Source organism: Lycium barbarum, chromosome 1 (assembly GCF_019175385.1).
Source record: "Lycium barbarum isolate Lr01 chromosome 1, ASM1917538v2, whole genome shotgun sequence".
Lineage (NCBI taxonomy): Eukaryota > Viridiplantae > Streptophyta > Magnoliopsida > Solanales > Solanaceae > Lycium > Lycium barbarum.
In genome coordinates, this window is record NC_083337.1 from 133,010,259 (window position 1) to 133,082,347 (window position 72,089).

Genomic DNA, 72,089 nt, shown 5'->3' on the forward strand with positions numbered 1-72,089 from the left:
TTTCTTTTTCGTCTGTCCCATATTACTTGGCCATTCCCTTTACACACCGAGCTTTTCCTTCTCTAACTACTCTTAACAATTTTTATGCTAATACTCCCTCCACTCCGGAAACAGCCATCCTACCTTGGTAGGAGTAAGGTCTGCGTACATTATACCCTCCCCAGACCCCAAGATGTGGGATTTCACTGGGCTGTTGTTGTTGTTGTTGTTGTTACTCCCTCCACTCCGATCTATAAGACATTCTCTCCATTCGGGATATTGCAAAATATTGGAGTATTATTTTATACAACTTTCGTACTTTTATGAGTTTAACTTAATTGACTATTCATATATAAACTTCGATATGGCGCTTTCTATGTTAAACTAACTTTTCGCCTATTACTTCAAACACATTTATAACTTTGTATTTGGCCAAACACCACCACCACCAACAACAGCATACCCAGTGTAATCCCACAAGTGGGGTCTGGGGAGGGTAGAGTGTACGCAGACCTTACCCCTACCTGGGGAGTACTACTTTACAATATTTTAATGTTACGATTAATCTGCCACTAATTCAACATATCAAAGTATTGTTTTAACACTCTTTTATTACTCGACCTAATAAAATATTCAAATTAGCTTGGTAATCTGTGCTAGTAAAAGTAAGTAGGTTACTTTAGGAAAGAAAGTAATTAGAATCATCACATCAAAGGTAAAAGTCAAGCCACAATCTTCTCAAGCAAGTCTATTTTCAAAAACTCCTCACATTCGTTATTGCTCTTCACCTTCACTAAACCAAGCTCCTTATAAGGATTGAGAAAAGAAATCAGCCAATTATCTTCCCAACTCTAATAAGAGGGTACCATAAGAAGTAAATCTTGTATAGCAGGTTCGATAGTAAATTGAAAGATTTTTTGGTAGAATGGGATTTCTCATTATCTGAATGCCTGTAAAAGTGAAAAATAGTTACCAATTAAGAGCGGGCCTCACAGATCAAAATAAGTTATACGAGCCGTCTGGAAGCATAAAAACATTGGCTAAAAATGTCAAAGAATCAGCGTACTGCAACAATATTACAGAGAATAAGATATCTTAACATGATTATCATCACAACCAGCACTTGTACAACATATTTAGAATGTAGAAGTTCAACATACCTATAGCTAAAATGAAAATTGGGCACGCGAGCTTACAATTTATGGTTCAAGTTGTCGTAACACTGCAAAACTGTTGTGCTACACATCTTCTCTTTGTATTACTGAAGGAGTAGGTGGTGTCATTATCTCATTTTGACTTTGACCTCTTGTATGAGACTTGTCTTCCACGAAGGGTTGCTGTCTTTCAGGACTATGAACTTCATTTGCAAATCTGCTGGGGCTTGGGGTGCTGCTTTTTATTATTGGAGGTGGAGAGGAGTCGTTTGCAAGAGGATATAGCCCATCCTCACGAGGCAATGGAGATATACTTTCATCTTTTTTAATAAAAAATTTATCCTCCACAATGTCATAGGAATTTCCAGTCCTTACTTCCTGAGCAAGAGAGCACCAACAGCAGAAAAGCCATAGTGCACAGTCAGCAACAGAAGGTTTACCACAACAAGTATTGTAAGGAGGCAAATTGTATCTTTTTCTCATCTGAATCCTCCAAAAGCCACCATATAGTAACCCAAACAGACAAAGAAAAATCCCAGTAAGTCCTAATGCCCCCCTGACAGTATCATTGTCAATATTAACAGCAGCCAAATTGAAGATCCAGAAAGGAGCCATACAGAACAGAAGAAAAGTTGCAATATGAACATACATGTTTCCAAACCCAAGTCTCTCCATATTCCAACCAAAAACACAAAAACTGCAGAACAAAGAGAGATATGCCATAGAAATATCATCCCAAAAATCAAGAATGCCTCCACTCCATTGTGGTCTAGTTTCAACAAGTCTCCCTTCATCTGATACAAAAGAAAATCTCTTTTCCAATGATTTTCTTCTCAGTTGGCTAGATGTGCTGCTCTCGGGAGCTGTTGTTCGAAGTTGCGCTTCCTCGTCTACCTCAGTTTCATAATCTTTTCCAAGAGGGCTGAGCATAGAGTAAACTCCAGCAATGGCAGGTGCACCAATTGCAACTGAAATACATAGTCCTACCCCGATAGCTGGTCTTTCTGACCTCCTGTAACCTAAATTAAGCCCACACAGAGCATATTGAGCAAAACAGTTGAGATTAAGTAATCCAACAACCACCATCATGTGTGTCCATTCATGGGGCTTATATGTGCCATGTTTGCAGTAAATCTTTCTCAGCTTGGAAATATCTTCTGACCTCCATCGCATTAAAAGAACAAAGTGATATAGCCTTTGAGGGTGTTGGTACAGACACATGAGAGTAAACAATGCATTAAGGATTTGGTTATTCACTTCAAACCATGTATCTCTCTGAGATTTCTTAGGAATGGCATGGTTCAACATCCCTGTCATCACAAGAAATAAAATCGCACCAGAAACAGCAACAATTACAATCCAGATAAAAAGTACAATATTCAGCAGATTTCTGAACCACTCTTTCCCCATTTTGCTAAGAGATGCCCAATCTAATTTCCGTGAAAATAGCCTAGTAAGGCGTTGACGGAGATGAAGGCTGCTAGAAGAAGGTACAGTTCGAGAAAAGGTATCTCTTTCATCGGCTATCTGTTGAAACTTTGCAGATGGAGAACCCAAATTACCAAAGTTGAGGAACCTTAGCCTTTTCGGAATAGCAAGAGTGATACCCTGGAGACGGCTCTGAGAATTTTCATTATTTACAAGTCCCCTTTGAGATGTTGAAACATGGAGAGGTACATTAGTCTTAACTTGTCCAACCTTAGGTTCCTCAACACTATCGTGATGTTCACCATTGCCAGCAGATGTCATTCTTGCTTCCCTTGAATGTTATTGGGTTCACAGTCAAAGTATTAAACTTTAACAGATCATTATCTACAGCTTTTCCACTTCAATGGGGCAAAATAAGCATCTAAAATCTGTAAATTAAGACAGCTATATCAATAATCAAATGCTCCAACATTTCTGGTAGCAAAAAGAAATCTGTCCTCCGCAAAGGGCTAGAAAACTAAAGTTACATAAAAACCCTACAAAAAACAACAACAACAACCCAGTGTAATCCCACAAGTGGGGTCTGGAGAGAGTAAGATGTACGCAGACCTTACCCCTACCTTTGTGGGGTAGAGAAGTTGTTTCCGTAGACGCTCGGCTCAAAAGAATTGTAATCAAAGCAAGATTGAAAGGACAACAATGACAGCAAAATAACAAGAGGTACAAAGCAACAGATAGTAGTAAAGATTGGAGGATAAGAACCTATGCGAATACCAATAAAAACCGTACAAACATGTGATAAAATAAGCTACTCCCTCCGCCCCAAAAAGATTGTCTTAGTTTGACTTGACACAGAGTTTAAGAAATAAATGAAAGACTTTGTGTGGTCCAAAACAAGCCTTAGATATTTGTATGGCTGTAAACCATCTCATAAAGTTAAAATATTTCTAAATATAAAAATGTGTCAATCTTTTTGAGACAAACTAATAAGGAAAGTAAGACAATTTTTTTGGGACCGAGGGAGTAAATGAATTTCCTAAAAGCTCACTCAAGACATTAGACACACCGTACACATATTGAACTAAACTAACCAAAGAAAAACATAAGCAAATGAATATGAATCAGGGAATTGGCCACAATTTTGTTATTAACAGTTTTATCTCATTATCAACAAGAACTGAAAATCACAGCAGAAAGTTCAAATATACATTTTATTAAGACATTTAAAGAAAGAACAAGCACAAAGGTGGGCATATTACCAAGAACTATAAATACAGTTCAACAATGAATACTAATTGAATAAATAAGCAAATAAGACACAAAAGTCAACATACCATAAATACAACATACAGATGAGAGTAATCTGAATCAAAAATTGAAGCTTTGGGTTTTCTGGGTTGTGCTCCATTAACCTATCTCGAATTCAAAAAAGAAGCATCTTTAGAATTATTTAATTTTTCAGGGTTTACTTCATATGAAAGAACAAGGATGCCTAAAGCCACCAAAAGGGAAGATAAACAATTCAAAAGCCAAATGAGTAGAAAAATCCAAGGAATCTATGCCACTTACAGATCAGAAAAGAAAAAAGAAAAAAAAGCACCCTCAGCGTACAAATGTCTCTCTCTTACGTAAGCATTGAGACATCTTTAAAATCTGCAGGAACATGCTTTATAAAAAATGATTTAACATATTTAATAGTCCAATGTTTTGTATGTTTAGTTTATATGTCATCATTTTTTTTCCAGTTAAACACAAGCAGAAAAAAAAATACACAGATGGAAGTGACATACCCGATGTAATGGTAAATTGACTGAATGATCTGGAAATGAGTAATATTTGAACCTTTTTGTTAATTTGGACAATGGGCAGATGTTAAGGAAGTCTTGACATTTTGGTCTGAAATCCCATTTAGTGTGGGACTATTCTCTAACTTTATATGTTACTAGAAGGTGTTAATTTGCCGTGATCTAATTTTCTTTCCCTATTGGGTCTTTTGTCATGCTGTTTTTTTCTTTTTCCTCACCTACGCCCGACATCTCCCACTAATTCAAATTTGCATTAGAAAATCTCACTTGGGAGATTTTATTTCCTAGGCTTGAACTAGGACTCTATTAAGGAGGGGTCACTTATCATTCACCACAAGTTGTTGGGTATAGGGCAGATGATCCAAATATAATATGTTACGTTATATCGAACGAGGCAACAGTTCGGAGAATTTAGATAAATAGTATAATATATATGTCACGTTAAACAAGATGACAGCCCAAGAGAGCCTCAAATAAAACATGATATGTCACTTCAAAAGAAGTGACGGTTAATAAGTGATGTCACCTCTTTTGATGTCACCTCTTTCGAGGTGACATTCCAAGTTTTCTCCTTGAAAGGAGGGCAGCCCAAATTAAATATTTCCTATGAAATTGAGAATATGTTAGCATGAACAAATATCAAAGATAGAGAGTAAGATTGTAGTCTCATATTGATAGTTAAACAAAAGTTACAAATAAGATGTAAGAATATTCTCAATGGTATCACACTTTTTAGAGAAATCATATTTGATCCAACATAAATAATATCAAATTATATTAAGAATATATTTGAATTGTTTTAATCCAACAAAACTTTAGTGGTACCGTGCTCTGTAAATCCGTTATACTAATATCTTTGTCGCTCTGTCACAAACAAAATACAATTAATTTAATACTATAAAGGGCTGGTAGCTGTAGGCATGCTGACATTGTTGACAGTCCAGGTCGTAAGGAAGGTAGCCAATTCGGGGAGTGAATAATCGTCATGGAACTTAAAGTTAACAACGTGACATAATAGAAGATTTGTCGTTGATGAGTTTTACATCTACCAATTAGTAGTTTAATCCTATTGACTGGATAATTAGGCATTCTACGAGTCAAACTGTTTTAAGGCCAATAAAACCTTTTTTTTACCTGAATACTTATACCCTCTTAGTCTCAATTGATTTTATACACTTTTTTTTTTAGTCTGTCCCAAAAAAAAGATACATTTTCATATTTAGCAATAATTTAACTTGAAACTTCACTTTTTAAAATGATTTGCAACCACACAAATATCAATTACTTATTTTAGACAACAAGTTTCAAAAGTGTTCTTTTCTTTCTTAAACTCTATGCCTAATCAAATTATATCACATAAATTGGGACGGAGGGAGTAATATATATAGGAGTAATATCTTCGTGCTCTGCCATTAAAAAACGTCTAAATTTAATGTGTTTTTTTTTTTTTTTGGGTGAACCTGTATATGTTTTCGGTGTGTCTAACCTCTTGAAAAACAAAGGAATAGTTAAATTATTTTATTGTTATAAAACAGAGTGTAATCATTAGGAAATTTACTCTTAAATGTTGGACGTAAAACCTACTTAGAGCCCGTTTGGATTGCTTATAAGTTGCTGAAAATAACTTATAAGTTGTTTACAGCTTTTTTGAGTGTTTGGCTAGCCAGCTTAAAGCTATTTTGTGCTTAAAATAAGTCCAAAAAAATAATTGAACCCATTTGGCTTAGTTTATCTAAAGTAACTTATAAGCTGAAAATAACTTATAAGCTGAAAATAATAAGTTGAACTACCCCAATTTTTATTTTTTTTACTTATAAGCTATTTTCAGTTATTTTTTTAAGCCCATCCAAATAGGCTCTTATATATTAGTAATAAAAAAAAGTTGTACGAATTTTAGCGATAACTTATTGTCTTTTTCAACGTTATTAAGTTGTTATAGGCCCACAAATTTCAAACTGCATATGTAACTTCAGTCCTACTTTTTTTTTCCTCTTTAGTTCAACGACTCCAACTTTTGGGACAAATAACAATGCCACTTGTCAATTTTCTGTTCGGTCAAAACAATAGTGATATTGATAGAAAACAAATAGTGATATTTATTTACACAATCAATTTAAAATGCAAATATCCTAAGAACTCTCGGTCTAAGGTTTCTATGGCTTCCAGTTTGAGGGATTGTTTGCTTCACATACTAAGTATATGAGAATTATAATACACAATTATCATATACATACTAACAATAGGAACGAAAATTGTTATCATAATGTATAAATTTTAGTTTAAACAGAAAAATTAGTTCTTACACTATCTAATATTATCATGATTTTCATTTTAGTTTACAAAAACAAGACGGCTCATTTTAAAGGTACTTTTGTCATTTGGGATACTCTATGTAATACATGCAATCTTATTATATTTTATCTCGCATTAATTAATAAAATAAAACATATGTTTTCAAAAGTTTCGGCGGATATTATTGGTGTGTTCGGTATGAATTTTCCATGAAAAATACTTTCTTTTAGAAAAATAAATGGATTTCTTACTTATTTTCTTGTGTTTGGTACGTATGATGTACACAAATACTATGGAAGGTGGGAATAGGGGCTACGGGAGTGAGGGTGAAGAGGAGGTGGCTTGAAGGATACAATCAATGTAGAATGCTACTTGTGGTACTTGTTTTCCCTACTTTCACTAGGGAAGTCATTTTCCTCATTTTTAAGGAATTTGTTTTTCTTAGAGAAAATGTTTTTCAAAAAATTTGACCAATTTAACATAAAAAAATTGGAACACTTTTCAGAAAACATTTCTTCCATGTGTGCGGAAAATCAGAATGGTAACCGGATGTCGTTTCGTAGTGCAACGTTTCATGTTGTAATCAAATGGTATATGTTAGTAATGTAGAGTTTTATGCTGGAACCAAGTGTTGTATCAACATAATGCAAAACTATATATCAGGGTAATAAACAACGCTATTAGATATATGATTATGTAACAAAAGAAAAAACCAATGTAGTTCACAAATAGTATGAGACTGTCAGGGAAGAAAAAACTCAAGTGAGATCATCTTCCTCTAGCTCCTTAGCCTTCACTGCTTCCTTCACTTTCAGTAGAAGTGTTGTCTTCCAACCATCCTGGAGTGAAATACATGTAAACAGAAACATCGTAAGTAATTGCGAAGATGAACAATGAAAAAGACAGCATAGTACATAAGATGTTTTCATTATAATTGAGCCAAACGAATTTGACATCACAATTCAGTCGGATGATGAAACCAATCGATTTACAAGTAGTTAACTTCTTGCAAGACTACATTATCAAATATCCAGATCAAGACAAGGATTCCTTTTCTTTTATGCAGTTGTTTGAGTAAGGGGGCAAAAGGGCATCACCGATAACTTACTTAAGATTAGTGCCTCAGGTGTGACCTATTGCACTTGTTGCCGTTGCAGGCAGACGCAGAGTCATGATTTCAACTTTATGGGTTCTGGATTTTAGAACGACAACTTTAAGTGGTAATAACTGGGTTCTACGTTTAATATTTATACATATTTAATGAACTTCTTAACACAAATTCACGGTTTGAGCAAAAGCTACTGGATAGGCCGAACCCCTATCCGGGCTTCTATCTCCGGCCCTGATTGCAAGTGTCAAATTCTACATTCGGCTGAGGGAAAAATACACTGTGTGATTTCTTTCTATCTACCTAAGCCTTGGTGGGTAGATTTATCCGGTAGATGTGTTGGTAGGATGTAGCAAGTACCCTGGAATAATCAAAGTGTGCGCAAGCTGGCCCCTACTCCACCACATCCAAAACACAGTGTCAAATTCTGCATTCAAATTCCATTCAAGTTCCTAGAGTTGATCTAAGCCTCTAAACAAGGGCTCTTTACCCTTTGCATTCAAAGAACGGATTAGAAAAATGAAACAGTTCAACCTTAAATCCACTTAAACGTGAAGTGATATAGATGGACTTCATAGAGCATGGACAAAAAACAGATGTGATTAGTCTCTACCTTCACAATCTGATGGGCTGAATAACTGATTGACATGAATTTCTAACCTAAAATGCTAGAAAAGAAAAAGATCCAACAATTTCAGGTACAATTTTTTGCCATGGGAACCAAGAATTTGACTATGATATTCAAGCATTATTAGGGAGTACGTGACTGAAAAATGTGAATCCAAAACAAGAACGAAGTAGCTTGAATTTACCAGTCGTGTCATGTTATCATATTCTCTGATCACATCAGTAAACTTGTCAATGTTTTCCTCGTCAATAGCAGCTGCCAAATCCTGCATGAAAAAGGTAATCTAAGTTAGTCTGTAGTTACTACACGCCAAAATCATTTATGCAATGGTTGAGGAATACTGAGTAAAAACACTTGAGTGAAAGTAACAGGAACCCCTTAGTTAGACAAGCTATGACATACCACTAACAATTTGTACTCACGTGTACTTGAAAACGTGGGATCCAATTCCTGCAGATGAAAAGGCAGTATTTACTTAAGAAATCATGCATTGTCTCTGCGTTAAAATCTTAGAGACACAAGAGGAAGAACTTATCTACCTGATAACGCTCTAATGCATTGTTAATTGCAACGACATCACCTTTACAAAGCTGGCAAATACCAGCATTAAGAAGATGTCCTCTAACTCCATACTTCAATAAGTTGTTCTTGACCGAGTCTCGTGCTATCTCCTCAAATATCTCAATTGCTCTCTGATATCTGGGTGAATATTGTGTCAGACAGTCAATCTTTTCCAAGAAAGAGTCAATTCTTCTTAGACATAGAGCAATTAGAAGTTAAAATAGGACCACTAGTTTATCAACATAACTAAAGGTGAAGCGCTTTTAACATGGCCTTTACTATTGAGATCTTCTCTTAAATTATTATTTATCAGTAGAGGTTTTCTCTCAATTCTGAACTGATTTTGTTTGCTTCATTACTTTCCTTTTTTTAATCATCCAAACATGAGTTTGACGGTACTAGCCTCTCCGGAAAGACTTGGATCAAGTTCAATGATTCCCTAGAGAAATGTGCAAGATTAAAAGGGAAGCTTAGCATCGACATGTTCCGCAAGGAATTATCTTTTGTAAGTTCTAGTTCACACTTTAACCATTTTTTTGTCTTAATTGTGTCAATCTTTCCTCGTTCGACATTGAATTTCTCAATGACAAATATTTGATTTCTTCTTTCAAGAAAAACTACCATAGACCATCAGTACATACTTCTCTGTTTGAGCAGAGAACTCTGCAATTTTCTGCTTGCACTGATTTGCAGTTGTTGTTACATCTTCACTCTGGAAGAGATCAGCTGCTTTCTCATAGAAAACGATAGCCTGCTCCAAATTTTGCTCTTGCTCATACAATTCAGCAACTTCCTGAATACAGAACAAGAGTATCTAGAATCATTTACTGGGAGTAAAAGCCAAATGGCACCTCAATAAGAAATTTCTGAATACAAGGCCAGTTCACTAGACACTTTCTTGATACATAAGCTGTTTGAAGTGTTAAGCAACCTAAAGAAACAAGGCTAGAACTGAATGAAAACACCAATAACTTGACCTTTTGCACCAATATTGTCAAAGGCGAAAACTGCAGAAAATGACAAGGTCTGCTGCTTTAAGCGCAAAATGCGATCAAAGTGCAATGTTTAGCGAAGATACGGGAAATAAAACAAAAATTATGTTATGTAATACAAGAAACTAAAACAAGCGACAATTATATAGATAAAGGATCAAAGAACTACAATCACATGAAAAATATGAAGTAAAATCATGTAAATCAGGTTAATAAATTATTATGAATTTTCAAAGATGCAAACAAATTTCTAACGTTTCTTAAGCAAAATTATATCACTTGTCAGTTAAATTTTTTATTAGTGACATCCTCTTCAATAGAGAGTCCACAGGTGACCAGGCGCAGAGCTTAGAGCCTTGGTGCATGCATTAAGGTGCTGCCTAAGCAAGATGAAGCGCCCGGACAGAGTTGTATCTACCTTTAGGACTTAAACGGCCTCTGTGGAGCCCTTAACAACATTGTATGCAACTCAGAAGTCTGATTAAGCACACAATACCGGCATTGAGAGTATCAGAAAGTACATGCAGCTTCTCAAAGGTAATATAGCTATCTATACCTTGTAATATCTTGCAGACATACTTAGCCTTCCAATCTCCAGAAATATGTTTACTGCCTGCCCTAGACAAGATATTGCCTCTGCAAGATATATGTTGTGAAAAATTCTTAAGCAAAGGAGAAATAAGCTAGAAAGGAAGGGATGTGCAAATACAATGTGATGATTTCACAGAAATTGAACGCAAAAATGATCAACAGATGTCAGATAGTTGCGAAGAGTACACACACCATAAGATTTTTTTCAGTTAAGTACTGATATATGAACCAAGATAGTTACCAAGAGATATCAACTGGTGATCAAGACAATATATTCCAATCTAAGATCCTTATTGAAAATTAGTGACATTTTGTAGAAAAAAGCACAAACTCAGCCATAAAGGAGGGAAGCTAGCAGCTTAAAGACAGTTGAGAAAGTATGCAAGGATATGGTGCAATCAAATATGACATCAACGACCACTCAAAGACCCAAACTTCTCCAGTGAGTTACTAGACCCTAAACCTATTAATGTTCCATTGCTGAAAGAATTATTATAGATGCTTGTATCTAAAGAAATAATGGGCTTATATCAAAATATGTCACGTCAAATACTAGTTTGAAGTGCATGAAATGTTCTAAGAGAACGAGGTATGCTCTAACTTACTAACCCTTAGTATTGGTCTTCTTATGGCAATGAGCAGCATCAGCATAAGCATTAGCAGCCTCATGTTTGCTATCCAACTGTGAAGATGGGTAAAACGATTTCGGGAAGTCAAAATTTTGTAGGAAAAACTAGTATAAAGCATCAGACAGAAATTGCAATCAAGCACAACCTTTAGATGACAATTTGCCAATTTCACATATACAGCTCCAGCTTTATCCCCTGAAAGAATAACAGGGGGAGTTTAGATCAATTCCCAGAATATATCACATGCTGAACTAACTTACAAAACTGCAAGCCTTTTCCATTAAATTCTCCAGAACTCAAAGAATCATCAATCTTGCCATATTAAGACGTCTTTTCCAATAGTACAACTGATTGTCAATCTTATAAAAAGTAGCAATTTAAATTAATGGATAGAGTACTTTGTTCTTCTTCAAAAATTATCTTTTGCCATTTTTAGCCTCAACTCATGTAAGTATATTTAGTGCCTTACACAAAGCACAGAGACTACAGGAGAAACATAAAAATCTTGTACATGTGAGTCATAAGAAAAAGTTAATTCAGGCAAATAGAAATGTCCAAAACATGGTAAAAGTGGCTCAATAAATAATTTTCAAGCAAGATCCCGAAAATATAGATAAATGATAGAAAACAGAAATGATCTTCTTTCCAGCCACTTTACACCCCGAAAAAATTCAGTTTTACGAAAAATTACAGGGTTTTTGTTAATCAAATGCATTGGAACTAATTTGACCAAACAATCATCTGCATGTAAAGAAACATTCATTTAGAAGATGATTGTAGTATCATAGTAGTTAGAGACCATGACATAACCAATTGGAACAAGCTTTAATTACATCATAACAACGAAAAAGTAAATGATTTGGATGACACGCCCCAGGTTTTTTTTTTCCAAGCGTGGAAACCCCGTAACCAGAAATAGTAGGATTGATTCTCGTAATAATAAAATAAATAAATACGTAAGAATTATCGAATTCAAAATAAATATCGGCTAGCACGTATATCGGTTAATTCAATAAAACGGGAATTAGCAGATCAATCGACCAAACAACAAGAATTCGAGCAACGTTCAAATAACAATTATGAACGATCACCATAATGCAGAATTTAAGGGGTGAAAGATAAATAAACAAGATTTATTTATAAGAAATGATAATTTTCCAATGAGTGTAGATAAAAAAATAAAAATAAAAAACTAACAAGATTTGGCGAGTTTGAAACAATTGCCAGCTTTATCAAATAAATCAGCTGCATCTTCAAATTTGGAGCCGAATAGGGCCCACCCACTAAGCTTTTTCTCAGCTTGCTTCTCATATTCCTCTCCTCTGCCTATGTGATCCCCCATTTTTGGACAAATTAAGGCGATGTATGATCAAGTGTAAATTTAGAGAAATAGAGGAAAAAAATGATATCGCAAAATAAATCTACAAGAAGAATGCATGAGAGTATACTCCCTGCGTTTCCATTTATGTAAATGTATTTGGCTGACTACGGAGTTTAAGAAAGAAGATACGACTTTTAAATTTGTGGTATTAAATGAGTCACATATATTTGTAGAGCTATAAATTACTGCATAAAGGTAAATTGTTTTCAAATATAAAAAAGAAATTTTCTTTATAGTACAGACTAATAAGGAAATAAGTTCTCATGAATTGAAATGAATGGAATATATACACACACTATAAATAAACACACGTGCCTGATTAAAAGAGTTTTTTTTTTTTTCCTCAAAAGTTGATTGTCGAAGAAGAAAACAGATTGAATTAAGCACGTGACAATATGAATTCAATTGTAACTTCTCAAGTCTAAAAAATACTGGCCAAGAACACCAAATAGGCACAATTTATACACTAATGCTTTTCACAACAGGTGTATGGTGTGCTGAGGAAACTAATGCTTTTAGATAAATTGAGCGATTTGTTCTAAATAATGTGTCATATCGTTACAAGGCTTTAGTTTAGAAATGAAAGCCAACAAATAGTGTGTGGCTTGGGTCTACGTCACAAATTAGAACTCCACCGGAAACAAAACACTAGCTGAGAAGAGTTGAAAGGCGGATCCATTATTCACCAAACGCTCGCCACAGGTTCTCAAGAATGTTCAATTATTTTAAAAGTAAGTATCATAACTCAACATGCCATACTCAAAACTACTTTTTCATCTGTTTATTTGTTTTTCATAAATTTTTAATAGCCAAACCAAACTAAAAAAAAAAATGGTCCTCTTTTAAAAAAGAGAGAGACAGCTAGAGAGTGTGTTAAAGTGTAGTATAGAAAGAAAATATACGCCAAATCAAGTTTTTTCTGGGTCAATATGAGATATCTGATATAATCCAATTTATCCCAAAATAAAATTAAAAAAATAGGTGAATTAATTCGCATTATGATAAAATCGAGAAACCGAAACTTAGATGGATTGAGTGAATTATAATTACAAACTTTGCAATTTTTACCAAATCAGTCCAATAAGTATTGCAATGAGAAAACCGAACAAACAGTCAAAAGCAGATGCGTATATTACGTCTAAGTAAATCATGTGGGCTCTGCCGGCGCAAGTTCGAATCCTGGCGTCCACGTTTTTTCCTTTATGCCAAATTACAGTTAGAAATTTGATTTATTGCTTCGTTGGGTTGCATTGATAGGTAATTCAACTTAGACCAGGTGAATTGAACGGTAATAAAGTTGAAGTGATTATATGTTGGGGCAAAGGGGATGAAAGCTTTTTCAAATCTAAGACATGAGCAACTCCATCTTTTCTTACATGGGATATCAAAAACGAAAAAGGTTTGAATACATACGGAGACACCTAAAATTGAGATGATTTTTCATTTAGGCATTTCAAGTCTTGTACCTATTGAACACTTGTAATATGGACCAATCTTTTCTTACATGGGATATCAAAAACGAAAAAGGTTTGAATACATACGGAGACACCTAAAATTGAGATGATTTTTCATTTAGGCATTTCAAGTCTTGTACCTATTGAACACTTGTAATATGGACCAATCTGATACTTTTGCTAACATGATTGATGGCGTGAGTTGATTCAGAGCAATTCAAAGGGTGAAAAGGTAAAATACAAGTTTGATGTGACTTTTAACGGTAAAGTTTGTTGATTTTACAATATATACATACATGAATCCCACATTACTTCGTTAATATTTAAGGGTTGAGAAATAATACCCCTTTACATATTGAATGAGAACGATAACTCCCTTATGGGATACTTTCAGGTAAGAAATTTCATTTTTTGAATAAAGATTTTTTCTTTTCTTTTCTAGAATTAAAATATAAAAACAGAAAAGGGTGAAATATTACCTTGTACTATCAGAAAAGGGTCAAATATACCCCTGATTATACTTTCATTCCAAATATACTCCTATCATTATACTTTTGATCCAAATATACCCCTCTCATTATACTTTGGCACAAATTTCCCCTTAATTTTAACGGAAAGTCACGTGTCAAGCTTAGAATCAACCAACCCACTCTAAATTTTAAATACCCGATTCCTTAAGAAAACCACCAATTTAACCGACTCGAAACTTGCAAACAAATGCCATGTAACGACCCGTTTGATCGTTATAGTGTTTTTGACCCATTTAGCCTTATTGACCCTTCCCTGAGTCCCATTAGTATGACTTATGACATAGTGAAGTTATTCATTTGATTCCTGAAAGGTTGGAATATGATTTGAGTCATTGCTGGAGGAACTAGTTAAGTTAAAGATATAGAGCTGACCACGGCCAACATCGGATTAAGATGACCCCGTGTTAATGTTTTGAAAGTTGCAACAAGTTTGTATGATGATTTTAGACTTGTCCACAAGTTTTGGTGAGGTTCTAAAGAGTTTCAGATGGATTTGCGTTTTGACGCACTCATATTCGATGTTTTGCCGTAGTTCTTTGGCTATAAGGGGCACCATATTGATCAAACGACCTTTTTTTGTGTCTTTTGATTGAACCATTAGATCCGTATCATAATTACGATGCTATAACAAAAATAATCATCGTATTTCGCCTTTGGATGAGAGAGTTATGGTCATTTTAGTGCGGGTTGTACCAGCAGGTCTGCTGCAGCGAAGCAAGGGAGTGCTACAACTAAGACCGGGGGGGGGGGGGAGCAGAAACCTACTTTTATATTGAAATTTTGAAGCCATTACCCACAAAACTCCAACCTCAGTTCTCAAGAGAGAAAGAGGTGAATTTTATTCCATTCATTGGTAAGTCTCCACCTTTAATTGTTCCTTTACCCTTCTTCTCTAAGTTCCATGGCTAGTTTAAGGTTCTCTAATGGTGAATGGAAATCCTAGAACCCTAGAATTAGTAAACCCTTAAATAATTGATGGGTTGTTAATTTTATTATTGTTTAATCATCTAAGAGGATAGATTATCACTTCTTAGGATGAGAATTGTGCATTGAAACTTAGGGTTCTAATAAAAATGAGAACTTTGGCCTAAAATCTATTTTGAAAGGGTTAAATTGATTAGAAACCTATAAATTGGAGGATAATGATTGTTGGGAGTGAGATTATGATAGAATTACCATTTAATGGTGGTTTCATCCATTTGAAAAGGGTAGAAGAAATTGGGTCTTCTTCCCCAATTGTTGTTTTGTTGATTAGATAGTATGTTGCTTACTTAACATTATGGTCTGTCATTATTTACTAGACTACCATCGTTTTGAGGCATTTCAGAAATAGAAGGCTCATGTGGAGTAGTTCATGACTCCTGTTCTGCATTCGAGGTAGGTTACAACTTACTTTAGTTAGACTTTGATTAGTGAAATGTATATATTTTGTAGAATTAATGGGAGAATGCATGATTAGGTCTTCAGACAAGATGTGTGGTTGGATATTACCTAGGTTGGTATGACTTCTGATTATATGGGCTTATCGCCATTACTTTATGTATTGAATAGGTGGTGTATTTGTTGTGATATGGGAAGGAAGGAGTTAATATGTATACTCGTGTTGTTGGTTGTGGCTTGTGGCCCTATTATAGTGATTAGGTTTGTTACTTTAACTGTTGCATTATGATACGCATTGCACTCGTCTCTCTCTGGTTATGACATTTATCGTCGGAGAAAGGAAGGTAATGAGATTAGGCCTTAGTCATGTTGTATAATGGTGATGATATCATGCATGGCATACATTCTCATTTCACATTATATATCAATATCGAATTATGACTTGGTGTTGATGATGATACATGAGAAAATAGAGCACTTAGTGTCGTAAGATTTAGTTGTGAGTCGTACTTGCTATAGTTGGAAGTAAAGAGTGTTATAGACTCTTTATGACGACTGAGATTGTTTGTCTGATTCATTCCATAGTTGAGTCGATTTATCTAAGTCTTGATATGACTTATGGCAGTATGACTTCTTGTACCTTCATTGTTATTTTAGTGCATTGATTTACCATATTTACACCCACTTCTGCATTTATACATTCATACATTATGGAAATGTTTTGGAATTGTTGAAAGGAAGGTGTTCACATATACCCTTCACTGATTGATTGAGATAGTTGTATAATTAGGCTATGGTTGAGCAGAGTTATTGGTGAGTCTTTATATGATTTGTGTTACTAAGACTGTACTTCATTGTTTCCGGCTTTGATATGTGTTCTTGAGTTATTCCCTGTGATTTAATTATGAGGCATTGTTGATGAGATTTTGAGATGGAACATATACATATATTAAGGCACATTTGACAGGGGGTGACGATGTGGCCTAGTTGTGAGCTTGTGGTCCGAAGTTCGTTCCGGAACTAGTTGTACATGGAGACCATGGGTCCCCTGCAGGTCGTGACTATTTGGGGAAAACATTACCATTTCGCATGTGTATAAAGGTTTGGAGTATTTGACCAATGCATGGCATTGCACTTCACATCATTACATTTTATTCTGCATCATCATATGGCTTTTTATTTCGGATTGACTGAAGTGACTAAAACACCCCTCAACTTGGCACGAATTGCAACTTTACTCCCTGAACCATTGCCACACTAAAAAACACCCCTAATCTTGGGTAACTGAATTTTAATTCACCCCTGCGTTGCCACATGGCACAGCAAGTGTGCACAAACACTTTCAAGCGCGTGGGAGGCCCCACATCACTTTTTAAAAAAAAACAATTTTGGAAAATTCATTAAAAAGTATATTTTTTTAAAATCAGAAAAAACTATTTTGTTTTAAATGTGGAAAACCCATTTTTAAAAATAAATTTGGACTGTATTTTTTATTAAAAAATGTGGAACTTTTTAAATCTTGAAAAATAATTTTTTTTTTTTAAAAAGAAATGTGCGAAACCCGTTATTTTTTAAAAAACAAATTTGGAAAATTGATTTTTTTTAATTTAAAAAGCTAGAATTTTTTAAAATCTAGAAAAATAAATAAACCAATTTTTCTAAAAGAATCTGGAAAATTTAATTTTTTGATTAAAAAGCTGGACTTTGTTAAAATCTGGAATACTGATTTTTTTAAGAATAAAGTAGAAAACTGATTATTTTTTTCTAGATTTAAAAAATATTCTAATTTTTCGAGATTATTTCTTTGTAAAAAAAATGGGTTTCCCACATTTTTAAAAAAACCAGTTTTTCCATATTTGTATAAAACTCTGGTTTTAATCCACTGTTTTGCCAGTTCTTTTTTAAAGAAGTGTCTTAAAAGAATCATGAAAATTTGGATTTTTTAGGACACTTTTAAAAAAAATCAAGTTTTCAATTTTTTTTTTAAATAATTCATTTTTTACAGATATTTTAATTAAACTCTAGTTTTTCAGTTTTTTTAAATCAACTTTTCTAGATTTAAAATAAATATTCCATTGTTCCAGATTTTTTATATAAAAAAATAAATCTGTTTTACCATTTTTTAATAAAAAAGAACCAGTTTACATTTTTTTTTTTATCTATGTGGAGGACACTAGGACGAAAATGCCAAGTCGAAGGCGAGTGCATTCCACTTGCCGTGGCATGTCTACGCGGGTGAATTAAAATCCATTTAGTCAAGATCAGGGGTGTTTTTAAGGGTGGCAATAGTTCAGGGACTGAAGTTGCAATTCGTGTCAAGTTTAAGGGTGTTTTAGTCACTTCAACCTTTCTAATTTGGTATGTTTGTTGTACCTTTGTTGTGATATGGATCAGATTATGGACTGGACCGGAATTGTGGACTAGTGACTCTGCCTAGTTCCAGGACTTAGAATTGTTGATTATAGACTTGAGATTATTAAGACTTGTCAGACTTGTGGTTTAGAAGCTTCACCTTAGGTGTGATTCAGTTATGTGATATGTTGTGGCCTTGATTTGGGTGTGGTTTAGAAGCTTCACCTTAGGTGTGATTCAGTTATGTGACATGTTGTGGCCTTGATTTGGGTATCTGCTTATCTTGATTGATTTTATGCGCCTATCTGCTTATCTTGATTGATTTTATGCTTATATGCGTAAGCTAATCTTAGTCGGCCTATGATGCTTACTCAGTACCTGTTGTTTGTACTGATGCTACTCTTAATGTACTCTTCTTTTGAGTGCAGAGTCTTTTTCTAGTTCTAATTTCTTTCATTGAGAATGATCTGAGTCTACTTGATCGAGATTCCAGGGTGAGCTTTGGCTAGGTCCGCACCCGGAGACTCTTTCTGTATTTAACTGTCTATTTTGTATTCTTGAGACAGTATTGACATTTGAGATTTCTATTTCTTACCAGACTTGTATCTTCTTGGTAGTAGCTCTTGTACTAGTCTAGACTAGATTTTTGGGTTTGTTGTTATTTCCGTACTTGTTATCACTATGATTTGAATCTGTTAAATAAATCATTTCTTATTTCTGCATAATTTTTATAAATAATTAAAATGAGTTGGGAATGGTTCTCCTACCTGGGAGGGACAGTGTAGGTGCCATCACGATTCACAAATTTGGGTCATGACAACTTGGTATCAGAGCCCTAGATTATCAGTCTTACAAGTACAAGAGCATGTCTAGTAGAGTCTCGCGGATCGGTATGATGAGCTCTGTACCTATCTGTGAGAGGCTATAGGACATTTAGGAAACTTCCACTTCTTTCATTCTTTCATGTTACTTCATTGAAATTGGTCTCTAGTAGATTCCAATTGGTATCTGAATTTTCTTTTCTTATTCTCCCATGAATAGTGGAAACTCATTTCCTAAACTCTTATGCGAGCGGTTTGTGTTGTGACATGGCTTGGTATGGTGCTAGATGCGTCTTCCTGATTCGGATGGGTGACTAAGTTCAGTATCCAACTATGACTTGAAGTTTAGTTGTGTGGGTTGTAATTTAGACCCAGTTATTTTTGCCATAATCTTGTATAGAAAAGAATTTGGATAGATTAATCTCCACTATTAGGAAGGGAACAATTGGTATCTGACATGCTCGTCAGATTAAGGTTGCAAGTTGTACGAGAGTAGATTGTGTATTCGGTGTGGAAAAGTTAAGTTGAGTTTCGACATGACTATATGGTAGCGGTTTGTGGATTCTTTCAGGAAGGTAGTTATCGATTTTAGATCGGAAAGCAGTGCTACTTGTGACGAGTAGAGGCTTAAGATTTTAGGCAGCTGTGGTCCTAGTCCCTCGGTAAAGGGTATGTCCACCGTGTCTTCGTGTTTAGAGGAATGATAAGGATATCGTGGAATCGAGAGCTAGTTGATTTGAGGATTATATTGCGGTCATACATGGTAGAATACACATAAGGGTTCAATGTTGAGTTGTTATGTTTGGTTATGTCGTGAGCCAGTGATTGATTAATTAATGATTTAGTGATGGTCAAGTCTAAAGTTTTTAGTAACCAAGGAATTATCGGGTGATAGTCGGATTTCGGGTTGAGACATGTCAAACCAGGAAATATTCTGGTGTCTGGTGCCCGCCGCAGCGGCACCAGAACCACTACAGCGGACCCGTGGCAGCGGAGGTCTGACTGCTGTAGCAGACCCGTGGTAGCTGAGGTCCGACCACTACAGCGGACGACGGGCAGTTTTCTTCGTACTTCCTAAGTTAAACCCTTAGAACCTTGTCATTTCCCTTCATCATTCTCTAAGTATACTTGGGAGATTTTGATAGCCTTGTACATGTTGTGTTAGTTTTGACTAATTCCTGCTATTACTGGTGTTGTTACTCGGTTGGGTGATTGGATGAAAAAGATAATTGCGCAAATGGTTAGAGGTGCTCTAGGTCAACCACTGGGACGTTCGAATTGGTAAATCAATAATAAGGTTTGAATAAATTCGAGTTGTGGAGAAAATTTCAGAATTTGAGTTAAGAGAATTTGAGCGAAGGCCCCTTGGTAGAGTAGGTGAGGACATTAGTAGGACTACTATGTGATACGCTGCATTTAGAAATTATTCAGTTTCAGAGTTAATTGAGTTAAGGACATGCTGCTATCTCCAGGAATGACTCTGCTAGTTGCAAGACTTATGAAAGTGTGGTATTCTACTGAGTGGATTCGAGAAATGATTAAACGGTGATGATGGTTGTGCTTTGACTGGAATTGGGGGGATTGAAGATTCGGGAAAAAGGTATAGTTGATCAAGAATCGATAAAAAAAAAATAAGGTACATCTTCGGGATTACCTAGGTTAGTGTAAGTTGGGGAAGTGTTGTCTTACCTATTTCAGACGAAGTGTGATCATGAGAACGCTTAAGGAAAGGAGTCTACAAAAATGGACTGAGTGATATGACATAGTTCTCGTGAGCTTTCGTGATTGGCGACTAGTGAGAAGCAAATTTTAGGTAACCAACGTGTTAAGGCTGATGGAAGTGGCTTGTGTGATTTACAGTCGGATAAGTTCGTAACATTCTGCAGTAGATGGGTTAGTGTGGTCTAAAGGAGAGAAATTTTGGAAATGCCTATAAGGAGAATGTTAGAGTTGTATTTTTGAGATGAGACTGTTCTCGTGATAGTAGGTTATGTTGTGGGTATTACTAATCAGATAGCTTGTGTGAGCATTTTCAGAATGTTAAAAGACTAGAGCTAGTCGCCCCAGATGGGTGATAGGACTGTGATTGGTTTCAGAAAGTTTGGAGTCAGTTCGAGTACTATTGGTTGTATTCAAGGATTGTGCATTCACTCAAGATCAGTATTGTTCGAATTAAGCTTGATGAACTATGTATGTTTTCCATAGAGACTTATCGGTTTCCTAGCAAATCACCTTTACGGATTCAATAGGCTACAGTTTAGATTTGAGGTATGATAGGTTTACCGAGTTTTATCTGGGTTTGCGAGTACACTTGATGATATTTTACCAAAGTCAGTTATTCAGATAGTTATAATGATTTATGTCGGGCTTAGTAATGATTCGAAGAGGTACTATGGGTGCGAGAGGTCCTTAGAGTGATCAGAGTGGGTTATGTTTTATGGCTATACTAGGGATTGTGCTATTTGGGAAATATTGTGGGACCCATCAATCGTGTACAGAGGTGTGGTTATATAAATTAGAGGATTCAAGCAAAGGTAGTCCTTATATTCGGGAATCAGTTGCGTAAGAAATTTTGAGTCTGGAAAATATAGGAATTTGGGTTTTGAGCTAAGATAAAGTAAGTTTTGGTTGATAAGTCGAACGAACGGCGCTATCACCGAAATTCTTGCATATGGAGACTTCCGTGTGGGTTAAAAGAAGATTCATCGGTTATCGTCAGCTTCGTACTCCCCTTTTTCGTTCGAGGACAAACGATTATTTAATTGGTATCTGATGTAACGACCCGTTTGGTTGTTATAATATTTTTGGCCCATTTACCCTTGTTGACCCTTCCCTGAGTCCCGTTATTATGACTTATAACTTAGTGAAGTCATTGATTTGATTCCCGAAAGGTTGAAGTGTGATTTAAGTCATTGGTGGAAGAACTAGTTAAGTTAAAGAGATAGAGCTGTCCACGGTCAACATCGGGTTAAGATGACCTCGTGTTAATATTTTGGAAGTTCCAACAAGTTTGTATGATGATTTTACACTGGTCCACAAGTTTTGGTGAGGTTCCGCAGAGTTTTAGATGGATTTGTATTTTGACGCGCTCGTATTCGATGTTTTCGCCGTAGTTCTTTGGCTATAAGGGGCACCATATTGATCAAACGACTATTTTTTTGTGTGTTTTGAATGAACCATTAGATCCGTACCGTAATTACGAACCTAGCAAAAAGAATCGTCTCATTTTGCCTTCGGATGAGAGAGTTATAGTCATTTTAGTGCGGGTTGTACCAACAGGTCTGCTGCAGCAAAGCTAGGGAGCGCTGCAACGAACCCGCTGCATTGAAACTCATTACTGCTGCAACGAAGCCATCGCGATGAAGCTAGGAACCGCTGCAACGAAGACCGGAGGGGGGGGGGGAGGCAGAAACCTACTTTTGTATTGAAATTTCGAAGTCATTACCCACAAAACCCTAATCACAATTCTCAAGAGAGAAAGAGGTGAATTTTATTCCATTCATTAGTGAAGCATCTTCGAGGGTAAGTCCCTACCTTTAATTGTTCCTTTACCTTTCTTCTCTAAGTTCCATGGCTAGTTTAAGGTAGGGGTGGCAAATGGGTGGGTTTGGTTGAAAATGGTTTGAATAAAAACGAGTTGGGTTTCAAACCACCCATATTTCATGCGGTTAAATATGGGTTGGGTGATAAATGGGTGGGTTGGTTGTAGGTTAGCCCATATTAGACAAGTGTAATATTATTTCAAGTGTAATGTCTACAATTTTGTTTCTTTTTTCAAGTAAAATTAATTCATAATTGATATTATGAAATAGAAATTTCAGGGGTGGGGTGAGGGTTAACTTTTTTTTTCATTTTTTATAAAAGTAAAATATATGAAATTGATTTTTTTTTGGGGGGGGGGGGGGTGTTCGTGGCGTGGGGTGGGGGTAAGAATTTTTTTTCCATTTTTTATAAAAGTAAAATATATGAAATTGAAATTTAGCAGGGTGGGGGAATCTGAGGGGGAGGGAGGGGGTGGGGTGGGCAGTAAGAATTTTTTTTTCACTTTTTATAAAAGATGAAATGTATGAAATAGAAAATGTGGTTGTTTGGGGGGAGGGGGGAGGGCGATGGTGGGGTTAGGGGTCGGAGTGGGAGGAAGAAAAAAAATTCTCATTTTTAAAGTATATGAAATTTAAAAAAAAAAAAAAAGTGGTGGGGGCGGGGGGGGGGGGGGGGGGGGGGAGTTAAGAAAAATTCCTCACTTTTTAATATTTTTTTAAAGAAGTAAAATAAATTAATAGAAAATATTTTTGGGGGGATGGGTGGGGCATGATGGGGTGGGTGGTGGGGTAAGGGGTTGGGTGGGAGGTAAGAAAGAAATCTCTCATTTTCAAATTGAGTTGTTATTGGGTGTAGTGTATTCTTATATGGATACCTATATTTGCCCATATTTTTATGGGTTAAAAAGAGCCCTTTAGCCCATATTTACCCACCTGAAATATGAGTGACCCAACTCACTAAAATGTGGGTTAAATGGGCTAATTTTTTAAATATGGGCTCAACTTGCCACCCCTAGGCTTACCCTTGGTGAGACTTCCTGTAGCGAAACATATATTTAGATGATATTGTCGGAGATAGCATGCAAACCTTCGGGTATGAAGTTGGGATGGATATTGTCTTAGGTTGGGCCTTATTGCATGATTGGGGCTAGCCACCCTGTTGTGTTGTGACTTGATTGTTCTATTGTGTTAGCTTGATGCCAAGTATTGTTAGTAAATATTGGAATCTGTTGTCCATCTTGATTGTGATATTGTAGTATCTTACGACTTACAGTCGATAAGAGGATAGAGTGCTATATGACTTGTGTAGTCTTCACTGATATTGTTGGTGTACCCATGTTGGTACTTGTGACGCATATATTATTGGCGTACCCATGTTGGTACTTGTGGCTTTGATGTGTTATTGGCGTGCCCATATTGGTACTTATGGCATTGATTATATTGTTTGTGTACCTATGTTGGTACTTGTGATATTGATCAGATTATTGATGTTGATACATGCATTGCACGCATACTCATCCATTCATGATACACTATTGATACCTTGATGGTACTTGATAAAACACTGTGATGAGCTAGGCTCAGTTTTTACTTGAGTGACATGAGAGTTCGATATCTGATGTTCGTCACGGAATCGTGGATTGAGTGAATTAATACTTGATGAAAACTCTTTTTACTTGAGCGACGTGAGAGTTTGATATCTGATGTTCATTCCGGAATCGTGGATTGAGTGAGTGCATGGACTCCGCGGGTCCCCCAGGGTGGTGTCGGTGAGAACCCCCGTGGGCAAAGATCGAGGGTCCCGTCTGTCTGTTGTTGACATCCAATTTTGGCCCTCCACATGTTTAATTAATTAGTCAAACTTCTTGATATTTAAAATAAAGTAAAGTAACCGTTCGCAGAAGGAAAAAATATTCTTTTAACTAATATCAGTGTTATTTGACATTTCATGTGGCAAAATATTCACAATATATATTATACATATTTCTATATTGTTTTCGTAATTTTGAAGTATGTTATTAAATGGGAAAACCAAATTTCATCTTAAAAAATATATTCATTTTTTCTTGGTACATATTTTGAATCGCCAATTTTGAGTCATTCGCTATTCAATTTTGGTAACTAGTCCGCGTTTGTAAGTAGTTATTCAACTTTGTTAAGTTCGAGAAGTTTAGTTAATTAATTGGAAAATAATTTGCCTCGAATTTTTTCAAAACCAGTTAATTTCTGATTTATGTTTAATTTTGTTCAGTTTTGTAATTTATGGCTTCAATTAAAAGATTTTGGTAACAATTTAAATCAATTTGGCTAGCTCTTCAATGACGTTGGCCACATTTGCAAAGTGCTCAACACTTAGTATTTAAAAAAAAAAAAAAAACTTCAGTTTTGTTCACCCAATCCGCGCGTGCCACGTGGGCATGACGCGAATCAAGCCTTTCTTTCGATCTGGGTCGTCTAGCTATTTAATCCAATGGTCCTCTCTTTTCCCCTTTGTTTTTTCTTTATATATATATTCCTTTTCATTTTCATTTAAATGTTTCTTTTAATCTGGACCATCGATCAATATTTGATCAACGACCCAAATTAAATCCCCCACCTTTAATCCCATCCAATCCCCAAAACATAGAAACCCCAGAGCCCTAATAGACTCACCTCTCCCATCGTCGCCTGCTCCCATCTTCTCCTCTCTTCTTTTTCCTCTTTCCCCACGCCAAAGGACACCATGGCAGACGAAGCCCATATCCCTCTCGTCCTTTCCTCACTATTCACAACGTCACCATGGTACTCGAAGCCATGGAAAAGCTTTCACTACGCCGAATCCTCAACGAGTAAGTACTCTATCTTTTCCCCTTTTTTTCTTTCTGTCTCATCAACAGACCCCGCCCCCTCTCCGTCCATTTTTAAAAAAAATTCAAAATCGAACCCAACCTTCAAAATTTCGTGTATAAATAGAGGCTCTTGGTGCTTCCATCTGGAGGTTTTTTTTTTTTTTTTTTGGTTGGTCTAAGTTTTCAGTCTTGGAAGTTTTAAAAAAAAAGTAGTAAACTCTGAAGCTTTTTTTTTTTAAGAAAGTTTTAGCCAAAATATCTCTCTTCTAAGTTCCTTTCATTTCTCGTTTGAGTTTCGAATCTAGGGAATCAAAGTTGAAATCAATTCAAACACTCTTGGACCCATTTCGTTGCTCAAAATCAGGTAAACTCGCTTCCCTTTTCTCTTTTGCTTTTTAATGTTTTTAGCCTGAAAATGTTACTCATCGTCGTTCTTATTTTATCATTTTATACGGTTGAAATCCCCACTGTAATATGTGTTATTCGTTGAGACGGTTGAAATCCCGACTGAAATATATATTATTTTCTGATTTAGTTACCCCTGATTGAAGAATGTGATTTGCTTTTTTCTGTTATTGTATATTCTGTCACTCTATGTTGGTTTAGTTGGTTTTATTTTCGAGATTGAAGGAGGGGCATATTAATTTCAGTTTGGGTCTTAGTTTAGATTCAGTCACTTTCTTTTGTTTATTCTGATTTGCTTCATTTCGGATGGATAATAATTAAGAATTTAGAAATTTTTCTGAGTTGAATATGCTACGGTTCCCTGAAAATGAATTTGTGCAAGATCGAAACTCGGATAATTATAAGGTTTTGCGTTTACATGAAATATTTAACGTTTACATTATTTCACTAAGTGGAAGTAATATAAGCATTTGAGTATTAAGTAATTTTCTATCGTTTCTTTTAGAACCTTTCTTAAAAAATAATATTTCTTTAAGTTAATGACCTTTCTTTTCTACATCACTTTCTAAACGAGTTATATTTTAGCTAATCTTTTCTAAATAAAATATTTCTTTAAGTTAATAACTTTTCCTCCCTAAATTGCTTTTTTTAAACAAGTTATATTCTTTTCTAGCCAAATGTTTAAAATCTGCCGGTAACCGCTTTTGCGGATTTCCTGAGATGCCTAATACCTTCCTCGGGAAAGCATTAAAACCCTTACCCTTTCTTTGGTACTAAAAGTTTTCTTTTCCATAAATAAATCTTTTTTTCAAAATGGTTTCCTAATTCCATAAAAATTAGGTGGCGACTTTGTTTTCATACAAAGAGCCAAGTTATGGTTACGCTTTTATACGCAAGTGTAAAAGCATATCGTACCATCTGTTGGGCAAAGATCCGGGACGGGTGGCACTTAAACTTCGCGAGTCACCTTGGGTTGTCCTACCGAGACGTCGATATTTACGTTTGGAGTACATGTGTACACAGCATATGCATGGCATTGCATTGCATTCATACATTATTGCATTGCATTGCATCACAGATTATATTGAGATGAGTTGGTATTATTACTTTTGCTGTTGAATTCGGATTGGATATATTGAGACTTGGTACATTTGGGATTAGGTTCTCTACTTGGGCGATGACGTGTACTTGGTTTCGATTATATTTGACTTATACTTGTTGATTTATCTGCCTATCTTGATTTATTGCCTGAATTATGTTAGCTATACTTAGTCGGCCGATGATACCTACCAGTACTGTGATTTTGTACTGATCTACGCTTGTTGCATTCTTTTATGGATGCAGAGCATTAGACGGGTTCCACTCTTTCCCTCGTGGCTGATTGACGAGGCTGTTGTCGAGTCATTCCAGGGTGAGCATGATGACGGCCGCTACCCGGATGTTCTTTCCTTTACCTACTTGTCTTACTCTTATTTCGAGACAGTTGTATTATGAGACTTTATCATCTTTCAGGCTTGTAGTATTTAGTTAGTGCTCTTGTATGAATTAGACCAGATCTATGGGGTTGTATTTAGTATTTCCGCTCTTTATCTTGTATGGATGAATTGAGACTTATTCTATATTTATTTCTTCCGCCTTTACTTAAATTGGTTATATTGGAATAAGGGTTCGCCTATCACGGTGGGAATAATAGGTGTCCGCACAGCCTAGTAAAATGGGCCGTAACATATTTTGTCCAATTCCAAACTTCCAGCCACTAGTGCAAGTGTTTGGGAGTGCTATGGAACCTTGGGGAGTGACCGGTCTTAATGATTTGCAACGGTGTCGGGCCAAAATTGCTTTCAAACAGCGGCTTGCCACGACGCAACGATTTAATTCGATAAGTTGATTATATCTTTTGTTCAATTTGTGATTGATATTGTTAACATTTTCCAACACCTTCTATCCTAATCCTCGATATCTATATCTTCCTTTCTAGGATGATAATTGATCAAATGTGCTTATTGCTTTTGTAGAAAAAGGGTGGATGCGATTATTTTCGATGGTGATGATGAAATGTAAGGCCAAGCAAAGAGCGTGATTTGGGGTTGGTTGAAGAAAGTCAAAACTTAGAAGATGGATGGAACAAGGAAAAGATTAATCTTTTGACTCCTTGCTGTGTTGGTGTTATTTTTTGAAATAGAAGGGGCATAATGTATGGTGTGGTTATTGTTAGATGCAGTAGTAGGTATTGTGTTGTGTTTTTGTGTTCTTTATGTGTCTTCTTTGGGTAAAGTTTGGGGTTAATTTTTGTGGACTTTAGTTGTTGGAAGTGGGGTACGGGTCATGGGTTGATTCATGTGGGCAGATTCGACCCGTTATAAAAGAGATCAGATTAAAAAGAAAAAGAAATAAATTCTCTGGAGAAGTTACTACACGTTGAAGTGTAGTGGGAGCAGTTTTTTGGTTAATTGTTGTTCACTTCCCTTTAATAAAGGGATTCTAGTCTTCAACAACGTACAGTAACTGAAAAATAGAGAAGCAAGTTCTCTTCATTCCTTATTCCATATTAACACATAAGAAGACATTTAGTTTGTGGATTATAACTTTGTTTCCAAGAGAATCAAAGTTCGATTTGGGGAAATTTTGGCGGTAAGTTCAACGATTAATCTTCCGTTGCTTTAAAGTACACTATTCGTTGTCCCTGCTCCGTATTCTTTTTACTAACAATGGCATCAGAGCCTATATTTTCCTTGTTGATTTCGCTCTTTGAAGATCAGAAAACCCAAATTTGAAGATGATTGAAATTGTTTTTTTTTTTTTTTAATTTTACTGTTCTTCAATTTCAGAATCGGACTAAACTTTTAAGAAAAAGGGAAATAAGATGTCATAACTGAATATTTAGGGGTGTTTGGTAGGTAGTCAAAATTATCCCGAGACGAATTTATCCCATCTATTGGGATTATTATATATCCTCTAAATGATGGTATAAAATAATCCCAGTATAAGTGGGATAAGAAGGGATATCCCATCTCTTGGGATGGGATGCATTTTATACCTTATTTGGTACAAGATATAAATTTATCCTAGAATAAATTTATACCTTCTACCAAATATGGTGTAAAAAATTAATGCTGGGATATCCCAGCTTATACCATGCACCAAACGACCCCTTATGGTTTACGTATTTCAGACATGGTTTGAAAGTATCTTGTTCTTGTCTTCTGCTATGTATTTTTCCTTTTTTTTTTTTTTTTGCGAAATCATAGGTAAAGAAAAAAGAAGTACCATTTTTTTTTTTCGGCTTCTGCAATAGCCCTACAAAGTTGTTGTACTTAATGGGTCTTCTAATGAAGAAAAAAGAGGCAAGATGTCCTTTTATATATACAAAATATATAATAATTCAAGGGCTCACAATTTAAAAGTCTTGAATGATCTTTGAATTCCATTGTCATGTCTCTTTCACATTTAATGCAAGGACAATTGTTGTCTTTTTTTATTTGTTTTTCACTTGATTCATGAATAATTTTTTTTTTTAATTGTTGGTTTGAAACTCATGGGTAATGGTATTTTTTTTGAAGTACCAGATTAATATTTCTAACGAGAATATGTGTTGACCCATTTGTTCTTTTTACAAAAGTTAAGAGTAACAGTAAGATTGGTCTATGTTGTTATTTTATTTTTTTCAACAAGAATTGATATCTGTCTTCTCTACGTGAACAAGCATTATGCTGCATCATTAATTTTTTGTTGTTGTTAAATCCAAAACAGAATGTGATGCAGTTTCTTAAAAAAAAAAATAGAAAATGGCCCTTAAACATAATTTTGTCTTCTACGATTAATTGTGGCATATGTTGTCACATTGAATGGTAACAACCATTTTGTTTCCTTGTTCCCATTCCAGACATGGCTGGACGGGAACATGCTCGAATTGCTCCAAGTGGGAGTGATGGTAAAAGTGGAGCAAAAGGACGACGTATAAGAATGCGTCGTCGAAGGACTAGATTCAGTAGTGATTCAGACTCTGAGCCTGAAATCATCAAGGATGCTACAAAATAACTTTAGTAAGGAAAGAATTGTGAGAAGGGAAGCAGAAAGAAAATATGTAGAATTTCAAAATTTTAAAATGGACCCATTTGCATCTATACCAAGTCATCTTCGTCTTTTTGGGAGGAAGCTGTCAGAACTAATGTTTCAACATTTTAAATATGTTTCGAGTTAGGATGCCTTGGGAATATTGGACCAATCTTTATTGGATTATTGGAAGGGTCAGTTGGCTGATATTTATCACAAGTTTGGTCCAAATGAACCTAGAGCCTGTTTGGATGGGCTTATGCCTATAAGCTGCAAACAACTTATAGGCTAAAAAAAATAAGTTGGGGTAGTCTAACTTATTTTTTTTTTACTAATAATCTGTTTTCAGCTTATAAGCTGCTTTAGATAAGCTAAGTCAAATGGGCCCAATTATTTTTTTGAGCTTATTTTAAGCACAAAATGACTTTAAGCTGGCCAGTCAAACACTCAAAAAAGCTGAAAACAGCTTATAAGCAACTTATAAGCCAATCCAAACGGGCTCCTATTTGGGTATACACTATTGAACTTGAATCCAAGTGGGAAGAAAAGAAAATAGCAACTAAGATTAAGAAATCTTTGCTACTAAAGACTTGTTCTAGACCCAAATTGAGTCTGATAGTTCCTAAATCTCAGTTTTCTAGACTTTCTCCCAGAAATAAATTGGCTAAACACGTGGCTGAAAGTGTTTTATATCCTAGTCACCCGCGTAATGAGAAGAAAGCCATAGACGAGTAGTATGTGACTTGTAAATTTCTTTTATGAACATATGTTTGTTTATCTCTTTTGTTATACATGCATACATACATACATATATATATATATATATATACATACATACATACATACATACATATATATATATATATATATATACATATACATACACACACACACACACACACACACACACACACACACACACATATATATATATATATATATATATATATATATATATATATATATATATATATATGTGTGTGTGTGTGTGTGTGTGTGTGTATAACAGAATGTTGTAAGGGGATAAGACTAAAAGAATCTGTGTGATTCTAGTCACGAATATAATTAAATACACATTAAGAAATTATTTTAATTTTGGTTAAACATTTAGTTCGTAGATGATGATTGGAAACTTTTGTGACCTTTCGATTTTAAAATAAATGTGAAACCTTTATGAAAATTGATTTGCTTAAATGTGTAGATCACATGCTTTTATTTTAAGGGTAAATATTGATGAGTAAAAACTTGCTTAATTGTCTCAATCAACAGATATGACATCTAAGAGCATTATTGCAGATTTAAACAAGGGTGAGAAACTAAACGGTGAGAATTACGACATCTGGAGTTGTAAAATGTGGTATGTACTGGAAGAGCAAGATGCTCTAGAAGGTATTAACCATGTTTTGTTTCACCCAGAAGAGGGTAACACTGCCCAACACAGAAGAGATCTGGAAACTTACAATGCGTGGAAAAAGAAAGATTCTACTGCACGTGGGATAATTGTGAGTTCTATTGTTGATGATTTCATTCACGAATGTGAGGAATACTCTACTGCTCATGCTATGTAAGCACACTTATGAGTGATATATGGGGGTACTACTGTGACCCGCCTTAGACAGCTGACTATCAAATTTGACAATTACAAGAAGCGTCATGATCACAATGTCAAACAACACCTTAGGGTGATGTCTAATATGATTTCTCAACTTAAAAGTGTTGGTCATGTTCTCTTCGATGAGCAGCAGGTTCAGGCAGTGATCCGATCTCTTCCCAACAGTTGGGAACATTTGAAGGTTAACTTAACCCACAATGATAGCGTCAAAATTTTTCCTAATGTTTCCCGTTATGTCGAGCTTGAAGACAAGCGGCTTGGTGCTGCTAAAACTGTATCTAGTAACTATGTGGCAGAATCAAGTGGTACAAAGTCTTCAGGCTTCAAGCACAAGAAGAATTGGAAAAATGACGGTAACGGTAAGGAGACCGGAGAAGGACCCTCTAAGAAAAGGAACAAGCCAAATCCCAAGAAGGGAAAACAAGCTTTAAGAAGAAAGACAAGAGAAAGATGAAATGCTACAACTGCTATGTTCCAGGGAATTTTGCTCATGAGTGTCCCGAGCCGAAAAAGGTAGCATTTCAAAACACATCTCTAAGTGCTACATATGTTTCTAGCATTGTTTTACTAACTGAATCTTATCCTGTGTAGATTGTAAACTCAGGGGCCACCGACTATGTGAGTCGTGATCGAGAAGCGTTTGTGGAGTTTCGCCGAGTCTCACCTGGATCAAGGTGGATATATGTAGGAAATAATTAAAAGGTTGAAGTTAAAGGCATAGGGACTTGTAAAATGGACTTGTGTGGTGGCCGATCTTTGATGTTGCATGACGTTCTATATGCTCCAGAGATCCGACGTAACTTAGTATCTGTGTCTGTTCTTCTAGATCTTGGTTTCGGCTTAAATTTTAGTCGCAATGGGGTTAGAATTACTCAACATAATGTTTTTTTTTATGATTTTGGACTTAGTCATGATGATTTTATCGTTTTAGATTGTAATCCTTCAACTTATGACTATTATGTTGACCGTTGTAATGACATGTTATTCTAGTAACAGTGATGTTGATGTTATTACATGGCATGCAAGATTAGGTCACATAGGGAAAGACCGGATGAATAGATTGGCAAAGGAAGTGCATTTAGGTCCTTTCTCCAAAATCGAAATGCTAACTTGTGAAAATTGTCTTGCTGGAACGATTACACGTAAACCATTTGGGAAGGCTAAGAGAGAATATTCCTCATTGCAATTAATCCACTCTGATATCTATGGTCCAATGAATGTGATGCCAAGGTTGGGTGCTTTATATTTCATTATATTTATTGATGATTTCACGCGCTTTGGTTACGTCTATTTGATTTCTCACAAATCTGAAGCACTTGAATGCTTTAGAAGATATATGAATGAAGTTGAGAATTAATTAGATAAAAGTATAAAGACTTTAAGAACCGATAGAGGCCGTGAATATTTATCAAAACAGTTTGAAGAATTATGTAATGAAAAAGGCATTACGAGACAGTTAACGATTCCTTACACGCCTCAAAAGAATGATGTAGCAAAAAAGAGGAATAGAACATTATTGGATATGACAAGGTCCATGATGGCGCAGAAAAATTTACCTATCTTGTTCTGGGGAGATGCATTGTTGACTGCGACCTACGTATTGAATAAAGTATCTTTTAAGTCAGCTACTTCCACTCCTTGTGAGCTATGGACTGGTCATAAACCAAACCTGAATGATACGACCTTAGGGTTGTGCTGCATATGTAAAAGATCATTTTGGTAAGTTTGTAAAACTGAGTCCAAAAGGGAAGAAATGTATCTTTATAAGATACTCAGAACACTCCAAAGGGTATGTGTTCATCGGTGAATTAGAAGATGGAAGTATTACTGAAATTGAATCACGAGATGTCACTTTTCTAGAAAATGACTTTCCAAAAAAGATCGAAACAAAGGAAGGAGATCCCCTTTACGAAATGTTGAATTCAGATGATCAAAGAATGTCTTCAAACATGTTTGATAGTCAAATAGATCAAGAATCGGTTCCTGATCCAAGTGGGAGTTTTGAATCCCAAAATCTTTAGAGGAATCTCAATTTCAGCAACATAAGAGTACCAGAAAAGGTATACTTAAACAATCTTATGAGATTGAAGACTACGTTTTCTTAGTATCTCCCACAAAATTGGATGAGCCTAATTCTGTTACTGAGGCTTTGGCAAGCCCTGGAAAATAGGAATGGTGAATAATTGCAAACCCATGGATACTCCTATAGCAAGAGGTAAGACTTTAAGCCTTGAAATGTGTCCAGAGACTGAAAAAGAAAAAGAAGACATGTCTCGAGTTCCATATTCAAGTGCTGTCAGGAGTTTGATGTATGCTATGATGTGTACTCGTCAGGACATTTGTTATGTCGTAGGTCTAGTTAGCAAGTATCAATCCAATCCTGGAAGAGATCATCGGAAAGCTGTGAAGAGGATCTTCTGATACCTGAAAGGAACTGTTGATTATTCACTATGTTATAGTGGAAATGATTTACACTTGAGAGGATATACATATGCTGATTGGGGTTTTGACCGGAACGATAGAAAATCGACACCCGCTATGCTTTCTTACTTAATGGTGGTGCTATTTCATGAAAAAGTAAGAAACAAACTTGCACGGCTCTTTCAACTATGGAAGCTGAGTTCGTGGCTTGTGCATATGCAGTACAAGAAGTTGTTTGGTTAAAAAGATTCTTTGAGCATTTGGGCGTAGCAAATAATTCTCAAGGATCAATGATTTTACATTGTGATAGTCAAGCAGCTATTGCATACACAAAGGATCCTAAGTATCACAGCAAACCTAAATACATTGACATCAAGTATAACTTTGTAAGAGACACAGTAGCAAGTGGAGAAGTAACTTTACAATACATACCTACGCGAGAAATGAGAGCTGATCCTTTCACAAAGGCGATATCTAGAGACCTGTTTGAGAAACATGTTATGACTCTAGGTTTGCGTAGGATATGATTATATTTCTGTATTATAAAATGATTCGGTTGTTATAATATTTTCATCAATATTCGACTCTTGAATTTATGTCCATATTTGATATGCATGTGATGATGTAATTTTATTGATAAATTCTGTCGAACACGTCGCGAGATTAGCTCTCTCACACGAGCAATCGCCTTTTACGTCGAGGAACGTAAAGAGATAAGTTTCACCACCATGTAATGACTTGTTTTGTAAGCCAGATATGAGTTTCTCTAAGAAGATGGATTTGAGGATCATTGAAGAGGGAAGCTCGGGTTAGACATCTATAGGTGTCTAGATCAAAATTTGTACAGTGTTGGAAAAATAAAGAATTAAGCATACGCGCTACTATAAGGTGAGAACACCGTAGCATGTGTTTCGTACCACGTGTACTAAACGACCAATGGGTTAATGGAAGAATGGATCCCTGTTTCTTCATTGTGTGAGACCTAAAAAAGTTACATTAACTTTCCAATGGAATACCCTTTGACCTTTGACTGTTTCTTGATGTTTCAATCAGTGTTGCTACTTTAGCATGTCGCTAATAGCTATGAACGATTCGGCAATGCAGTGTATGTCTAGGAAAGCAGTTGATCTGGAATAGATAGATTTGAGTAGAAAGGGAAGACAACAAAATTAGTAATTTGACTTGTATTCACAGGCCGGCCATTACACTTACCGTAAGGGTGTCAAGTGTAATTGCGGATATAAAGTTAAACATGAACAAAAGGTCGCCTCTTTCGATGATGAGGGATCGGATAACTAGCTATTGAAGTAGCGAATGGTGTCTAGGGTATTACGAGTAATATGGTCCTTATATTTGATAGTGGATTCTTTTCATATGTGATTGAATTCCTATGTAGAGCTCTTGTATAACTCATGATGCTCGCAGGTCGCATAAACTATTTGTTTGTATGAATTATGTGCGTTATTAACATGATAGTGGTTTGGGTCTAGCTCACCATGAGCGAAATGGGAATTTGGAAGTTGGGTATGGGTCATGGGTCGCTCCATGTGGACAGACCTGACCTGTTATAAAAGAGATCAAATTAAATGGAAAAAGAAATAACTTCTCTAGAGAAGTTACTATACGTTGAAGTGTAGTGGACTTGAACACCAGTAATTACCACAATTAATCCACAAGTCACTCTGCACAATTACTGCACACCAACTTTCACCAAGTAACCACAACGGCCATTAACCTTGCACCACCTCCCAACCATTATTGTCGATCACAATTGCTAATTGCCACCAATGCTAGCATTTAGAGTGCGCGTCTTCAAATAAATTATGATTCTCTCTAATAAACGGTGATCCTAATTTTATCTTTAATATTGTTTTATGAATATCTATCTCATTATATTAGTCACTTTTCAGTTTTTTAAAACCGAATTAAGTGAATTTTTTGATAATTGAACTTTGAAATGAATTCTTTACCCACTTGATATGAGAAATTTTGTAGTAACTTTTATTGTATCTTGTATATAGGTTCTTGATATCTAAATATTTAGGTTTAAAAATAAATTTTAAAAAATTATTTAGCTTCAGCAATCAGTCAAATTAATTTTCAAGTTAGAGAAGAGTATATTAAGAGGAATTTTATTATGTGTGAGGTATGTCATATAATACTTGAGTGAGGGACTACAAGTGGACTGTGGTCCGAGAATACCCAAATAATTTCATCCACCAAAGCTCCAACCCATCTTTGAATATAAAAAATACTACAAATACTCTCTTCTTTTTAATTCTTTTTCTTTTCTCGCTTTTTTTTTGTCATAACTTTTTTTTTTTTGGCTAAACCCACCTATCCTTCTTTATTCTTTCTCCTTCACTTAATTTCGTCTCTCTTTGATATTTTTATTTCGTTTTGTTCTATTTTGGATGGTTTTACTGGTTAACTAGTTAAGTAAAAACCACTATTTTTTGTTTTTCTTAAATTATTGGAAAAAATTTAACTTCTTTTTTTAAAAAAAAAAAATTAAGGGCTGAAAAAGATAAAAAATACTTTTCATGATACTATTTTATAGTAAACTCACAGTAGCCGGAAGATACGGATTACTTTTCATTATAATAGTTATTTTGCAATTTAAGAATGTGTGTTTTAATTACCTATTAATAAGTACTTTAACATTTAATATTTTTATATACACGTATATTTATCACATATTAAGATTTATTTACTTGTTCTCTGAAAAAAATTCATTGTTAACTTTTTTAAAAAAAAATAATATTTAATTGTGTAATTATACTTGTGCAACCAAACATGATATTATAATTGCAGTATATAATTATGTTATGGAAAATTAATGCTCCCTCTATCTCAATTTATGTGGCACAATTCGGATTACGAAAAAAATGAACATCAATAATTTGAAAAAACAAATATATACATTTGAAAGTGATGAAAATTATAAGTCACAATAATTGAAAATTCAAAATAAATAAACATAAATGAAAAAATTGCAGTTAAAGAAAAAGTTATTTGTATCTCGAAATTGAAAAAATGTCATATAAATTGAGATAGAGAGGTATGTATTTGCAATTACTATATTATTATGTAGTAAAACCCTCAAAATCAGACCAAAGGAAGAAAAAAAACTATAACCTCCAGGCTCCAAGCCCATATTTGAAGGAGGGATGGCTTAGTGGTTAAGCACCTCCATCCACGACCGGTAGGTCCTGGGTTCGAGTCACACTGGAGGGGAAATGTGGAAACACTATAAATCCTCCTAAAAATGGGAGGGGAAAAAAAAAAAAACATATTTGAAGGACAATAATTCATTTTTTTACTTCCACTTAATTCACGGATAAAAGAATCTTTTATTGGTTTGCCAATTTAAAATGGTGAAACTATTCCAAAAGCAAAATGAAAATGGGCATAGAAATGAAGAACGAAGAGGAAAGAGAAAATGAAGAAAATAAAAAGAAAAACAGAGACAGACAGGGTTGTCAGGTGGGGACCGGCAAACATGCCACTCGTCTAAAAGTAACACTGTCTCACACAACCATTATCAGTTGTGTGAGACATGGAGTAAAATTTGCCGTATATTACAAAGCAGAGAAATATTGGTATGCATGACCGGCCTTTCTTAGGTCTCAAAGGACGTCACTCTGTTCACAATTTTGATTAAAATCAAAACCAAATAAAAAATTTAACCAAATTAATCAAAAAAATTAACATTTAGTTTGGTTTAGTATGATTTGATTTTAAATTTTAAAAATCGATTATATTTAGTTTGGTTATGATTCTATTAAAAAATAATCGAATCAAACCGATAAATTATATACATAAATTTTATAATTATTTATATGTATAATATTAGTTTTTCATAAATAATTATAAATATTTTATACCTTTTAATCATTAATTTAATTTTTGATCTACTTATTTCACATGATTGTTTAAGGCTCATGTTTTAAGAATATGTCCAAGCCCATGTCTTTAAGTCTTTTAACTCTTTTAAGTGTTAAGTGTAAACCTACTAACAGAAGCTCACGTTAGAGTCTAATGTCTTTAACTTAAATTTTTAGCCTTTCTTTGTCAGCCATTTGATTTTAGGTTGTTTCTTCTTCTTTTTTCGAATTTATACCTTTCTTTTTTATTGTGTGAATGGGTCCTAAACTTCTAATGTTTTTCTTATGAAAAGGATAGAGGTTGTAGATTATAGAAGATACTTTAGTAACATTAGTATTTGCTGCAACTCAAGCACATGGTAATGCCCTAATACTTCTTCCGTGGGTAATCCTCCTAAAAAGCAGAAAAGAATAACTCCTTGTAATCGAGACCCTAGCCTTGAGGATAATGGTAGAAAAGCATATAAAGTTTGGATCATTACACAAAGTTTTTTTAATAAAATGGGAGAATTGAGGGCAAAAATGAAAGTACTGCTCCAAAGTTTGTGATCATTACACAAAGTTTTTTTATTTCATATATTTTCATTTTAATTTTAGGTAGTCTTTATGTTTAATTATTATGTATGTTTGTAACAACAACTAAAAACTCCTATGCTCTACTTTATTTCCATGTATGTGTATTAAGATGACAAAATAGTGTCCACTACTAAGTTAGTTTTTAGCTCTATATGTAATAGTTTAACAACTTTGGGTAACTTGAGTACTACATTATCACTAATAGTGAAAGTATTTCTATGATGTATGTTCCACCTTAAACTATAAATAAAAGTTATCGTTTGAACAAAAAAAAAGGACATGTCTTTTTCAACTTTTTAATGTTTTACTAATAAGTCTCATGACTGCTAGTCATAAATCGAAAAATCGAACCAAACCGACAATAACCAAATCGGTGGTTATTATTTTATTTGGTTTGGTTATGGTTTTTAAACATCTAAAAACCGACTAAATTAGTTTGGTTACGATTTTAATCAATAACCGACTTAAACCGAACTATGAACACCCCTGCATAGAAATGAACTCTATGCAGACCGAAGAGGAAAGAGAAAATGAAGAAAATAAAAAGAAAAACAGAGACAGACAGGGTTGTCAGGTGGGGACCGGCAAGCATGCCACTCGTCTAAAAGTAACACTGTCTCACACAACCATTAACAGTTGTGTGAGACATGGAGTAAAATTTGCCGTATATTACAAAGCAGAGAAATATTGGTATGCATGACCGGCCTTTCTTAGGTCTCAAAGGACGTCACTCTGTTTCCCAAAGCTAATCCACACGTATGATGTGTCCAACCAGTAATAAATACTCCTACGAATTCGTACTCTACTTTAATGTAGGTTGCATTTAACCCAACTAGACAAGGCCATGTGTACGTGAGATCATGCAGCTTCAATTTTACGTGGCAACTGTTTATAGGTCCGTACATCATCCAACTTTTGAGTCATTGGGGGTACTCTTTGGCCTTTCCTAAAAGGCGTTCCACTTCAATTATGAGATTATTAATCCCATTAGTAGGGATTTTGTTTTAGATTATATTATGAGATTCATAGTATGAGGTGTCTTTTACTTTTAAAAAAATGGATTCAAATCTTAAGGGCCGTTTGACACGCGGATTAAATTATTTCGGTATTATAATTTTGAGATTAATTTATTCTATCTAAGAGATGAGATGAGTTTGGACATCATTTTATATTTTATTTGATAAAATAAACTTATACCTTTTATCAAATATGATACAAAATTAATCTCAAAATTAATGGAATATCTCACCTTATACCGTATATCAAATGACTCCTTATAGTTTTAAAATCATAAACTTTGATTTTTTTTAAAAATTTTTATGAGACAGAAAAAGTCTCACACTATTAATTTTAGTTATGTGAATCAAATAATAAAAAAAATTCAATCAAGAGCAATGCGCGTGGTGTGATGAATACAAGAGCTCCATTTTTATTCAGAGATCTGTAAATGTAATTACTAAAGATGAAATCCTCTCAAAAATAAACTGTGATAATTTGGATCAATTATAAAAAAGAAAGACTACCAGTCTGTTTGGATGGGCTTAAAAAAAACAGCTTATAAGTTAAAAAAATAAGTTGGATAGCCTAATTTTTTTTTAACTTATAAGTTATTTTTTTTAAGCTAAGCCAAATGAGCCCAATTATTTTTTGGGACTTATTTTAAGTACAAAATGACTTATAAGCTGACCAGCTAAACACTAAAAAAAAAAAAAAACTGAAAACGGCTCTAATACCATCACTCCCCCCTCCCACCTTTTTTCCCACCCCCACCTCCGGATGTTAGTTGAAACATTGACACCTATGTTAATGACATCCAATAAATAACAAGTAATGATGGTAGTCGCTTTCCATTTCAATGGTGCTAGGAGTAAAAGGGTCCTAAGAATAGTGCCTTCCAGAAATGGTTGTTTCTGCTCTTTTACGATAGGCTATAACTATGATTTTGAGTGTTGAGAAAAATCAAATGATGTTTAATTAGTTGATGCTCAATATCATAATTGCAGCGAAACTTATGGCATTTCCGTGGCTGTCGCTTCAATTGACATGTACAATCTGAACCGACACATATATAATGGTGTGCTTATAAAGACATGGAAATGCCATTGGGAGACCAATTGTTTTGTTGAACTAGTGAAAGCACTCTGAAGACCAACACATATCAGCCTTTTTGGATTTTCATGTATATATGAATTTTCTTTACATTTTTTGATGCATAAGCCAAATTCTTTGTTATGAAGACATATTTGGGATGCATTTATAGTGTGTATTTGTTAGTCAGATCATGTTTCTTTAAATTGGTCAAAGTTTGGTGTTGTAGGGAGGAATTTGTGAAGCCTAGGATGAATGACAATGAATATGAAGTGGATGGAAAAGCTTTTGAGAGGAGAAGCATGTCAAAGGAGGTAATTCATTTCCTTTGATTCTACTTGAGCTTTTACTTATGTCAGTCTTCTTGTTTTCAGAAGTCAAATCATGACTTTGAATCCTGGATCGGCAGATGATGAGTACTTCTCACTAAAGTTTTGTTAATGTTTAGGCAGAATGATTCTTTTTTCTAAATTATTTTTTGCTGTATATTTACGCCCTACATCAAAAATATCGGATAGAAATGAATTCGTTATTGCATCCTCTCCATTGTCTGGACGACTGTCAATATGTTTTACTCCTTCTGTTTCAATTTATGTAAAATCTTTACTATTTAGGAATCTACGAGGTGGTTCTTTGACCTAATTTTTTTAATATTTTTTTTTAAATTATTTGAATTATAAATTATGATGACTTATAGTATTTTTAATGTAGTTTTTAAATACATAAATTATTTTTACAAGTTTGAAAAATTTATGTTGAAATTCAAGGTCAAAATTATAAAGTTTGACCCTCGTGCTCCAAAAAGGTTCACATAACTTGAAACGGAGGGAGTAGATGTTTTTGTTTACCCCGATTTTAGATAATCAATTAAAATTGTAGGTGAGGTATAAGATATGTGGTTATATCTTGAACTTATTTGATAGAGAAAAAAAATATACGAGTATGTTACAAGGAGCAATCGATTATCAATGATTTGCTATAGACGCGCGTTTCTACCAGCACATAGGCATTATTTGATTTACGAAATGTACGGAATAAACACAACAAATATAGAACAAATTTGATGTATGAGAGAGAGATTTTGTATATATTTTGCTATTACAAGAATTCTTGATAAGAAGGAGCCAACCCCCTAAGAGGAGGGCAATACCCCTTATTTATAGTAGTGCCCCATGGGCTTCACACAACATGAATAATAAAATAACAATAAAAAGCTCTGAGTTGGGTTAGGTTGGATTAGGTGGACCGTACGATCTGACACTCGTACGATTGACAGTTGAACATAGCAGGACGCCATCGACGCGTGGCAATTGCGCATCGGATCTCCCGGCCCACCGGTCACGATCAAACGGACATACGGCCTCGAACAACGTCATGAAAGAACCAGACCAAATAATGCCCTTCTTTCGCTTCGGTCTAAGCGTTCCCTCGGTTCGGAACGAGAGTCTTCATGCACGCTCTTGTCCCTTTCTTCCTTCGGCCTTTGGTCTCACCAGTTTGACATATACCCGGTTTTTACCGTATACAGATAGTCCCCACACTTCCTGGATCGTAGATTTGTCGGAGTGACGGGGAGTGGATGAACCACGAAACCGTTGACTCCCTTTGCCCGTTGTTATCTTTTCATTTTGGCGGGAACAGTTGCGCCACGTGTCTTATCCCGGATGGCCCGCTCTGACAACCGCCGCACGCACGTCGATTCAATCATTCCTCATTAATTATGGGGCACGTGGCGCCCCCCGGTTGGCTGGGGAATAGTAACCGTCACAGCCTCATGCCTATATAAGGCCTTTTACCCCTCATTTGAACGTTTTACTTCTTCACTAAACACTCTGCCTCAAGTTTCTTTTCTTGCCTCTTTACACATTCCATAGCTTCACTCGTAATCATCTGAAAAAACTCGCATTTCTTGGTGATCTGCTGCTTGCACTACGTGAAAGGAGTCGACACTGCCAGTTTCTCCATTCGTCATTTTCGTTTGAGTGGCGCTGCTTCTTATTCTGCCATTTCTTGAACCTGTTCCCTTACTCTTTTTTAACTCCCTTTCTGAATCCACTCAACTTCTTCTTTCCATATTTTCAAAATGTCTGAGACCACTTCCCATGATATTCCCTCGGTTTCATCCCAAGGAACCGAGCCTGCATCCCCGGCTAAAACAAAGAGTACCTTCGAGCCTACTGCCTCGGACATTATACCGGCCAAACCCAATTTCAACAAAGACCTTGAAGTTGAAAAACCTTCTTCAGTATCCGATAGGGGGTATGATGTTAGGCGATACCCCTCATCCATTACTCAGGAGAGACTCGACATAGTCCGGGCTGACTGTGGGTTCAAGTTTTTTCCCCCGGGCCGAGCGAATCAGTCACTGACTACCGGGAAGGTTTTTTGTACCTGTATACCTATCCCTTCACTCTCAAGCTCGACCCTCCGATAGATCCGTTCATCCTAGACATGTGCCGGACTTAAAACGTGACCTTGGCACAGATTGGTCCGATCGTTTGGAGGGTCGTAGCGTGCCTCCGGCTGTTGGCCAACAATGCCGGGAAGGAGCTCACGCTGGCCCACCTGATACGCTTATACTCCCTGAGGCTGTTCCGGGGTGGCGTAATAAAACTCGCCAAGCTTAACCGGAATTCATTTTTCTAAAAAATGGACGAAGACAGAGACAGGGGCTGGCTGGAGCGATATGTCTGGGTGAGGACCGAGGACATCATTCCGGCCAATTACATGCCCTTCCCGGAGAAATGGAACAACAAGCGTAAGTCTGAATCCTTAAGTAATTGCTTTTATGTGCTTCGTCAAATTTTGATTCCACTTTCTCACCGTTTTTCTTATTCATATCAGCCAATGGATATATTCCTCCGGTAGTCCGGAACCTGAGCGAATGGGTCACTGCACTCCTTAGCCAACATATCCACGACGACCGGACGTGGGGCCACCTGTCACGCGGTCGATAGGTCGCCCAGAACCATGGTAATACTTTGCCCTTACCCGTGTTCACTGCATCTTCTACTTCCCGTATTCATGGTGTCTTTGATTTTCAGGTTTGCCCAAGGGCTCGGTGGATCCCAGATCGGATACGGCAGCCGATCCTATAGCTTCGGCACCTGAGTTTGATTCAGCAGGTGCATCTCGCATCGTTGCTGCTGCAAAAAGAAAAAGGCCTTCGGACAAAGGGCAGAAAATGAAGAAAAGGGCGAGGAGCGTCGTTAGGACCCTCCGGGACGAAGCAGAGCCCGAGCTTCTCGTCCGGACTATTGGTGCGGCCCCTGCCGTGGCTCCTGTTCCGGAGGAGGATGTCACCGCTTCACCACCTCCTTCGGCCGGTGAAGGGCCTTTAGTCCCGGCGCTACCCACAGGTGCGGAAGAAGTTCTTCACCCGAAGAGACCCCCCTGCAATGGGCAAGTAGATCTGGGGGGATGGCTGCTGCCGAAGCTGCTCAAAGAACAGAGTTGGCCCCCGAGAGCGAAGCTCCACCAGTCATTGGCCCGTTGCCGGATTATGAGGCTGCTGCCACTACGGAGCCCCCTTTCATTGTTAAAGCTGCTGAGGTTGCTCCAAGTTCTTCAACCCCCACTCCGAGGCCTGACGAATTTGAGGATATGTTCTCGGGCACTCCTCTCGCTACCGGCGAAGCTGCAGGATTCGGGCATCTCCCGATCCCTCGGGCCACGAGGTCGGCCAGCCGGACCTCCGAATCTGGGGCCAGGGACAGCTTGGTGCGTATCTTTCCGGCCCCAATCGTGGAGTCGAGGAGAACAAAATCGGTCATGGTCACTGTCCCTGAGGACTGCAGCTTTCTTTCTCGCCCGGTGGGTGTGGCGAGCTATCTGAGGCCTCTTGTCTCGGATTCGGACAAGCGGAAGATGACGGGGGTCTCTTGGCAGTGCCTCATTATCGAGGGTATGCATGCGGTCAGCCGGGTAAGATTTTTAGCCATCCTTGCATAACTTTACTGAGAAATTTAGCCTTGTTTTGTTCGAGTCTTTTACTTGCTTCACTTGCAGAGTGTGGTGCTCGTCAATGAAGCCTTCATCCGTGCCCAGCAAGAGATGGACGATCTTAAGGGCCAACTGGATGCCCAGGGTCGGGAAACGGAGAAATATCTGCACCTTCTTCAGGAGAAAGAGGAGGAGTTGAACCGAGCAGTCGCTCTTTCCAATCTCCGACCCGAGCTTGACGCAGCGAAGGCCGAAAACCGTTAGTTAAGGAGTGAGCTGGCTGCGATGGCCGAATACAATCGGAGTCTCGAAGCTGACAAGATCGGCCTTAACCGAGCGGACAGTGTCCGAGCACTCCGGCTCCAGCCATTCCGGATAGATTTGGGCCTGTACTTAGCCTTTTGTTATTTTTTGCCTTTGTAGGAGTTTTCAATGTAAAAATCCTTTACTATAAATGGAACATGTATTTTCCTTGACTCTTCACTTTGCTTGAATGTTTTGTTATGGTTTCCGCCCGAATTGTTGGTTTCGTTTTTAAGGAGTCATTATTTCAGACTGTGCCTATATATCGGCATTTTGCCTCATCCGATACATTATGTCCGAGAATTCTATTCAGTTTTTGCCCGTGGGACTTATCTTATGCTTTGTGAATAAGGTTGTCTCCGAATCACAACGGGCATTTTTAGGGCCGGAATTTTTCGGCTATTTTTATCTTTTAGGGCCGGTATTTTTCGGACACCTGAATCTCAGCCTTAGTTGGATTTTGATGTAGAAGTCCCCGTCTGTGGGGCTACCAATTTTGGCTCGGTTCACTATGACCTTGTTGCCTTTGCCGAATTTCGAGCGTAGTGCCCGGTATCGGGTATGTATGAATGAAGTAGTGCCGAAATACGGCAGTAATCCTCGGGATAAAGTGTTTTACCAGAAAGACATTTCGAGAATATTATCCAAACTTTCGATAATTTTTGCATTGCAAGCATTTGTATACATGAGAGCGAACTTTTTCCTCCTGCCTTTGCCGTAGCAAGTACTAAACGGACACGATTCATTCTGATCATTTGGTCCTTACATCGGAACCTAATGCAGAAGGTCCGGCTCTTTATTTTGCCGTAGCAAATGTTGCGTGGACACGATTCATTTTTGATCGTTTGGTCCTTACATCGGAACCTAATATTTTAGATCCAGTTTTGTTTGTTGAGGGCGGCCTCCGGCTTCGGCTAACCGGGGCAAACTCCGGAGTGGGTGTGATAGTCCCCTGGCTCTCATCCGAGCTGTAAGACCGGGTGAGTGCTATTAAGTCCCCATTCTCCGGGAATCCGGACGTTTGTCCTTTATCTTCATCAAGTAACACGTTGTACTTGTTGCCTCATTAAAACCCTTGTCGGAAAACTCATTTTGGGACAAAACCGCACTAAGGACAAGAGTGCAACACGTGTTTTCAGATTTAGATTCTTTTCTTTACCTGGTACTCGGCTTCCTGCAAAAAAGAAAGGTCAAAATAGAAAACATGGGTATTTTTACCTCAGCAGTAATATCTTTTTAGATGAGCCACATTCCAATTATTGCGCAACCGTTGCCCGTCCATGGACTCCAACTGATATGATCCTTTACTCGTTACCTCGGTTATCTTGTAAGGCCCTTACCAGTTCGGATCCAGTTTTCCTTCGTTGGGATTCTTGGTGTTCAAGGTAACTTTTCGGAGCACCAAGTCCCCAACTTGGAAATGACGAAAATTGGCTCTTCGATTGTAGTGTCTTTCCACCCTTTGTTTCTGGGCTGCAATACGGACCAACGCGTTTTCGCGAAGCTCGTCCGTGAGGTCGAGTCTTACGGCCATGGCCTCCTCGTTTGACTCCTCGGTCGTATATCGGAATCGGAGGGTCGATTCACCAACTTCTACGGGGATAAGAGCTTCAGCCCCGTAAACTAACGAGAAAGGAGTCTCCCCCGTGCTTGATTTCGATGTGGTTCTGTAAGCCCACAATACCTCCGATAATATTTCTCTCCAATGATGCTTTGATGCTTCAAGTCTTTTCCTCAGGTTTTGGATTATTGTCTTGTTCGTGGATTTCGCCTGTCCGTTCGCACACGGGTGATACGGAGTTGATACAATTTTCTTGATCTTCAACCCTTCGAGGAATTTGTTGACTTTTCCACCCATGAACTGGGGCCCGTTATTACAAGTTATCTCGGCGGGGATGCCGAAGCGACAGATGATGTGATCCCATATGAAGTCAATGGCCTCCTTTTCTCTGACTTTTTCAAAGGCCTGCGCTTTAACCCATTTGGAGAAATAATCAGTCATAAACAAAATAAAACGGGCTTTACCTGGTGCCCATGGTAATGGACCGACGATGTACATCCCCCACTTCATGAAAGGCCAGGGTGATACCACCGAATGCAACAACTCCCCGGGCTGATGAATCATCGGAGCATGCCTCTGACACCCGTCGCATTTACGGACAAAATTCCTTAAGTCTTTCTCCATCCGGTTCCAATAATAACCGGCCCTGATAATCTTTCAGACCAGTGCATCAGCACCGGAGTGATTGGCACAGGTTCCTTCGTGCACCTCTCTCATCACATAATCCGTCTCTCCGGGACCCAAACACTTGGCCAGGGGCCCGAAGAAAGACCGCCGATACAATTGGCCGTCTACCAAGCAGAAACATGCAGCTTTGGTCCTTAATGACCGTGATTCTTTTGGGTCATTCGGGAGCTTCCCATCACGCAAGTAGTCGATGTACTTGTTGCGCCAATCCCAAGTTAAACCCATTGTGTTTATTTCGGCGTGTCCGTTCTCTATCGCCGTGTTTAACAAGTGCACCGTTGTCCCGGGGTTGATTTCCTCCCCTTCGATCGAGGATCCCAAATTTACTAATGCATTGGCTTCGCTGTTATGCTCCCTCGGTATGTGCTGCATGGTCCATTCTGTAAATCGATGTAGTACCACTTGGATTTTTTCAAGGTACCTCTGCATCCGTTCGTCCTTGACCTCGAAGACGTCGTTCACCTGGTTTACGACCAAAAGCGAATCGCACTTTATCTCGATTATTTTGGCCCCCATACTTCGAGCCAATTCCAAACCTGCAATCATAGCCTTATACTCGACTTAATTGTTAGTCAATTTAACAGTTCTAATGGACTGTCGAACAGCATCCCCGGCTGAGGTTCTAAGGACGATTCCTAGCCCGGAACCTTTGAGGTTCGAGGCCCCGTCCGTATGTAGCGACCAAATGCCCGAGGCCTTTCCCAAGGTCAGCAAAAGTTCTTTCTCGACCTCGAGGATCATAGCCGGGGTGAAATCTGCCACGAAGTCGGCCAAGATCTGGGACTTGATGGTTGTTCGAGGTTTGTACTCGATATCATACCCACTAATTTCTACAGCCCATTTAGTTAGTCTACCCGATAATTCCGGTTTATGCATGACGTTTTTCAGGGGGTAAGTAGTTACTACACATATCGGATGGCATTGAAAGTATGGCTTGAGATTTCTGGAAGCGCTTACCAATGTCAATGCCAATTTTTCCAAGTGGGGATAACGGGTCTCCGCATCCCCCAAAGTTCTGCTCACGTAATAGATAGGGAATTGCGTACCTGATTCTTCTCGGACCAAAACGTCACTTACCGCTACTTCGGAGACAGCAAGGTAGAGAAAAGGCGGCTCGTCTGCCTTCGGTGTGTGCAGCAGCGGTGGGCTGGACAGGTATCTTTTTAATTCTTGTAAAGCCTTTTGACACTCCGGTGTCCAAACGAAATCGTTCTTCTTCCTCAGTAAGGAGAAGAAGCAGTGGCTCTTGTCCGAGGACCTTGATATGAAACGACTTAGCGCCGCTATCCTTCCGGTGAGCTTCTGCACTCCTTTGACGTTGTTCACTACTTCGATATCCTCGATGGCCTTGATTTTGTCCGGGTTGATTTCGATACCCCGGTTCGACACCATGAAGCCCAAAAATTTACCGGACCGAACGCCGAAGGCACATTTTTTCGGGTTAAGCTTCATGTTATACTTGCGGAGCACATCAAAGGTTTCCTGCAAATGCTTTAAATGGTCCTCTGTTTCCAGGGACTTAACAATCATGTCGTCAATATAAAATTCTATTGTTTTTCTTATTTGTTCTTTGAACATCCCATTAACTAGGCGTTGGTACGTTGCACCAGCATTTTTTAGGCCAAAAGGCATGACATTATAACAGTAAGTCCCGTACCGGGTAATGAAGGATGTTTTCTCTTGATCCTCCGGGTGCATCCGAATTTGGTTATACCCGGAGTAAGCATCGAGAAAACTTAACATCTCATGCCTGGCCGTCGCAGCGATCATTCTATTGATGTGAGGCAACGGAAACGAATCCTTCGGGCGAGCTTTATTTAAATCCTTGTAATCAACATACATTCGAAATTTGTTACCCTTTTTGGGCACCACTACCACGTTAGCTAGCCAAGTACCTCCCGGATAGAACCTATTTTTAAAAGCTTTGTTACCTCGTCTTTTACGAAGGAGTGCTTTGATTCCTCCATGGGCCTTCTCTTCTGCTTCACCGGGGGAAACTTCTCGTCCAAGCTAAGCTTGTGAGTCACCACTTCTGGTGATATACCTGTCATATCTATATGGGACCATGCGAAACAATCTGCGTTAGCTCAAAGGAATTCAATTAACTTGTTCCTGAGCTCCGGGGTTAGCCTCGTCCCCAGGTATAGCTTTCTGTCTGGTAGGTACTCGAACAAGATGATCTGCTCCAGCTCTTCTACGGTCAACTTGGTTGCATCCGAGTCATCTGGCATGACGAATGATATGGGTATATCGAAATAATCCCCTTCATACGCCGGATCCGACCCGGTGTGCTTTGATTGCTATTTGGTGTCCTCTCCTCCGATTAGATCTTCTTCCTTCTGAACCAACTCTTTGGGCCGAGGTGTCGCTTCCTCAACTGCGAACATCTCCCTTGCAGCGGGTTGTTCACCTCGGATGGTTTTTATCCCTTCCGGGGTGGGGAATTTCAGTAGCTGATGCAGTGTTGAGGGCACGACCCTCATGCTATGTATCCAGGGTCTACGCAGCAATGCATTATACTTCATGTCCCCTTCAATTACATAGAACACCGTTTGCTGGATAGTGCCATCGATGTTCACAGGCAATGAGATCTCCCCCTTTGTGGTTTCGCTCGCCATGTTGAACCCGCTAAGCACTCGGGCTACCGGTACGATTTGATCGAGCAGCCCTAGCTGTTCGACCACTCTCCACCGGATGATGTTGGCCGAGCTACCTGGGTCAATCAAAATACGTTTAACCTTAGTTTTAAAGATAAGTACAGAAATTACCAATGCATCATTGTGCGGTTGATGATGCCCTCTGCGTCCTCGTTGCTGAAAGAGATAGATCCCTCGGGTGAATGATCCCGGCTGTGCTTTTCGCGAATAACAGAAACCTTGGCCCGTTTCATCATCGGCCCCCGAGGGGCATCGATACCCCCAACTATCATGTTGATTATATGCTGGGGTTCTATTGGCTCGGCCCTTCGATGAGCTTCCCTTTCCTTGTAGTGACTTTTGGCTGGTTCACTCAGCAGTTCTCGGAGATGACCATTCTTCAGCAACCGGGCTACCTCCCCTCTCAACTGGCGACAATCATCGGTTCTGTGACCATGGGTTCCATGGTATTCACACACCATGCTCGGGTCCCGTTGGCCCGGATCCGACCTTAGAGGTCTCGGCCATCTTACATCCTGGACGCGACCGATGGCCTAGATGAGACCCGAGGTGCTGACGTTGAAGTTGTACTCCGATATCTTTGGTGAGTCCTTGTTGCCGGCAGAGCTTCCGGCATCGCTTCTGAATGAGAGCCCCCGACTGTTCGATGGGCGCTCGACCCGTTTACTACCCCGACCAAAGAAACGTCTTGGGCTCACCGTTGATTTTTCCGACCTAAAAACTTTGCTTCTCCGAATGGGAGTATGGCCGATACCTTTCCTTCGACGATTCGGCCCTCGTTTCGTAACCCTTCTTTGGTCTCTCAAAACTTTTATTCACATTTATTGGCCCCGGGGGGAGCTCGAATTGATCGTCCTCCACCCGAATCTTCGACTCGTATCGGTTATGGACATCATCCCATGTCACAACCTCGTACTCCAGCAAACTTTCTTTTAATTTGAACGAAGCTGTTGAACTCTGAACATTGAGCCCCTTTGTGAAAGCTTGTGCAGCCCATTCTTCTGGAACCGGGGGGAGTTCCATCCGTTCGCTTTGGAATCGATTGACGAATTCACGCAGTAACTCGTCGTCTCTTTGGGTTATACGGAAAATGTCGGCCTTACGGGTCTGCACCTTTTTGGCACCGGCGTGAACTTTGATGAAGGCATCGGCTAGCATTTCAAAAGAAGTGATCGAATGTTCGGGTAGATGGTCGTACCATGTCAATGCTCCCTTTGACAAATTTTCCCCGAATTTTTTCAGCAACACCGATTCAATTTCGTCCTCCTCCATATCATTGCCTTTCATGGCGCATGTGTATGAGGTCACGTGTTCGTGCGGGTTCGTTGTGCCGTCATATTTCTAGATATCCGGCATTTTAAACCTCTTCGGGATTAATTTCGGGGCTGCACTCGGAGGAAAAGGCCTTTGGATGTACCTTTTCGAATCTGGCCCCTTCAGTAAAGGCGAAGCCCCCGGTATTTGATCCACCCAAGAGTTGTATGTTTCGACCCTCTTTTCGGTCGCGTCTACCCGTTTTGCGAAAGTTTCGAGCATTTTTAAAACCTCGGTGGAAGAGCCAGCTCCGGACCCATTGCTCTCGATAACGCGTGCCTCGTCCCTTCTGGGTTTAGCAACACCGCTCGTCTTCTCCGGGGTCGTTGTATCCCCTCGGGTTTGCAACTGGGCAATTGCGATCCCTTGCTCGACAATTGCTCCTCTCTGTTCCTGCAACATTTCAAAGATTAAACGTAAGTCAATATTGTCATTAGGTGTACCCGGTTCTTTCCGGTCCTGTGCCGGGGACAAAGTAACAGAATTGTGGGTATTTAGAGGATCAGTGGCCGGTAAGGTGGCATTCTCCTGTTCCACGGTGTTTTGACGGTTGAGGCCCTCCTTCGAATTAACGAGGTTAGGATCAACGGGGTTTGGTGGTCCTCGTGGACCGCTTCCTTCGTTTTCGGCCACGATTTCGTTGTTGTTGACGTGACCAGATTGCCAACTGTCAGCCATTTAGTCCGTTTCTTCAGACACAAACAGAAGGTGTTTTTGATTTAGATGGGTAAGGTAGAGATCAAGATAAAATACCACTATTATCCTAGCCCCACGGTGGGCGCTAAACTGTTTACCCCGGTTTTGGATAATCAATTAAAATTGTAGGTGAGATATATGATATGTGGTTATATCTTGAACTTATTTGATAGAGAAAAGAAATATATGAGTATGCTACAAGGAGCAATCGATTTTCAATGATTTGTTATAGACGTGCGTTTCTACCAGCACATAGGCATTAGTTGATTTAAGAAATGTACGGAATAAATACAACAAATATGGAACGAATTTGATGTATGAGAGAGCGATTTTGTATATATTTTGCTATTACAAGAATTCTTGATAAGAAGGAGCCAACCCCCTAAGAGGAGGGAAATACCCCTTATTTATAGTAGTGCCCCATGGGCTTCACACAACATGAATAATAAAATAACAATAAAAAGCTCTGAGTTGGGTTAGGTTGGATTAGGTGGACCGTACGATCTGACACCCGTACGATTGGCAGTTGAACATAGCAGGACGACATCGACGCGTGGCAACTGCGCATCGGATCTCCCGGACCACCGGTCACGATCAAACGGACATACGACCTCGAACAACCCGGTCATGAAAGAACTGGACCAAATGATGCCCTTCTTTCGCTTCGGCCTTAGCGTTCCCCCGGTTCAGAACGGGAGTCTTCATGCACGCTCTTGTCCCTTTCTTCCCTCGGCCTTTGGTCTCACCGGTTTGACACATAACCGGTTTTTACCGTATACAGTTTTTCTCTTAAATGACTCCATATATTGCATCAATTATTGGATTTGCATCGGAGCCCAATATTATTTGGAGAAGTCCAAAGTTTAGCCTTGGATCTAGAGGCGAATCTAGAGCAGTATGTTTGGTGGGCGAACAAAGTTTTCGTTGGTAGTTGAAAAGATCGGAAAGTTAGACATAAGTGTAAGGAAATATAGTATATTTTCAATGACGTGAGATCTTTTGGGGGAAATCACGCCGGTTTGACCAAAATGGATAGTATACAATACTAAAAGTACCTTTGGGCTAGTTTAGCTCAGATATCATGCTAATGGCTCGATGAGACGAGTAAGGAAATGGCGTGAGATTAAGTTTATTGCCTTTGCAATGCCAAATGTAGCTCAGAGATGACACCCACAAGAATAAGCTAGCTCAGGGCTTTGATGGCCATAAATTCTTGATCGGTCACGTGGATAACACACAGTAAATCTCATGACCTGTGAATTGCGGTAACGGGCCACATTAAACTAGTTCCAAGGGGAGACTGTTAGTGGGTGAACGAGGTCTTATATATTGATAGTTGATAAGATTGAGATGACACAAAACGTATAAGATATTTTTAATGGTGTGAGACCTTCTAAAAAATCATGTCGGCTGAATTAAAAGCGAATAATATTATACTATATTAAAAGTATCTATATTTATTTAGCCCAACAAAATCTCTCTTCCATTGATCACTATATCGTTGTAACTTGTAATCAAAGAACATTGATCAATGTATCTTTGTAACCAAAGAAAATTGATCACTCTATCTTTGTAACCAAAAATTTGCACTTTACTATTATATAGAAGGAACAATAAAAGGACTTTTGTAGTTCTCACAAAACTTTTCAAAAAAAATGTCAAATTTTTCAATTAATTACTTTTAGGTCCTAACCTTATTTTTTAAAGCTAAATTTATATTTTGGTCTTATGGTCTACTTTTTAAAAGTTATCGAACATTCTGCCTTATTTATCTATTTTCTATTCGGTATCTGATATCCGCATTCGAGCTCGCCTAATACAGATTCGTGTCGCACAGGACCTAATCAGGGGAAGCGCTCCCTACCAAGGATTTTTTTCATACCCAGGCTCAAACCCGAGAACCCTGGTTAAGGGAGGCCCCATCCGCTGCTATTTTCCCTATTGCTTTCTTCGATTGATTTTATTTACTAAATTAAAAAATAGTCATTTCTTCGCTAAATATTCTTGCTTCTTGTTGCTCTTCGTTTTCTTCGTTTTCATTTGTTGCTTATTATAGATTTTTACGTATAAGCATTTATTTTACTTTATATTTGTATTATGAAATTTGAGATTAATGAAAATTCTTTTACTTTATATTCATACTTTAATGAGCTCATATGTGTTTACCAATATTAGTACAAAAATGATTTTCAAATAGTTTTAAAAATATTAAATGATGACATATAATGTTAAAATAAAGACAATATTATCAGTTAAGATCGGGTTATCTTTAAAATCTGTCGTTTGGTTAACTAAAATTAATCTATTAAACACAAAATGAGTTTGAAGTAGGGTGGAATTAGAGTGTCAACTATCGATTTTATCGGATTCGGTAGCACTTTGGTCCAAATTCTGTATTTATCTTTAAAGTTCATTAAATATGTACAAATTATTAATTTAGAACTAAATAACTTAAAAATTTAGGATTTGAAACTCATATATTTCAAATTATGGCTTCGCATTTAGTTTGAAGTAAATAATTTCATCAAAATGAAAGTTAAAATATTAAAGGAGAGAAATGAAAGTTTTCTTTTATATATTGAAAATATACTTATTTGAAGTTTAATTATTACCAACATAAATTATATTTTTTTATTTAAAATATTACTTTTTATATCTGAAGTTGGCACGGGCCTCATGAAACTAGTAAGTATAAATATTGAGTGTGTCACTATTTGCTATCTTCTGTATCTATTTGAATCTGATGACCCAGTGTAAATATGATTAGATTAATTAAATATTTGTAAGAAAATCAGACATTTCTAGTTTAGGCTAACGATTATGATTAAGTTATCTCTAGACTAATAGAATTGGCTCATGAAATACATGAAACATTTAAACTGAAAATATAATATTAGAATGAGCTTCTTCGGATTCATACATTATAGGTAAAAAATGTTCATTAAGGAAGTGAACTCATCATACTCTTCCTTCTATCCTCCATTAGAATAGCGAATGAATCAGTGTTATGTCTTATTTGGATCCTCAATAGCAACCTTTTGCTGTTGAAATCTTAAAATTAAGATTTTTCTAAAGGTATAAATTAAATTGGGAGAAATGAATCGAGAGAAGCATGCATGGCTCATGCTTTCTTCATTTTAAACTGCCTACGTGCTTCTCACAAGCTAATATATGCAGTCAAAGAGAACTACCGTTGTGTGTGATTAGATACAATGGAGACTGAGGCGGACTCCCATGGAAGGGCGGAGTGCACGTGCACTCGTTAGCTTCGGAAAATATTGTGTGTGTATATATATATATATATATACACTTTGAGAAATTAGTATATATTTAATTGTCCATTCTTAACAAACGAAAATGTCTTTGTCTTCGGGGCACGTTGGTTGCAACTGCTGCTTCCCTTACATGTCACCCAAGATCGAACCCGAATGTCACTTTTAATTATTGTTTTGAGCCTATTTTTTAGGAAAGCAATAAGCGTTAAATGAGCTCGTCCAGATTCGAACCGGCATCGTTAACACATGTTGCACAACCTTAGTCAGTGAGCTATCTCTTTCATTTGCTTCACTATGTTAAATTTTATTTATTACTAAAAAATTATATTTGACCTATATACTTGTTTTTCGCCACTTCTACGATATTAGTGATCGGTCCGACACCGTATTATCTCGCAGTCGTCATTTAAAAATTTGTTGGCATTATGTTTAGATAATGGTGTCGCTGCCGTCTTGAAATCCTGGGTCTGCCTCTGGACGGAGACTAAAAGTATTTAATTTTGACAAACATATAAAGCTAAAACTGCGCATGTGTAAATTTAAAGGATTACTTTAAGACCAATATAATGCCCAGACATAAGGAGCTAGCTGGTTTTATCATTTTCTAACAACAAATTTCTCTTCAAAATGAATATGATATGAAAAATAGAGTAATAATATTCACTAATCAATAGGGTAAGAGTTTTTATATTTGTTGTATTCTTGTCAACAGATTTATGAAGACAGCGAGTACTATAACTCCAGATCCTCTGGCAGATTCAATCTTTGAGGTAAATCAGATTTTGACTTTTGATTTTTTTTCTTTTTCTGTTTCTCCCCGTTAATTTTTTATGTTTATGTTTGGAGTGAGATTATTAAAGTATGCTCCAACTAGCTAATATACACCACCACGTAACACTTTTTTGTGAAACAGGAAATTTTGTTCCCATGGATGTCCAGCCTCTGGGACTGATATATAGGGACCTTTGATTCATTTCGGAAGGCAAGTCAAGTTGTGGCTATTGTGAGTTCATTAGTAGTTGTTACTGGTAAAGTTAGGATATAAAAAATTCAGAAAATTAGATACTACTAGCTATGAATATTCTGCTAATTTAATGTATAGGTTGAGATCAAGCTTCCAAAAGTGATGTCCTTTGTTGGGCTTCTCGTTAATTGAATTTGTGGCTTCTCCTTAATCGTATGGCAGTATGCATAATGCTCATTTGATGGACAAGAAGAAATATGTGTTTGTATCTTAATGATGTCGATTGACGACAGTGGATGATTTTATTTGAATGGTTTTATATTTTTTATTAATGTGTATAAGATCATCTGTCATGGAATTTAGATTACATTTACTCACGTTATAAATGATTTTCTTTCTTTTAGTGCATTTTAACATGCCGTAGTGCACTTATCAAAACAAAAAAGGAAAAAAAACATGTCGTAGCGCATATGTTTTATTTTTCCAAGTAACTAATTAATTTTTTTATAAGCGGTTACTTATAGTTGTCGTTAAGGTGACCCGATAGTATATTATATTAGCAGTTTATATGAGTCATTAAACTCTCATTTGAGTATAACTTATGTATATTAACATCTGAAATACAATTATTCCATCACTAGACCATCACCAAAATTTCAGCATACCCATCACCAAAAACCGCCCTTTTTCATTCCTCCAATTCCACCATAACAACACAAATAATATTTCTCTACCAAATGAAGAAGAATTCTATAGAAGTATTTTTCCTGTAGTGAATCGAATTGTGTTTGGGATGAAGTTTACGAGAGCACGAAAAGACTATCAATACTAGGTTTAGTGAGAAGAATATGAAAAATCAGTACATATAGTAATGAGAATTAAAAGTAAAAACATTAGAGAGAAAATCAATTTTAGAAAATGGGAAGAATAGAGATGAAAGTAAGATACATGTTGGGGTTTGGGGGTACCGATCCTAATTTGGGGGAATCGGTTATACCTATTTAAGTGTCTAAATTTAAGGGAGTCCAGAACCAAAATACCCCTAAAAAGGTAGGGTTGAACTAAAATACCCAAAAAAAAAAAAAAATTGTGACAAAAGTATCTTTAACACAGTATTTTACTGCGTTAAAGGACTTAACCGTAACGGCGCGGTTAAGTCTTTTAGCGCAGTAAAATACTGCGTTATGGAACACAATAAAAAAAAATTTTGGTCAACTTTTTTTTTTGCAACACTTAGTGTTTTTTTCCATACTTTGACCAACGATTAGTCGTATGTCAAGACTCAGAAATGTCAATATTTTATATAGAACTTGATTTTTTTTTTTTGCGTACAATAATGTAGGCTCAATGCATCAAGGATACGTAAACGTTCGGATGGTCATTTTAGGGGTTGAAAAGGTGCCCGAAGTAAGTTTTGTTTGCAAACTTTAGGTTTAAGTGTTCTATTTTTGTAAGATTATTTTAGTCAACTTTAAATGTCGAGAAAATTAGTCAACTTTATTTTCGAAAATTGAAACCACAAAAGTGAAATTGACATTCACAGCTACATTGTCCAGAGATTTTTACGTTGAAATCTATTGCGTATCATCATATTATAAGTAAAGAAAACTAAAAACTTCACGCCAATTTGGGAGAAAATTGAAATTGAATAGGATAAGAGGTGTTTTTAAAAAAAAAAAAAAAACAAAGGGCTAGGCCAAACTGCCTTGCGGCGTTTGTCCGCATAGATCTCGAAAAAATACGCATAATAAAAAAAATCACATAAAACGGACATCCGAGCGCAAAGTTATGACCATCTAAAGTTTGACCACTTTACAACTAGTTTTTCTCCCTGTATTTTATAAATACATTTTTATCTAATTGAATTAGATTTATATTCAAAATAAAGTTACGTCTTGATTAAAAAGTAACACGCTTAAATCAAAACCTTAAAAAATAAAACACTTAAACCTAAAGTTTCCAAACAAAACTTACTTCGGGTACCTTTTCAACCCCTAAAACGATGATCCGAACGTTTACGTATCCTTGATGTATTGAGCCTACATTATAGTAAGCTGAAAAAAATATCAGGGTCTATATAAAATATTGACGTTTCGGAGTCTTGACACAAGACTAATCGTTGGTCAAAGTATTGAAAAAAACACTAAGTGTTGCAAAAAAAAAAATTATTAAAATAAGATGTTGCGATCTTTTTATGGAAAAAAACACTAAGTGTTCCTTAAATGTGTTATTTTTTAGTGCGTAACTTTATTTTGAATATGTTGCAAAAAAAAAAAAAAAATCCGCGTAAATCGGACGTTCGAGCGCAAAAAATCGTGTATATTCGAAATAAAGTTACGCTTTAAAAAATAACACACTTAAATCTAAACCCTAAAAATAAAAAACTTTAAGCTAATGACAACAAGTTTTCAAACAAAAATGGACGACTATATATATAAAACACTTAAACCTAAAGTTTCCAAACAAAACTTACTTCAGGCACCTGTTCAACCCCTAAAATGACCATCTGAACGTTTACGTATCCTTGATGTATTGAGCCTACATTATTGTACGCAGAAAAAAATATCAGGTTCTACATAAAATATTGACATTTCTGAGTCTTGGCACACGACTAATCGTTGGTCAAAGTATAGAAAAAAAAACACTAAGTGTTGCAAAAAAAAAACAATTGACCAATTTTTTTTTTTTACTGGGTTCTATAACGCAGTATTTTAGTGCGCTAAAGGACTTAACCGCGCCGTTACGTTTAATTCCTTTAACGCAGTAAAATACTATGTTAAAGGTACTTTTGTCACAGTTTTTTTTTTTTTTTTTTTGGGTATTTTGGTTTAACCCCACTTTTTTAGGGGTGTTTTGGTTCTGGGATACTCTTTTTCTATTTATTTGTTGTAATTGGTAATTTAATATTACTACTAGATGGTGAAAGCACGGGCCCAACACAAAAAATAGTACCACACTTTTCTTTTTAGTCAGTCTAAAAAAGAATGATATATTTTTATGTTTAGAAATCATTTAACTTGAAACTTCCTCTTTTACCTTTAATGAAATGATTTAAATCCACACAAATATCTATGACTTGTTTTAAACCACAAGCTTCAAAGATTTTTCCTTTATTTTTTAAACTTCGTGCCTAGTCAAACTATGTCACATAAATTAGGACATAGAGAGTACCTTTTAGTAATATAATTATGGAATTTTTATTATAGAAAGTATTATAATTCAATTAATTGAAAATATCAATAAATTGTTTTACTTAGTCCACTTCTCCCATAGTTTGGTTCTTCAATTGAAAGATATGAAATACACCTTCTCCTATCGAGTTTCATGTCATCATCTCTTTCTACTCAACAACACTGAAAAACGCTTCCATGTGTTAGCATTTGTTGTAGTCTTAAATTTCTAAGTATATGTGTAGACATTTCTTGACCGTTTATATTTCCTCTTCTTGATGTTATTACTCATTATTTGTGTGAGATGTATGTGTCTAAAATTAGTGCATTTTATCCTTACCCAAAGGTATAAGTTTTAAATCTTTTGATTTTATGACTTCTTTAGCGGTTTTTGTATTCAATTTAAATCGTTATATCTTTTTTCCTGAATTTCTCTTCTTTAAATTTTCTCTAACCGTACCTTTCCCATTTTCTGAACTTATTATCATTATTTAAATGTCCTATTTTTTTTTTTTTGCAATTGTCTCCTCCTACTTCACGTGAATCCCACCTTAATTTTTTATTTTTGTTTTTAACTATTAACTATTATAGAAGAGTGGGTTGACGACCAAACCCACTCTTCTATAATTACTACTATTAAGAAGAGTGAGTTGAGCTCACTTTCTCGCCGTCCGTCTGGGCCCCATTTAGACAACAACTAATATTAAAAAACAATTATGGGCCCCATAATTCTAATATATATCTGTTCCAATTTAATAAAAAAAATTATGGGCCCCATATATATTAACAACAACTAATATTAAAAACATAGTGCAAATTAATAATGTCAAAAAAAAAAGTGTCCCCCATATTAAAAAAATCAAACAATATTCATGTAATTTCCAAAATATCTCATTAAGTCAATAATGATGGATTCATTGTCACGTGCGTATTCGTAGCAAACACTAATATAATAAAGTTTTAAATACGGAGCACAAACTACAATGTTATATTAATCGTGTTTTGAACATAGTATCCCATATTAAAAAAATCAAGCAATATATATATATAAAAAAAAAGTGAATCCCATATTAAAAAAACAAACAATGTAAAAAAAAAGTGCAAAAAACAAATTGTGGGCCCCATAATTAATATATATATATATATATATATATGCATAAAAATAGTGCAAATTAATAATGTCAAAAAAAAAAGTGCAATATATATATATATATATATGTAGTGCAAATTAATAATGTCCAAAAAAAAAAAAAAGTGCAATATATATATATATATATATGTAGTGCAAATTAATAATGTCCAAAAAAAAAAGTGCACCCCGCATTAAAAAATCAAACAATATTCATGTAATTTCCAAAGTATCTCATTAAGTTAATAATGATGGATTCATTACCACGTGTGTATTCGTAGCAAACACTAATATAATAAAGTTTTAAATACGGAGCACAAACTACAATATTATATTAATCGTGTTTTGAACATAGTATCCCATATTGACAAAATCAAGCAATATATATATATATAAAAAGTGAATCCCATATTAAAAAAATAAACAATGTCAAAAAAAAAAAGTGCAGACTTTGTATTCGTAGCAAACACTAATACAATAAAGTTTTAGATACGGAGCACAAATTACAATGTTATATCAATCGTGTTTTGAACATAGTATATATATATATATATGCATAAAAATAGTGCAAATTAATAATGTTCAAAAGGGTGGGCCCCATATTAAACAACACTAAGCAATATAAAAAAAAAAACTAAAAAAAAAAAAAGAAACTATATAAAGCATGGGTTTAGACCCATACTTCATCATCCGTTGTCCCTTAAAAAAAGGGTGGGCCCCATACTAAATAACACCGAGCAATAAAAAAAAAGGAAAAAAAAAGTGGAACTCACCATCTCCAAACTCATGGGAAAAAAAAAAAAAGTGGACCCTATATTTTCAAAATCAAGCAATATCAAAAAAAAAAAAAAGTGAACCCCATATTAAAAAATATATAATGTTAAAAGAAAAGTGCTGGCTTTGTATTCGTAGCAAACACTAATATAATAAAGTTTTAGATACGGAGCACAAACTACAATGTTATATTAATCGTGTTTTGAACATAATATATGTATATATATATTATATGCATAAAAATAGTACAAACTAATAATGTACAAAAAAAAAAAGTGCACCCCATAAAGGGTGGACCTCATACTAAACAACATCAAGCAATATAAAAAAAAATGGAACCCACCATCTCCAAACTCACTGTAAAAAAAAAGTGGACCCCATATTAACAAAATCAAGCAATATCAAAAAAAAAAAAAAAAAGTGAACCCCATATTATAAAAAAAAATAATGTAAAAAAAAAGTGCAGACTTTGTATTCGTAGTAAACACTAATATACTAAAATTTTAGATATGAAGTATAAACTACAATGTTATATTAATCGTGTTTTGAACATATTATATATATATATATATATATATATATATATATATATATATGCATAAAAATAGTGCAAATTAATAATGTAAAAAAAAAAGGTGGACTCCATATTAAAAAATCAAACAATATTCATTGTTACATCCCGTACTTTCGCATATTCGGAGATTTTGAAATAACTGTGACTTGTAGAGACAAGGCAACATTTTGACTCTAGCCAATATGTATACGTTGCCCCTGAAAAATTTTGATGCGGAAATATGGAGAAAGGCCAAGGGCAAAATTGGAACTTTGAAAATTAGTTTCGGGAGTTTCAAAAAAATAAACCAAAGGAAATTGGGCTCAAAAAAAAATGAAGACAAGGCCCAACATTTGGAGGGTGGCCGGCCATATACTATGGCCCAAGCCCATGAAATAATTAAATTTATGGGTCAAATAATAAAAAGGGGCACAAGTCTTCATTTGGAAGAAACTTCAAGAACAACCAAGAAAAACAAAGAAGAGAGAAAAAGAGAAAGAAGGCCTTCGGCCATAGAGAGAAAGAAAAAAAAATTGAGGGCTTCAAATCTTGATCCAAAAATCATAATTTTCTAGCAATATTACTAACTCAAGGATGCTCTTCAACATGGTATAAATTTTAAGGCAAGGAAGTGCTTGTGTTGGCAAGTGGAAGTTTGAAGAAAAGGTAAGAATTCTACTCCTTTATATGTTATAGAAGGTTTATGTGTGTTGTAGTATGTAGAAGTGAATGAAAAGCATGAATATGCTGTGTTGTGGATGTGGCCGTGTGATGCTATGTAGGTGAAGGAAAAATGAACAAATATTATTTAGTATGTTAATTGTGTTGATTTTAGCTTGGTGAAGTAGATGGAAGAATAATGGTTTAAGTTAACATGAAGAATTTGTTGTGGAGTTGTTGTCGGAAAGTATGCGATTTTATTATAAATTATGTAATTGAGAAAATGAAGTTGTAAGATGTAAATGATGATTGTTGTAAGTGAAATTGGAAGATAAAAATGTGTTGTGAACATTTATGTTGAAAATGGGAGGTTTTGGGTGGATTATGGTTTGGTGGAACTTTGGCATATTTTGTAGAATAATGTGAAATGTTTTTGAATTGTATTTGAATGGTCTTGAATTAGTGAATAAACATGAAAACGTTGACATTAGTTTGATAGTGTGAAGTTGGGATGGAAGTTGTTGAACTATGTAGAAAAGAAGACTATTTACATTATAATGTATTTTGTGATGATTATTGATGTTGTTGGTATTGTTGGGTTGTTGTTGTTGATATTTTGGACCGAGATGACTCTCGGGGACGTTGAATTTATAGGGGAAATGCTGCCCAAAATTTTGTAGACAAGTAATGAATTAAAGATTCGAATGCTAAAAGTCTTACTAATGACAATTGGTAAATAGGACCATTTGTAGATTTTGGGCGAAACAGGAATTGAATTTGAGCGAGCGTAAGGCGCAACTAAGGTATGTAAGGCTTTGCTTTTCATTCTTTTGGCATGCCCTAGGTATGTTAGGCTAAGATACGAGCTTCGGGGACGACTCTACTCCTAGAAACCCGAGCTTGAATTTGACCCTTTTTCATTCAATAGAATTGAATTAGATACTTGATGTTTTACTGAAACAATTGTGGAGACATCTAATACCTGCCCAAACGGAATTGGATGGCCTTGAATCTTTCGTACATGACCCCATGAGGCCTAATGACCACAATTTAGGTACGCCGCCTCAACTTGACCAAGGTGGGCCCACGAATTTCGATATCTCCCTATATTGCTTTATTTGATATATTTGTGCAGTATTCAAAGACAACTTTTGACTATTGCGTCAACTACTGTGAGATGGTCGTTTAATTATTTCATTGAGGTTATAACATATTTTACTGTTGTTCCGGTGTTGAACTAACAGTTCGTTTTGATTATCCTGTTGGGTTGTGGTAAGAGATTTGTATGCATATGGTTATTTACGATTCCGCCCGTGCATTCTGTTATTACCCCTTTCGCCAAGTCCCGGGCCGGTTATATTATTGTGCGCACTATGTGATATTGACCGCTGGACCCCTGACCGCGGTATGTGCGACATTGACCGCTGGACTCCTGACCGCGGTATGCCGGATGTGTGACACTGACCGCTGGACTCCTGACCGCGGTATCTGCGACATTGACCGCTGGACTCCTGACCGCGGTATGTCGGGTTTGGGATGTTAACCGCTGGGTACTTGGCCGCGGTATGTGTGATAGTGACCGCTGGACTTTTAGCCGCGGTAACTGTGTGTTTGATTTTCTGTGTATGAGATGGAAATGTTTTTTTCAAAAGAAAGCAAAGCATTTTGGCATTCAGATTGCCGTATTTGTCTTCCGGAACCTCTTATGTATGATTTGTACGTCAGATGCAACACTTTGGTATTCTGGTTATTGTGCTCACCTTCTGTACATTGCACTTCGGTTATGACTTCGTTTTCTGTACTTCATGCTTTGCATACTCAGTACATCTTTCGTACTGACCCCCTTTCTTCGGGGGCTGCGTTTCATGCCCGCAGGTACAGACTCACGTTTTGGTGACCCACTGGCGTAGGATTTCCATTCTGCGGTTCGGAGTGCTCCCTTTGTTCCAGAGCCGACATTTTGGGTACATACTCTTCCGATGTATATGTTTATGTTTATTCAGGGTACGGCGGGGCCCTGTCCCGCCATCTGATTCTGTTGTTCCGTATTAGAGGTTTGTAGACATAGATGTGGGTAATGTACAGTTTTGTTTGGATGCGTTGTGTGAATTGTGTTTGGGCGGCCCATCCGCCGTGGCAGCCCTATCGGCCGCGTGTATGTATGCTTTGGTACGTTATGTATAGTATGATAGCCTTGCCGGCTTCTATGCAGTATATATGGTTGTAGGCACCAGTGTGGAGCCATGTCTGATATTCATTTATATACGAGTCGTCTGTATGTTGAATCTGGTAAATGAGCGCGTAGGGGTGTCCAGTTCGGGCACTAGTCACGGCCTACGGGGATGGGTCGTGACATTCATGTAATTTCCAAAGTATCTCATTAAGTCAATAATAATGGATTCATTGCCACGTGCGTATCAATCCATTAGTGGGAGCAAATGAAATTGCTTTTCTTCAAAAAGTTAAGTAGTCAAACCATACAATTTTTTTTTATATTAGCCTGAGATCTAATCTAGATATTAAACTGTTATATTTGCTATTCTGCCATGTCATTTATTTGTTATGTTCACTAAAATAAATATACTTAAAATATTTATATTTTAAAATAAGATAGAATTTAATTACTTTTTATCTTTATTCTTACTCTAATAAATGTGAAAAGAGATTAATGTCGTAAAAAAAAAAATATCAAATGGAGATCAAATAATGAATAAGGTAAATTACTCAAATAATAATTCTAATCTACATTTTCTTAAAAAACCATGCAAAAGACAACATGAGGTAAACCGAGAATATTTACCAAAAATTAAAAAATAGTATTTCTTCGTTTAAATAGAAAATCAATTTTTACTTTGTTTCGTTTTAAACATGTAAAAGTAATTTAATAATTTGAATTACAATTATTCAAATCAAAATTTGATAAAAAATAATAAGTATTTTACACCTTTAAATTAATCGAATTAAAATTGAAAGTATCAACTGATGCTTAAATATTGCTATTGTTTTATCTCAAAGAGAGGAAAACAGTTTCATTTTAAACAAGTCTTCTCTTTTAAAAAATATTAATAAATTTGCCGATTTTGTATTCGTAGCAAACATTAATTTAATAAAATTTTAGATACGGAGCACAAACTACAATGTTATATTAATCGTGTTTTAAACATAATATATATTCTATATATATTATCACTATTCAAAGACAACTACATACACATAGATGCACTATAATCTAAAGTGTTGGGCCCGTGCGCAGCATGGGTGTCACGCCCCAAAACCCACCCTAGACGTGACCGGCATTCGACGTCATGAACAACATCGGAAGAACCTAAACAACACAATAATGATACTTGAACCCCCCAGGTTCAACATTCGCCTCCAACAGTTTATAAATTAAATGTAACAAATCATGAATACATGAATTAAATCAGCGGAAGTCTTTATAGGTAATAGTCATCAACGTGGCAAACACCCATTAAGTCGTACGAGACTTTTGATAATCTACCCACAATTCTGACAACTATCTATGGAGCTTCTAAGAGACACAACAATCGTCTAACTTCGGGACGCAGCCCGAAAATCTAGAATAATAAGTGAAACAGGAAGTGTCTCACTAACAAGGATGTGGGCTCACCAAATCAACAACAGCAGCAAGTTCTCCTAAGCGTCGAGAGTATCACGAACCTGCTCTTCTCCGTTACCTAACATACCATAAAAAACAACAATGGTATGCCTGAGTACTTTCGTACTCAGTGAGTGCCTCGGGGACAACAAGTATTATAAAAATAAAATATAATAATACATAAATAAATCAGTTCTGAAAAGATATTATAAAAACAATCATTTCACTTTGTGATTCTTAATATCATTTGTTAAACAGTTTACAAAGCCATTAATCAATATAAAAACAAGTATTCAACATGTGTATCTCCATAAGAATTATCAAAACCGATTATAAGGTCTTTTGTCAAGTTACAACTTTCAATTATGCCTTTCAAATTGATCATGATTGTCAACAACAGTTCCATGAGAGATTACGAAGATCACACATGCCGATACAGGCCCAAGAATCAATCACATCGAGGGGATGACCGTAGGGTTCCTTTGTCACAACGCACCACACCGGATTATAAAATTCTCGGTGACCACTCATCCTCCCGAATGGCTAGGCGTAAACACACCGGAATATGAAATCCTCGGTGATCACTCATCCTCCCGAATGGCTAGGCATAAACACACCGGAATATGAAATCCTAGGTGACCACTCATCCTCCCGAATGGCTAGGCGTAAGCACACCGGAATATGAAATCCTCGGTGACCACTCATCCTCCCGAATGGTTAGGCATAAACACACCGGAATATGAAATCATCGGTGACCACTCATCCTCCCGAATGGCTAGGCGTAAGCACACCGGAGTATGAAATCCTCGGTGACCACTCATCCTCCCAAATGGCTAGGCATAAACACACCGGAATATGAAATCCTCGGTGACCACTCATCCTCCCGAATGGCTAGGCGTAAACACACCGGAATATGAAATCCTCGGTGACCACTCATCCTCCCTAATGGCTAGGCATAAACACACCGGAATATGAAAACCTCGGTGACCACTCATCCTCCCGAATGGCTAGGCGTAAGCACACCGGAATATGAAATCCCCGGTGACCACTCATCCTCCCGAATGGCTAGGCATAAACACACCGGAATATGAAAACCTCGGTGACCACTCATCCTCCCGAATGGCTAGGCGTAAGCACATCGGAATATGAAATCCCCGGTGACCACTCATCCTCCTGAATGGCTAGGCATAAACACACCGGAATATGAAAACCTCGGTGACCACTCATCCTCCCGAATGGCTAGGCGTAAGCATACCGGAATATGAAATCCCCGGTGACCACTCATCCTCCCGAATGGTTAGGCATAAACACACCGGAATATGAAAACCTCGGTGACCACTCATCCTCCCGAATGGCTAGACGTAAGCACACCGAAATATAAAATCCCCGGTGACCACTCATCCTCCCGAATGGCTAGGCAAAATCACATCTACAGAGTTCATAGCATAAAAGCCGAATTACAATTCATCCCAAGGTAATCACATCACCATTTACCATTAAGGTTCATTATGCCATATCGTAAAGATAAATCATTTCAAAGAATGTTTTGAAAACGTATAACTTCTTTACGAAAGATTCCACGTCCTAATTCATCAATGAGAATATCATTACCAACCCTTAACCATCATTATTAAGCATCTCCTATAGAGGAAAACATTCATAATATCACATACATATATAGGATTTGTTACAATCTAGGTTTAATGTGGGTTTGTCCCCTCACACACATTAACCGTTAATCAAAACATGTAATAGATTTCAAGAGTGTAAAACAAATTCATCATATCATTCAAAACATGCTTTTATAAAGAATCGATCTTTCAAGAGAGTTTGCAAAAGAGACATATAAATTACCTTTATATTAAAAAAGGATTTTATTTTTAAAGAGACATACATTAGGGTTTTGTATGAGAAGTTCACCCTTTTTATTCAATAAAGAACTTTCGAGAAAAAGACATATATCCATAATAAGGTTTTTAAAAGAGAGACATACAAATCACCTTCATAGTCAAAAAGGATTTTCAAAAGAGACGTACCTTAATTTGTTAAACAAGGTTTAACAAATCACTTTTCTAATGAAGAACACCCAAACCCTAGCTTGAATCACTTTGGGAAGAATTATGTTGCAAACCCTAGGTTTTTTGTCACAAAAATCATGTTAAGAATTATGGGTTTGATGTTAGACTGATTTAGTAATGTTAAGGATGCCCTTACCTTTGATTTGAAGACTTGGGGGAATGATTTTCGTCCTTAGGGTTGTTTAGGAAGTGGAGGAATAAACAAAACAAGGGTCTTATTTATATTTATCTGGTGAAAACGGGCCAAAGGACGCCCCCAAAGAACGGACCGTCTCTCGTGTTACGGACCGTTCTTTGGACCGTCCCTTAGTGGAAATTTCTAGAGAGTTTCTGGAAATTTTTGAGACGTTACGGTTCATGTTACGGCCCGTAACACGTGTTATGGTCCGTAACGTCTCACCGTAACACAGGCAAAATTTCCAGCGAAGACAGGCTTCAGGAAAACGGGCATAACTTTTTGTACGCAGCTTTTTTTGGGCTGGGCGACCTACCGTTGGAAAGCTATTTCAAAGATCTACAACTTTCATGAAGGAAGTTTTTCCAAATTCGCAATACAGTTTCATGAAAATCGCCCAGAAGACAGACCTACCAAAACTTAGGCGAATTTAAGAGGCCTTAAGAACTTCAATAGTTGGTTTGACTTCAAAACGACCATCTTCCACCCGAATTCATCAAGAATGGATTCATATAGATATAATATCATCTTAACACTTGATTTTTACAAGTTCACACCTAGTTCAAATTTACGGGGTGTTACAACGGGCATAGGCCGTCTAGTAATAGTAGAAATGTTACGTAAGTAAGCACAGATATCTTAATAGCTGTAATTAGAATTTCAAAGTCACTAATAAAATTAGGGTTCTAGTTATCCTATTTAACAGAAGAACCACACTTTCAAAAACTAGCAATAAGTTTTACTACAAAAATATACAACCTCCAATAAATCTCAAAAAATGAGGGATTTTGAAGATCTTCCTTGTTTATCTTTCTTTCTATCTACTGTTCCAACAAACCCTATAGCTACCATTCTTCCACTATCAGACCGCCATCAAGTAACCACCACCCAAGAACACCACTTACTCGTCGCAATGCAAAAATCATTCTCATACAAAAAAAAAAAAAAAGGAGGCAACAAGAAAAAGATTATTTCAGAATCTCCAACTACTGAACTTGCATTCCAACAGAGAATCTAATTCACTCCAAAAGCTTCAAACTAGTAAATGAAACCAAATACTCACTTCCAATAGTATGATGTTGTATGTATTATATGTCGTTTGTATCAATATCGTGTGTATGTCAATGTATGTCTAGTGGATACCATCATTCTTTTCATTATAACAACAAAAAATATATTTCTCTACCAAAAAAAAAATAAAAAAAATTCCATCAAAATGTTTTCCAATAGTGAACCGAATTGTGTTTGGATGAAGTTTATGTGAGCAAGATGAGGTTGTCAATGGTTAGTCTGGTGATAAAAAGATGAAAAATCAATTTACAATGATGGAGATTGTGATGAATTCAGAGAGAGAAAAGTAGAAACCATTAGAGAGAATCGCGTTTTTGAAAATAGGAAGAACATAGATGAAAGTAATAATAAACGTAGGGGGTACCTATCGTAATTTTAGAGGAATCGGCTATACCTATTTAGGTGACTAAAAATTAAGGGATCCTCTTTTTTCTATTAATTTGCTCAATTGATAAGGTATAGATATATTACGTAATTAAGTGCAAATATCCTAATAGGTTATAATTACGATTTCAAAATCTATTATCAGGGTAAATTTCTCTTTAAGCTGTCTTATGGGTTGCTTTATTGTATTTAGTAACCCAAACATACTCATTTATAAGAAGAACATTTACATGGTGTAACTACAACTTCTATGTATTGATCATTCATAACTACACTTTGAAATAATCACAAATAATAGCTACTCTTTTAATTTCATAGCAAATCCCAAATTTTTTCTTCCCATTTTGCTTCAGTCGCTTTTCAACAATGTATTCACCAATTGTCTTCTCCGGCTTCCTCACTGTCCTCTTTTTATCTCCGCCTCAATACCACCCAGAAACACCCATACCACCCTATTCCACCAATAAAACAGAGCTCTATCGTTGCCTACCCAAAAACCACCATTAACACCACCTGAAATACATCGAATACACCATAAAAATTGAAGATCCTTTATGCCTTTATGAATTTGAACTTGATTTTGTTTTGTTACGGAGCGATGAAAGGAGATTCGATCTCCAAGGTGGTCTTTGCTGCTATCAGGCCGGAATTCATGGCCAACCGACCGAAAATTCATGGCAACCGACTCTCCCTTCCTCCTCGTCAACGTTGCTATTATTTGGCTGGTGTCCAAGACCAGCTAATCGGATTTTCTCATATCTGAGTGTATCTCTTGTAATTCTCAGATCCGGCCGGCTTAGATTTGACCGGATTTGAATATATTTTTCATTTTTAGAGTAAATACAGTGTTTTTGTTTTGTATTTTCGCGTGTATTTTTATATTTTGAAGGAGAGTTTTTTGTACTTTCGCATGTATTTGTGATTTTTTTTTTAATATAGTGTAAAATTAGCTACGTATGAATATAACTGAATATTACTGCATTTTTTTAAAATTTTTCGGATACAGCCGAATTGAATACAGTTTAAAAGTAGATATGAATGAATACAACCGAACTGAATATAACGAAATACATCATATAGCAAGGAATTAGCAGCTGCGAGCCGTAATTAGCTAACTATAGCTATGACTTTATAGAAGCGCCCAAACAATAGTTCTTTATGTAAGTTTCTCTTTGGAAGATGGGTCAAGTGGGATTACAAATCCATTGAGAAAATATTATTGACACCAATCCATTGATGAGTTAATTACTCGTTTTAAGACCTTAGTTAATAAGTGGCACATGTTTGAAAGTGAATACTTTAATGGTTTTTAGTTTTCTCATATTTGATTGATCAAAAGTTTTGCTAAGTATTTGAAAAAAATATAAGTTCCTTAAAAATGAGAAAAATAATTTTCCCTAATGGAAGTAGAGAAAACAAATTTCATAAGTGACACTTCATTCCTCCCTATCATCCAACACATCCAATCCCAACCCGACCCCTCATAGCCCCCACCTCCACACTCCTACCTCCTCCCCCACCCCGTAGTGTTTCTCTTGATTTTGTATAAATACTTTTGAGACAATAGTTGTTGTTTACTTCACAAATTCCTAAAAATAACTTCTTTCGTACCGAACACACCCTTAACCTTTATAAATAGAAATATCGTTAAAACCAATTCTTGTATTTTATTTTTGTTGGTGAATATACCGATTAATTACAATAAATTACAGTTGAAAAACGAAATGAAAAATGAAAAACAAAGTAAATAAATATTCTTCAGGCTGTGGCGCTGATATCTCACCCTCTTTAAGGAGATTCAAGCCCCCTGCGGCATAATCTTCACCGGTCCAGCAATTTAACTCTGAATTATCTCCTCCAGGATACAACAACCCGTCAACGTCGTGTGACTCAAACAACTCCGGACTAATTGAAGAGTTCAAAACTCCACCATAGAAACACCTTCCTTCAACATAAAAAATATTCTCTTTTATCTTCACTTTTTCAAGAACTCTCCAATATGTTTCATCTATCACAAGGTTAGGATGACTAACTATTTATAGTTAACAAAATCATCCTTGAATTGAATAGGATAAGAGTGGGGTAGTAATGTGAGTATAATGGGAGAATATAATTATGGCTTAAAGGTTACATAAGTTACAAGACTAAAGATGATGAATGTGGGTGAGTAAAAGGGTCGGAGGTTACAAGAATTTAAGGACAACTTGAGGCCACATTCTGCCAACCAAAACCATAAGAAATGAAAGCCACTTCTGCCATTTTTTAGGCCACCAACTTGTAGCAGTAATAAAACATAATAAGACACTTTAATAATAATATTTTTGCAATATTAAAATGCTCTTTGACCCAACAATCCCCCACTCATTTTAATATTAAAATAAGAGAGTTATCACCAATTTAGTTTAAGGGAGACTATAATGCATAATGAAGGTGTGCTCTGCATTGAATCTTCACTTAGCAAAACAGTAACCTTTACTCCAAAGTCAGTAGTGTGCTCTGCATTGAACTATGACTGCTTAGGGAAAATAAAGTATCACTGCTTACACGTAATAATCAAGGTGTTGACATGAGCTTTAACAG

At 36.5% G+C, this 72,089-nt stretch overlaps 3 protein-coding genes and 3 long non-coding RNA genes across 11 annotated transcripts; 4 read left to right on the forward strand and 2 right to left on the reverse strand.

Moving 5' to 3' along the window:
* Nucleotides 1-999: 999 nt before the first annotated feature.
* LOC132638055 (uncharacterized) lies at nt 1,000-4,506 on the reverse strand. 4 transcript variants are annotated; one of them, XM_060355054.1, is made up of 3 exons: nt 4,352-4,496; nt 3,896-3,973; nt 1,000-2,989 (listed from the first exon to the last, which is right to left on the reverse strand). In XM_060355054.1, the coding sequence occupies exon 3, from the start codon at nt 2,880-2,882 to the stop codon at nt 1,218-1,220; it is 1,665 nt and encodes a 554-aa protein (XP_060211037.1). In that variant the 5' UTR covers nt 2,883-2,989; nt 3,896-3,973; nt 4,352-4,496; the 3' UTR covers nt 1,000-1,217. The 4 variants fall into 4 exon arrangements, with proteins under 4 accessions (XP_060211037.1, XP_060211030.1, XP_060211044.1 ...); XM_060355047.1 differs by lacking the exon at nt 4,352-4,496 and adding an exon at nt 4,131-4,295; XM_060355061.1 differs by lacking the exon at nt 3,896-3,973 and having other exon boundaries at nt 4,352-4,506.
* A 2,771-nt stretch (nt 4,507-7,277) lies between these two features.
* On the reverse strand, nt 7,278-12,660 carry LOC132603661 (alpha-soluble NSF attachment protein-like). The gene is made up of 9 exons (XM_060316844.1): nt 12,365-12,660; nt 11,313-11,362; nt 11,148-11,220; nt 10,504-10,583; nt 9,597-9,748; nt 8,934-9,093; nt 8,797-8,844; nt 8,579-8,659; nt 7,278-7,497 (listed from the first exon to the last, which is right to left on the reverse strand). Exons 1-9 carry the CDS (start codon nt 12,507-12,509, stop codon nt 7,417-7,419), a joined length of 870 nt encoding a protein of 289 aa, XP_060172827.1. The 5' UTR covers nt 12,510-12,660; the 3' UTR covers nt 7,278-7,416.
* A 12,577-nt stretch (nt 12,661-25,237) lies between these two features.
* LOC132603725 (uncharacterized) lies at nt 25,238-27,662 on the forward strand. 2 transcript variants are annotated; one of them, XR_009568513.1, is made up of 3 exons: nt 25,238-25,455; nt 25,749-25,819; nt 27,205-27,662. It is a non-coding gene; the product is annotated as an uncharacterized LOC132603725 (long non-coding RNA). The 2 variants fall into 2 exon arrangements; XR_009568510.1 differs by having other exon boundaries at nt 25,240-25,455; nt 25,761-25,819; nt 27,205-27,655.
* A 12,558-nt stretch (nt 27,663-40,220) lies between these two features.
* Nucleotides 40,221-56,207, forward strand: LOC132638098 (uncharacterized). 2 transcript variants are annotated; one of them, XR_009581606.1, is made up of 4 exons: nt 40,221-40,588; nt 40,727-40,811; nt 55,645-55,702; nt 55,846-56,207. It is a non-coding gene; the product is annotated as an uncharacterized LOC132638098 (long non-coding RNA). The 2 variants fall into 2 exon arrangements; XR_009581605.1 differs by having other exon boundaries at nt 40,224-40,811.
* On the forward strand, nt 41,276-45,150 carry LOC132638088 (uncharacterized). Its single transcript, XM_060355074.1, has 3 exons — nt 41,276-43,470; nt 43,542-44,421; nt 44,506-45,150. The coding sequence occupies exons 2-3, from the start codon at nt 43,918-43,920 to the stop codon at nt 44,701-44,703; spliced, it is 702 nt and encodes a 233-aa protein (XP_060211057.1). The 5' UTR covers nt 41,276-43,470; nt 43,542-43,917; the 3' UTR covers nt 44,704-45,150.
* A 5,367-nt stretch (nt 56,208-61,574) lies between the features above and the next one.
* On the forward strand, nt 61,575-64,510 carry LOC132603793 (uncharacterized). Its single transcript, XR_009568540.1, has 3 exons — nt 61,575-62,188; nt 62,923-62,985; nt 64,058-64,510. It is a non-coding gene; the product is annotated as an uncharacterized LOC132603793 (long non-coding RNA).
* Nucleotides 64,511-72,089: the final 7,579 nt, after the last annotated feature.

What these genes read in the sequence shown, in the direction of transcription:
- LOC132638055 (XM_060355061.1), bottom strand. Translation starts at nt 2,882, where the DNA reads ATGACATCTGCTGGCAATGGTGAACATCACGATAGTGTTGAGGAACCT.
- LOC132603661 (XM_060316844.1), bottom strand. Translation starts at nt 12,509, where the DNA reads ATGGGGGATCACATAGGCAGAGGAGAGGAATATGAGAAGCAAGCTGAG. An exon ending in TTTCAAACTCGCCAAATCTT is followed by an intron (nt 11,363 to 12,364) that starts GTTAGTTTTTTA and finishes TTATTCTTTCAG; the next exon opens with GGGATAAAGCTGGAGCTGTA. An exon ending in GTGAGTACAAATTGTTAGTG is followed by an intron (nt 8,660 to 8,796) that starts GTATGTCATAGC and finishes TTTTTCATGCAG; the next exon opens with GATTTGGCAGCTGCTATTGA.
- LOC132638088 (XM_060355074.1), top strand. Translation starts at nt 43,918, where the DNA reads ATGGCTGCTGCCGAAGCTGCTCAAAGAACAGAGTTGGCCCCCGAGAGC. An exon ending in GTATGCATGCGGTCAGCCGG is followed by an intron (nt 44,422 to 44,505) that starts GTAAGATTTTTA and finishes CTTCACTTGCAG; the next exon opens with AGTGTGGTGCTCGTCAATGA.